Source organism: Anabrus simplex, chromosome 5 (assembly GCF_040414725.1).
Source record: "Anabrus simplex isolate iqAnaSimp1 chromosome 5, ASM4041472v1, whole genome shotgun sequence".
NCBI lineage: Eukaryota > Metazoa > Arthropoda > Insecta > Orthoptera > Tettigoniidae > Anabrus > Anabrus simplex.
The window spans coordinates 23,875,660-23,938,858 of record NC_090269.1 but is presented as its reverse complement, the minus strand read 5'-3'; the positions used below and the strand labels follow the sequence as shown (position 1 = coordinate 23,938,858).

Here is a 63,199-nt window from a genome sequence, read left to right as displayed (position 1 = left end):
TCAACATACATACATACATACATACATAAATGTTCTTTTGGCAATGGCAAGCATGAAAATTACCTCTCACAAGTTGCTAAATTCATTGGAATGGTAAAAAAACATAGGGATTTTTAAAAATGAGAGTGAATACACTTCTCAACAGAAACAGCAGCTCTTTCTTGGTTACATTTGTATTTTTGATTCTTTCATTTTTTGTAAATTAAAAAATGCTGCTGCTCATACAGAAGAAGTTTCTTGTCTAAAGTTTAAAACTTAACATATTTTACACTGACCATGTCTACCTCACTTCCATTTATAACTCGACTTAAATGGTTGAGAACATCCAAGTTATTTTCTTGAAGCCTAGTCTCTCTGTTTTGCTTAAGAATGTTATGTAATAATAGGAAACAATATTATAGCTTTGTAGTACTGTTGCGCTGTCTCAAATTGAGCTTGACTCCCAAGCCAATTTTCGTCGGATCTTTGCCTTTTCTTCTCAGCTCTGCTACCTCCTTGCAGTGACTGAACAATATTGAATAAAAAATTATTCAGTTCTAAAAGATAGTAAAACTTCTAGTGCCCTGTTCTTCACTGATTTTACAACTTCGTAAGGCACACTGCTGAACTGTAGGGTCTTTCATAATGAGTCACATTGCATTAGAATTCTTCTGAGTAAAATCAAATCAAATAAAAATTTGAAATCCTCCTTGCCTTTTAATAGAGCATTAGCCTGTCTACCGCTGGCAGAGTCAGTCTGTGAAATTTCTTGTAGAGTAGACAGAGTGGCTTCAAAGTAATCTAACCTGTTTATTCACAAATAAAATTAATAGTGTTAGTCAAGTCTGAAATATTTTCTACATAAAGATGAAATTTGGACTTATTTAATCGTGTCAGAAACATAACATATAACATCTATATATATAAAATAAGAGTTTTGTCTGTACATTGCTCAGAATTAGAAAAAAAATTATTTCTGTATCGGTCATGTCCACAGTAACAAGGAAATGCACTTTTTTCTTTTCCGTAATTTCTGTATGTATGTACACGCATCACGAGAAAACGGCTGAAGAGAATTTCATGAAAATCGGTATGTAAAGTCGGGGAATTAGTCGCTACAATCTAGGCCATAAATAATTTTATTCGCGCTGAGTGAAATGGTAGTTTAGGGGAAGGCCTAAAATGTAATTTTCAAATATTTATGTTATTAGTGGTCGTATCTTAATTAAAATCAGTAGGCAAAGTCAGGGAACAAGTCTCTATAATCTAGGCTGTAAATAATTGTATTGACGCTGAGAAAAACGGTAGTTTACGGGAAGGCCTAAAATTTTAGTCTCAAATATTTGTGTTACTAGCGATCCTATCTTAATGAAAATCGGTATACAAAGTCGGGGAATAGTTCGCTATAATCTAGCCCATAAATAATTTTATTCACGCTGATTAAAATGGTAGTTTAGGGGAAAGCCTTCAATTTTATTCTCAAATATTTATGTTACTAATGGTCGTATCGATAAATACTACATAACTAAAGTTATATAGAATTAAATTTTCGATCATTTATCTCTTATACATTGTTACCGTCCCGGCTATGATCACAGAGGTATTCATGAATTTGGATTTTTGTTACTAAGTCCATATCAGCGCCGAGTCACGAGAAAATAGGTAAACCGAACTTAATAAAAATCGGTATGTAAAGTCTGAGAATGAGGAACTACAGTCTACGCTAAAAAATAATTTTATAAAACGCCCTAATATCGCAGACTCGAAAGAAAACTAAATGTGAAGGGCTACAATAAAGAAAGTTCATAAAATTGATCAACAATAACATTTCATCGACCATTGTTTGTTGTGATGTGCTTTGTGTCTTCTGTTAACACTTATCTCCGATAGATAGGATTACTGCTGCGTACCGAGTTTTTTTTAATTTGCTTTATGTCGCACCGAAACAGATTGGTCTTATGGCGACGATAGGATAGGAAAGGGCTAGGACTGTGAAGGAAGCGACCTTGGCCTTAATTAAGGATCAGCCCCAACATTTTTCTGGTGTGAAAATGGGAAACCATGGAATACCATCTTCAGGGCTGCCCACAGTGGGGTTCGAATCCACTATCTTCCGGATGCAAGCTCACAGCTGTGCGCCCCTAACCACACGGCCAAATCGCCCGGTCGTACTGAGTGTAACAGCTTACCTGAATATTTGCGGGAAGTAGCTGGGGAGTTAGATAACTTTCTTCTTTAGGATGCCATTCCTCTGGTTTATATTTATTTATTATTAAATAAATCTCTGGTTCATAAATTTTCTGATACTACTGATGCGTAACACATTGGTTCATCATAGTATTCCAGCTATTCAATCCCTAATCTGAGGCTTGATTGGAATGATCAGTGTGCATATTTCACGGAATAATGGCAGAGGAGTATTCACTGCTGTCTGCGGCCTGGTCATTCCAGCTGTGGAACTTTGGACTGTTAGATCGGCACCGTACCACTGTTCGTTGAAAGTGAGAAAATGTTCAGTTTTTTTATTCGATCGAGTATTTTACATGATAACATTGCATTTAGTCGCTACATTCCTACTGCCATTTTTTTAATGACGTATGTTGCCTGGCCGAGGCGGTAAAGGCGTACTCGGTTCGCCCGGAAGGACGTGGGTTCGAATCCCCATCAGGAAGTCGTAAAATTTAAGAAACTACGTTTCCACTTCCGAAGGTGCACATGGTCCTGAAGTTCACTCAGCCTACATCAGAAATGAGTACCAGGTTAATTTCTGGGGAGTGGGGGCAAAGAAGGCCGAATGTAGAGCTAACCACTCTACCCCACCAAGTGCCGAGGTTACGGATAGTGGAAGCCTTTACCTTCCACCCCTCCAAGGGCCTTCATTGCCTGTACGGAAATGACTCTCTCTCTGATGTTGACTTCAGTTAGGAAAACCACAAAGTCAGTCTTTCTGAGAATCCCGTAGCGAAGCACGGGTAAATCAGCTAGTCAACAATATGGTATTAAAATAAAATACAACCCAAAACTGGTAATACATTTTTAGAAACTAGCTAATACCACATAACATGGGCCTACCATACACATATAAAATTTAAATGTAGTGTGACCAGTATCTAGCCAATTCGCATGCTAATTTTGACTTAAAATTCTGTAATAGACATTAATGCAAACTGGCACATAGTACATTTTTTAAAATCCGTTTACCCTTCAGGGTTGGTTTTCCCCCAAACTCAGTGAGAGATGCCACCTCTACCGCCTGGAGCATGAGACATTTGGTCGGGGATAAAACTGGGGAGGAGGACCAGTACCCCACCCAGGCTCCATCACCTGTTATGCTGAACAGGGGCCTTGCAGGGGATGGAAATATTGGAAGGAAGCGACCATGGCCTTCTGTTAGGTTCCATCCCGGCATATGCATGGAGAAGAAGTGGGAAACCACAGAAAACCTCTTCGAGGGTGGCTGAGGAGGGAATCGAACCCCCTCTATTCAGCTGACCTCCCAAGGCTGAGTGGACCACGTTCCAGTCCTTGTACCACTTTTAAAATTTCATGGCAGTTAATCACACTACGCACTACACCACAGAGGCTGTATTAAACCTAAGACAGTGAATACAGTAGAGAGTTTGCTTACTATTTAGCTATTAAAAATATTGAAGAATACAGCAAAACAGGACAGCCATTAAATATACCTACAGGAGAACCTCTGAACATCGAGACAGTCATGTAGAAAGAAGTAAGTATAAATAACCACCTAATCAATACTTTATTAATGCCTCAGGCAAAATTGAATAAAATTAAAACTTACAGGACATGTTTCGACCACTTAGTGGTCCTCTTCAGCTGTATAAATAAAGAACTGAAAAGAAAAACATTGACAATAAGCACAAATAAACGTTCTTTGGAGACTCCTTTGATAAAAATGGAGGTCATCAGAATAGGTCATCTTGCCTCTCGTTCTTGTTTGGAAAAGATGTGTATTCTGCGCTGTCTAGAGGGTCTGTCTTTGAGCGCGACCTGGTGAAGTAACGATGTGATACAGTTTGACAATTCATGGAAAGCTCTGGAGAGAAGGGAAGTAGAGTTTTATCGCCATCTAAAATAACATGTGAGGGAGGAGGGAGATTGGGCTGTGCTTCTGCGATGTCGTGTTTGATTAAATCTCTTGTTCGTCTAGTCTGTTTCATGTCTACCCATTCTAAGTATTTGCTAATATTCTCATATAAGATGTTTTTATGCTCGTTGTTTTCGTTGAGATTCTCTTCACAGTTTTCCAATTTATCAAGAACGATGTGGATGTTTTCCAGGTTGTTCATAAGATTACCTTTATTAATCATACAGATAATTTGAAGGTCCTGTTTTATATTGGTGAATTTGTGGTTGGACTCTTTCATATGGGATCCCATGGCAGAGAATCTTTTGTATCTTTCAGCATTGACGTGTTCTTGATGTCTAATTGAGAAGTTCCTTCCAGATTGTCCCACGTAAGTTTTTTTACATTGAGCACAAGTCAGCTTATAAATACCCGATTCCTGGAATTCGTCATCTTTAAGTTTATTAGCTTTATTATGACTAAAGAATCTATGTTTCGTGTTGTTGTTTGTAGAGAAGGCTACCTTGGTATTGTGTTTCTTGAATAAGTTGGTGATTTCGTAAATCTGCGGGTTATTAAAGGTGAATTTTACATATCCTTTTTCTGAATGCTGTTTAAGTTTAATTTGTTGTTGGTATTTGCATTTAGTGATGATTTTATTGATGAATTTCAAACTGAAACCATTATGTAGAGTCTGTTGACGAATGAAAGAAAGTTCCTTTTTTCTGTCTGTTTCTGTTAGCGGAATTTCTTGATAAATTGGAAAACGGTGAAGAGAATCTCAACGAAAACAACGAGCATAAAAACATCTTATATGAGAATATTAGCAAATACTTAGAATGGGTAGACATGAAACAGACTAGACGAACAAGAGATTTAATCAAACACGACATCGCAGAAGCACAGCCCAATCTCCCTCCTCCCTCACATGTTATTTTAGATGGCGATAAAACTCTACTTCCCTTCTCTCCAGAGCTTTCCATGAATTGTCAAACTGTATCACATCGTTACTTCACCAGGTCGCGCTCAAAGACAGACCCTCTAGACAGCGCAGAATAAACATCTTTTCCAAACAAGAACGAGAGGCAAGATGACCTATTCTGATGACCTCCATTTTTATCAAAGGAGTCTCCAAAGAACGTTTATTTGTGCTTATTGTCAATGTTTTTCTTTTCAGTTCTTTATTTATACAGCTGAAGAGGACCACTAAGTGGTCGAAACATGTCCTGTAAGTTTTAATTTTATTCAATTTTGCCTGAGGCATTAATAAAGTATCGATTAGGTGGTTATTTATACTTACTTCTTGATTAAACATAGATACGGTCATGAAATGGACAACTTGTAATACAGTCATGCAGAGCGTTTGGCGCCCACCCGTCAGCACTTTTCCGGAAATTATTTGCTACATTTTAAATAAAATGATGGGGGAAGGTAAAATTAAACAATAATATAAATTATTTCTATCAACATTATATAGGTAGCTTATATAATTTTGGCAACAATAATTTTGTTCCATTGAGGTAAATTAATGTAAGAATATATTGCAGCCAAAAGGCCAAAGAAAGATAATAACATCTACAGAACACTTATTACATCTTACTATACCTAATGTGCCAATGGCATTGTTCTTTTTGTGTACATTGTTAGGTGATATCGGTCACATTCTTGATTACACAGCTCACATATACAATTTTCGCTGGGATTGTGATACGATTTGGTCGTGCATATTTTGTGATGAAAGCCGTGGATGGCATATCGGGTCACCACGTGTCTGAGTTCCTGGTTTTCCTTCATCCAGTTTCTCTCTAAGATAGTGCTTGTAGCATAGAAGTCTATGTCTATCTCTTTACTCTTAGCCACTCTTCTCTCCAGATATTTTGCATGTTGTTCTGTAGATGGCAGAAACAATTGGTTCCTGCTGGGGTAAATAAATTTGTATTTACATTTTCTTATTATTCCTTAGAACGCTTTTTATAAAGTTTAAAAAGCTGCGAACATCTAACCCAAGCCAAATATAGCTGTCTCGACAATCCACTCGCACTACTGCAGTTCAGCTTTTCCAGCGAGCTGGGTTTCCTTGCCGGTGCAAAAGAGAGCTACCCCAGCAAAATTTACTGTAAGTCGCTTGGTTGACGCATGCACTTGAAGCTTCCTTGTCCTGGGAGCGGGGCGAGGCTGTGGGTCCTCCCCCGACAGCAATTTACGGCGACAGGCCAGCTAGCTTAGGTAAGCCATATTGGTTTTAGTACTTGACACTCAAAGTGTTCAGCCCCACACACTAGAGACTGCAAGAAAAATATAAACATGTTAACAGTATAGCCACTTGCACATCGTCTTGCTATTAAAAATAGAGCCAGTTTATGAAATCAATTGTAATTTAGAAGAATTTATTTTATTTTTGGATTTCAGCATGTGGGTATAAAGTTTTTTCGAGCAGTTCGTTGATGGCACGTGTGGAGTTTTTTTTCCGATAGCCGCAGAAAAATATTTAGGTTGCCCAGCATGAACACGGAGCTAAGCACGAAGTAAAAGAATTTTGTATTGGTTGTCTGTGATGGTGGTATATAGTGAATTTTTGTATAGTTCCTCTCGGATTATAGGTGAAATTTTCGTGAGTTCTGTGTCATCCTTCATGAATATAACGTGTGTTATACGTTGTGACGAATATTTTCCCTCGTTTGTCGTTGATGCACGTATAAGTTCGGGGGCGGTAAAATACCAGTTAAATTTTGCTGATTCAGTTTAGGCTAGGCTTTTTAAGTTAAAAACAAATAATACCAGTGTATTTTTGTGGAAACCATGACTGTACAATCACGAAGCGTCACCGGGTGAAACGATAAGTACCGTACATTGTTTAAAATCTGCTAGGCCTATATAGTAAGCGGTGATGGTGTCGTCACTGCCATGAATATCAATTGGAAATATGTGCGAGTGTGTGGTTGAAAATATTGAGAGACCTTTCTCAGGTAGACCTTTCCATGAAAAATGCAGCCTTATAAAATAGTAATGTTGACTTTAGAGCGCGTAGTGGGGCTACGATTGCTTATATTTAAAAAAAGCATTTTTCCAGCTGGGGTCACGAATGTGTTCACCGCATGCCACTGATACAAACCGTTCCTGTAGGTGCTGATTTTCCCATTCTCAGTGTATTCTTAAGGAAGCGTTCCTTGGCACGTTCTATTTTTTTCAATGTCCCTAAGTTTGAGACGTTCCCAGATAAGTTCTAATCCATAAGATACTATAGGGCAGGGATGGCGATTTCGGTGGCACGCCACATGAACATATTCACTTTTTAATATACCGTACGTCTTGTACTACAGACTATACATATCTCGTGCATCGTATAGTCATAATGTTCCACGTGTAGGAAACAAATGTCGAATATATAAATTCTAGTTCTATTCGGAAGTGCAACACTGATAGGTCCGGAAGTCAAGTGTCAGATGCGGCTGACGAGCCCTTCGCTCACCCACGTCGGTCAATGAAGTTTGATTTGTGTGTGGTAGCCACTTCCGCGTAATTATTCTCAGTGTGTAACCGTTTATGGAATATCATTTTCTGGTGGTTCTGTATACGGACCTCGCAAACATGTTTTTGGTGCCGAAAATACGGAAACGTAACAACAGTACAGGCCGGATTTTTTAAGAACAGTGGACAAGTGAATTCGGAGTGACAGAAAGAAACAATAAAGCTTTATGTTCCTTGTATTCAGAAACAGTTGTATCCCGCACATTTAATCATTCAAATGTTTGTTTTATGCCAAATGAAGAAAGAAGAGAGTTCGTTTCACAAAAAATCGATCGATAAACTAAACAAACTAGTTCTTGTGTACCATCTTTCAGGCTAAGAAATAACATCAGTACGGCTAGTTTTCATCCGTCTTACACTTTCTGACATGAGTTCTTGGAGGAGGCTTTCTTATTGAAGTCAGACACATTATTTGAATACTTTCCTAACAAAAAATTAACAGAATGAAAGAAGCCAGTATATACTGTCGAGGATAGAATAATAAGAATGAGTAAAGATGTTTCAGAGTAATTGAAAGCTGATTTGAATAACTCCGAGATGTATTCAGTTGGTATGTCTTGATGAAAGCACGAATGTGATCTTACAAGCAAGCTTAGCTGTTTTTGTCCGATTTCCTTGTGGAAATGTGACGAGGGAGGAATTAGTTTAATTGCTGAGCTTACGATTTACGAGAACAGGGCAAGATATAATGAACGAAGTTAAGCAAGAACTTGTTCTAAAAATGGGGTTTGACTTATTGAAAATTGTTTGTGACAATTGATGCTGCCCCAAGTATGGTGGGTATTCATAATGGGCTTGTGAAATATCTTAAAGAAGAAGTTAAACACCCTATTTTACAGTTCATTGTATATTGCATCAGGAAGCCCTATGTCTGAAAGGAGGTATGAAGTCATTTGAAAGTGTACCCTTGTGGTAACTAAAACTGAACTATATATCTGTACATGCTCTAAATGATCGCCAGTTCTCGAAGATGTTACACGTAGTGGAATCTCAGTATGGCGGACTAATGTACGATAAAGTTCGCTGGCTGAGTCGTTAGCAAGTACCGTACCGTATTCGAAAGGTTTGTTGAGTTCTTGGACGAAATTCGCTTCTTCATGACAGAAAAGCGGGAATAATTCCAAAAACTCACGGACTCTATTTGAATGTGCAATTTAATGTTTCTTCCTGATTTTACAGCAGTACCCTATACAATGATGCTAATAAGGAACTGCAAGGAAAGGGGCATGTTTCAGATAGATTGTTTGAGATTATAAAAACATTCAGGTCAATTAACTTTTGAAGACAAGAAGTATATTTGTAAGAACTATGTGGACGTCTTACAAAATTCAAAAATAGTTTCCAAGAAATGTTCACAATTTCGAGATTTGGAGAAAATATTTTACTTTATTTCAAAACCTCATATTGCACAAATGGGTGGTAGGATTAAGGTAAATTTTCTTGACTGGTTAGATTTTGACCATTTAGAAATGGAGTTGACTGAATTTCAAGAGAGCAGTAAATGGGTGAACAAATTCGTACAACTTGGTGAAGCACTGATGAAAATAGTGTGTGCAGTTGATGATGAATACTCTCTCCAGAAGCCAGAGAACTTGACTCTTGAACGGCGGAGAAATCTCTCACACAAACATTTTTGGCCAAGAAGAAACTTGTGATAGTGCTAATTACTTAGTTTGGGTCATCATATGCCTGCGAGCAGTTCTACAATGAACGTTGTGAATTCAACAGTTGGAAACCGTATTGGTTCAGAGTTAAGTGCACCTTGTGTGTTACTGAAGACAAAAAGTTATGAACGTAACATAAGATTCAACAACAAGTTTCACACAAAATGTGAGAATGATATTTCACTTAAAATCCATTGAAAATATTGATGTTTTGATTTTTATATCAAATCTTATTTAATGACGAAGTGTGTTATAATAGGCGCTTATTATATATTTTTTTGCAAGTAATGAAGTCCGGAAGGTGAGCAGCCATTCCTTAAAGCGGCACAGTAGTCAGTTGAGAATAATAAACCAGACTTAAAATGGCACACTAGTTGGAAAAGGTTCGCCATTCCTGCTATAGAAGATATGGTGGTGTTAAAAAGTCTTATAGCTAAATTAATGAGAGTACCGGTAACGAAAAACATAGCCTACTTGTAAAATATGCATTTCTAAGTCTGTAATATCACAAAAATTTGGTTTCCTTCAAAATATTGGGGTGGCAGCTGCCCCCTCCCCTACCCGCCCCCCACCCCCGCGGAATTACGCCTAGGCCTACCGTACCGTATGTCTATGGTCTAGTATTGCATGAACCATATCAACGAATGTTCGTTCTGTGATGCATCAGGGGCGGCTTTTCAGGTGAAGTAGGTGAAGTGCCACTTCACCACTTATTTTTACCATAATGAATTACCTAAATTTATTTGTCTTATGACATTTGTTGGTTTTACGGAAAGAAAATGTTTTATTGTACGGTGTTTGGAGCACCAAGAGCTCGCATCACTTGATGAGAACCAGGGGAACTCACGAAAGCGCCGGCTGTCGGCCACAGTACGGCGCGTGAGACAGTGAAGACGAGAGATTCCGCAGCTGCCTCTACCTCCCAAGTGCTCCCTCCTAGCGCTTGGCCTTGGCGGTTGCCATGACAACCGTGAGGTCACCTGCGTACTTTCCACATAGCGGAATGTGCTAGTGAAGTTGTCGGAAGAGCGGAATGTTTCGTCTTCCCTGCGTCATCCTGTGTGACGTACGAGTACTTATGCTTCGTGGTTCATTCGTAGTGTTGTGCTGTTTTATTTAAATATGTATCCTATTTATGACATAGTGTGCATTTTATTATAAACACCATTTTCACGTTAGAGAAACGAAGATCAGAATGAAGTTCTACGTTTTGATCGCCCTACTGAATCACTGCAAATTTGTGCTACAAAAGAAGTGAAACATTCCGGTAAATCTTACAATCTTAGTTTCAAACGATCGTGGTTTAAGGAATTTCCATGGTTGTGCTCCTCTCCAGTTCTTCAGAAGTTGTTTTGTTGGGCCTGCTTGCCTTTTATCAATTAAAATAACGTTTAGAATAAAGAAGGATTTTCAGCCCTTTTGAACATAATACGTTCTTATAAGCACTCAGACTCTGCAGAACATAAAATACGGCAGCTAGATTTCAAGACACTGGAAACAAACCAAAATACGATCTCTGATGTCCTGAAGGAAAATGCCAGACTGTATATTGTAATTGTACAGTTCAGTGAAAATGTACATTTAAATAGGCTTTTCCTTCAGTTGGTAATTGATGCAGTGCTCTGTTTAAGTAAGCAAGAACTAGCTTTTCGTGGTAATGACGAACATTAAATTCAATAAATCATGGTCACGTGCTGGACCCTCCGCCAATCACAAGTACGAGGTACGAGTACAAAATAACCAAAAACAACACGTAGTTCCTAAATCTTGTCCTCCTCTGTGGTGCAGTGGTTAGTGTGATTAGCTGCCACCCCGGAGGTCCGGGTTCGATTCCCGGCTCTGCCACGAAATTTGAAAAGTGGTAGGAGGGCTGGAACGGGGTCCGCTCAGCCTCGGGGGATCAACTGAGTAGAGGTGGGCTCGATTCCCACCTCAGCCATCCTGGAAGTGGTTTTCCGTGGTTTCCCACTTCTCCTCCAGGCAAATGCCGGGATGGTTCCTTCCCTCTTTCTTGTCTATCCCTTCCAATCTTCCCATCCCCACCAAGGCCCCTGTTCAGCATAGCAGGTGAGGCCGCCTGGGCGAGGTACTGGTCATCCTTTAGAAAGGAGGTAAACCACCAAGGGAAAGAAGAAGGAGGAATAAACAAGACTTTGTAATTTGGTTGTTAGTTATTGTTAAGAAGTTTTGGTCATCCTCCCCAGTTGTATCCCCCGACCCAGAGTCTGAAGCTCCAGGACACTGTCCTTGAGGCGGTAGAGGTGGAATCCCTCGCTGAGTCCGAGGGAAAAAGAAAGAAAGAAAGAAAGAAGTTCCTAAATCTGTCGCTCGAAATCACCACTGTGATACATGTGCTGCGGGTCAGTATTTTCCCCCTCAAAACTGTCATTAACGGTATTTCGAGGCGTAACATACAAGTCAACTGACGTAGGCCAACTAATATTACCAACAATCATGTGTGTTCAATTATATTTTGGTAGATAGTGTACTCCATAGAATAAATAATTAATTCGTTGCTAGGGAAACGTGGACAGCAATTAAGTAGTTTAATGTATGTTTTGCAGCATACCGTACGGTATTATTCATTTTTCGTTATGCCCAATTTAAAGAGTGCATTTGAACTTGTTAACTTGGTTTAACGGCTTCACTTCTTCTTCTACTTCTCCTCCTCCCAAAATCTCTTCATGAATTCGCTGAGGTGTTTTTTCCGTTTTCGTGTTCACTGTTTTCCAGTCGTCCTTTTAGATTTTTCCATGAATCTGTGATTTGCAACCAGAATTCCAAAGACTTAACGATTTTTTATGGTATCGTCTGTAGCATTTGTTTCTCCCAACCAGTTGATCTTGACCTTCTTTGAATTGATCATAGTTAATAGCTTTTTAGCCAATCTATTATTGTCCATTCCACAGATGTGACCATAGAATTTCAAGCGTCTCCTATGTACGGTACATCAGTAAACTTATCTGTTGCAGTGTACAGGTCTGTAGTTTTTCTTTTAATCAATATGCCATTTACATGAGTGGCACCATATATTTTGCTAAGGATTTTTCGTTCTTGCTTTCCAATTTCATAAATTTTAGAGTGGCTTCCTAGAGATGTAGTTACTGAGGCCAGTAGCGGCGATTGGGAGTTAATAGTGCGGGGGCAAAAAAACATACAGAGAACAAACAGTACCCGGGTTTGTGGGATATGGAGGACGGGGGTGGGGGTGGGTTTATACATCAAAACTGAAGAAACAAGCCACAATATGGTAAGTTTTTAATGCTTTCTGAGCGAATTTCGACAGAGAGGTAAAGAATGACAGTTTACCAATGTAAATGCGGCAATACTAGTTTTTTAAAGATTTTGGTTCAATACTACACAATAAAACTTTCACCAAAGGAACAATATTACGCATTTATTACAATTAAATAGAAGTACGGCGTGAATATACAATTAAAATCATTTAGTATTTGACTACACATTAAGAAACTGGCAGACATTAAAGAGACTGCCAGATTGACGAATGCGCACGGCATGTGGATGAATCATACCTCAGTGTCCATGACCGTGGTAAAAAGATATAAAACCTCCTATGTGAAATATTTTAGCTTAGAACTTTGGCCGGTAAGGTTCTGTCATCTAAGGTCCAATACTGTGTGAATATTGTCAAGGCATTCTAGCTCTTCATAATGCATGTCCTGCGGGCCAGTATATCTTCAAAAATATTATCACATACGATGTTTTGTCCCGGCAACGACGGTATATATACCCCTGCTACCCTTCCTCACAGCAGTGCAAAGTCTACACTCCTTGCTGTGGCGCTATACAAATCGGTGAGTCGGGACGGACGACGTGTCGTGCTTATTTCCGCTAATAATTTTGTTAATAATTAGACACTAAAGGAAAGGATTAGTGCATAAGACAACAGGGCTCGTACAAATTGCTTTCTTTTTAAAAAATCTGTAATTCCCAGTTTCAGCCGGCTAAAATGCGAATAAAATGTAATATTTTCTCCAAAAAGTGTGTGTGTGTGTGTGTGTGTGTGTGTGTGTGTGTGTGTGTGTGTGTGTGTGTGTGTGTGTGTGTGTGTGGAGGGGGGGCAGGCGACCCCCCACCCCTCCGCCCTAATCGCCGCTACTGACTGAGGAATATAATACTTCCGATAAAATAACTGTCCTGTAATGACCGAAGTTTCGCTTTACGCGATATCAGTGGCGGCTCGTTTGGGAGGCGCTAAGGCGCGCGCCCCCCACGGGGTTCCATTAAATTCGGGAATTTTAATCTTAAATGTTAACAAGGGAAATATTTTACTGTAAGATTATTATCAAGGGCGCGAGTTGTACTGTACTGCGGCGCGATGCGCTGCTGGCCCTACGCAGGAGGGCGCTCTCTCACAGCGGACCAAATACTTCCGAGTCTCGCTTGACTGGCCTTGAGGGAGCCAATCAGAGGCGCAGTAGAGATGTGCTGTTCTACGGAGATTCCGGCGCGATTCTGCCGCGGCCCATCGTTGCAGCCAACCTACCCGAAACATTGGTGATCTGATTTCTATTTAACAGGGGTCAGTTTATGCCATTTCTCTCCTAAAACTAGGAACTATTTTACTGAGGCACTTGCCTGAGTTAAATGTGCCGGTATACATTTAAAATAGTCTTGTAATTTTTAGGATTATTAACTAACGAAACGAGTAACGACTGTAACTACTGGCTCCTCGCACTTGACTCATGTTGGCCATACTCACTGGAGAGCGCGATGTTTAACTTTGTGTTGGTGAATGACCGTGATGTGACTGTGACAAGGTGAAATTAGGAGAAAAGTTGTGATTTATATGTAGGCGTAGTGTTATGTATGCACTTCGTACAGTATGATTACCGTCGAACATATTAAAGAACTAACGTTTTCTTCTCTTTCTACCGAGAAGAAAGTCGAACTGAAGGAGTGTTTTAGGCCGACACCACACTTCTTGTTGAAAAAACCGGAGACAAAGAAAAATGAAAATAGGGCTTTCTAAAGACAAATTAGTTCTCCTGACGTATATAACAAGAACTCGCGGATATGTGGAAGTGATATCTCAGAAACCTTTTACTGCTTTCCTTGCCCGCTATTCTCCCGTTCTAGGAAAGGAGATAAATGGATCACCACAGGGTGATATCAATAGTACCATGGACTTGTGAAATGCTTGGTGAAGTCAATGTCGTGTCTTGTGTAAGTGATCACTACAATGAAACTATTCGTAAACATAACTCGATGGTGGACAAGAACAGGCAAATATTATTATTATTATTATTATTATTATTATTATTATTATTATTATTATTATTATTATTATTATTATTATTATTATGTTCAGTCTTCAGCCCTAAGGCTGGTTGGATCCTCAACAGCTCTGCCATCAGCTGTCATAGATGGCCTAGGCATCACTGAAGAGGCATACTAGGGAAATGACGAGTGAGGTAGTTTCCCGTTGCTTTCCTCACTGAGCCAGAAGTTGCTGTTACATATCAGTCTGCGAAGCCCACTGAAATGCACGCACCAACCGACCCTATGAGCAACATTTTCACACCATTCATAGCAGGGACTGGCTTCAGAAGGAATGGAATTACTAGCATCGCTCATACCTCAGTCACTTTCATATTGTCAAAGCCTAGGATAAGACAGAGACAGATCAATGAAAGTAACAAAATTGCTCTAGCCCATACCAGAAGACATAGTGCACTGTAAACACTAGGTCCTGCCAGTAAAGGCATATAATAATAATAATAATAATAATAATAATAATAATAATAATAATAATAATAATAATCATAATCAAAACAATTGCGTATGCATTGCACCGTATAGTGTTCGAATTGTGTATCTTGATAACATGTTTTGAAGAACTTGAGATATTTGTGGAATTATGAAACTAAGGTGCGCCCCCCACTGCTGATATCCACGAGCCGCCACTGCGCGATATCACTATTTTATTGTAGTGAATCCATGTCCCGCCTCTGTGGTGTAGTGGTTAGTGTGATTAGCTGCCACCCCCGGAGGCCCGGGTTCGATTCCCGGCTCTGCCACGAAATTTGAAAAGTGGCATGAGGGCTGGAACGGGGTCCACTCAGCCTCGGGAGGTCAACTGAGTAGAGGTGGGTTCGATTCCCACCTCAGCCATCCTGGAAGTGGTTTTCCGTGGTTTCCCACTTCTCCTCCAGGCGAATGCCGGGATGGTACCTAACATAAGGCCACGGCCGCTTCCTTCCCTCTTCCTTGCCTATCCCTTCCAATCTTCCCATCCCTCCACAAGGCCCCTGTTCAGCATAGCAGGCGAGGCCGCCTGGGCGAGGTACTGGTCATTCTCCCCAGTTGTATCCCCGACCAAGAGTCTGAAGCTCCAGGACACTGCCCTTGAGGCGGTAGAGGTGGGATCCCTCGCTGTGTCCGAGGGAAAAGCCGACCCTGGAGGGTAAACAGATGATGATGATGATGATGATGAATCCATGTCACCTACTCTATACGCTTTCTGGAGTTTGGTGGCTCTTTCTAAATTGGCTTTACTGTCCAGTTCTGATGGTAGGTATGACTTCTCCGAGATATTTGAAAGAAGACATATGAAATTATCCCATGTCGATAGCACCCTGTTCGACATAAGTTGGTCTGAGGCGTCCAGAGACGTGAGTAAGGCTTGCCCATGGCGTACTCTGGGCAACATTCTACAGTAGAGCGTCTTCCTCGATACTGAGTATCCTCTTGAGACGATTAAAATGAATTATTATTATTATTATTAATAATAATAATAATACGGTATGCATAGGGACTTGGGACAGAGAATCAAGGTGAAGTGCATGGCTTTTCCTGATGATCTATATAGCTATAATTACTAAGACTATATAGTGAAGAAACCAGGTATGCCATAGAGCAGTTACATGAGATAGCATCAAAGACAGGCTTTCAAATTTCGTATGAAAAACTCATTGAAATTGAGCTACTGTAATAGATAAATCAAGTACTCTCAGAAACCAGTAGCCTACTGGCAGCAACACTGCCGGAATGACCGAGTGAATGGCTGCGCGGTTTGAGTCACGTAGCTGTCAGCTTGCATTTGGGAGATAGTGGGTTCGAACCCCACTATCGGCAGCCCTGAAGATGCTTTTTCGTAGTTTTCCATTTTCATACCAGGCAAACCTTAATCAAGACCACGGACGCTTCCTTTCTACTCCTAGCCTTTTTCTATCCCATCGTCGCCATAAGACCTATGTGTGTCCGTGCGAAATAAAGCAAACTGCAAAGAAAGAAAGACTACCAGACTGGATTGGAATGGGCCAACAGAGGGGACATCAACTCGTGCCTCACAGTCATTGCCAGTATGGGGAACGCTTAATAGCACAAGAACTACAGCCACTCTAAAAATAGGGCAATAGTCTACACAAAATGATGCTCGTAACGGCGGTGCTTTTCAAGATCTGGAGCATCTCTACCACAGCCAAAACTGTCCTGTGGAAACACAGCGTGAAGATTTTGACGCAGTCGTTGTCAAGGTGTAGGTCTATAGTAGCTACTTTATTGGAGCGACTTCAACATTTGAGGAGAATCGTATACGACCATCATTATTAATCATAATAAAAATACATGTTAATATTATTGGTTTTAGTCCCCCTAACTACTTGTACGGTCTTCGAAAACACCGAGGTGCCGGAATTTTATCCTACAGGAGTTATTTTACGGGCTAGTAAATCTACCGACACGAGGACGTAATAGAGCAGCTTCACATATCACTGGACTGAACCGGGATTGAATCCGCCAACTCCGGCTCAAAAAGCCGTTAGAGTCTTTCAAGCTGGCTATTATTATTATTATTATTATTATTATTATTATTATTATTATTATTCTTTGTACCCGTACAAAACTAGTTACAAATTACCAACATACGACACTGATGAGCTGCTTATAAATCTCTTGGAAGATGAAATTCAAGAAAAACGAATTGAATCGTTAATAATAATTGTTACCAAGTTTTTGTGGTAGGTAGAGGTGAAAGAAGGCGCGGGGGTGAACGGGTCTCAGGCTACGAAATTAAAGTTAATTTAAAATTTAACAAGGTTATATTTTCTTTCCAAAATTCAGAAATAACACGAATGGCAGGTACAGAGTAGCAAGGCAACAAAATTACAATTACAGTATTTACAGGATTTGGGCTTCGAGCCCCGAACCCGCAATTCTTGGGCAACTAGCCCAACTTTACCTCAAAACAAGATTTAACAGAGGGGCAGAAAACCCCATTCATGCCCAGGAGCACTTGCTCTAAATTACACAGAAAAGCCTCCTCGAGGCATACAACACTCAATTTTCGAGAAAGAGCCACTCGCTCTCAACTTTAAGCCTATCAAAGGCCACACCAAACTCCACCTTCAAGTTGTCCTCTAAGGACATCGACACAGGGGTAAAATACCCAACCTACTGAGGCCTATTAAGTGAGAAAAAGGTTAATTACATGACCTCTAAAATAACAATTTGAGAGGAGGCGATCTGCACTCCTAATACATTTTGTTTAAAACCTAATCTGGCTCTAGGCCGCTAATGCAAGGGCTAATCCCATACTACAGAGGTGACTTTAGAAAAGAATGTAAATTGCATTACATTAAGGAAGAATCGGTTGTGAGAAATAAGTTCACCTCAAAACAATATGAGTGGGAGCTCGAGAGGGTTAAGCACTCTCTATCCCAATATGTAACTTTAAAAGAGAATAGATGCTAAGGGTCGTTACATTTTAAAGAAAAGTTACATGGTGGAAACGCTTCGGACCCGCCCCGAGAGTTAAACTGCTGAGCTAGCAAGAAAAGAAGTTTTTATACGGCCATTACCGGTTTGTTGAACTGCTGTCCGAAGAAAGAGGCGCTTCCCGCCCCCTGCTATGTACTTTACACACTGAAAGATGGTACTGAAGTGGCGCAGAGACCCTAAAATCAGCAGTTTATATACTCTCGCGGAAAGTTCGAGGCGTTTCAGGAAAGAAAACACCCGCCCACAATCATTTATTGGTTAGGGTTAAGCAGCATATCCAATTTGAAGAAGAAACCCCTTATTGGTCGTAAATTAATTAAAGAAATTCGGGATTGGCTAAATTCAAAACAAGGGGAAAGAAAGGGGAATACAGCCAACTTAAACAATACCAGAAAGAAATTTAACAAGAAACAAACTTTTGAAATAAAAATTTCTCCAAAAAACAGTTCTTTCACCTTGCACTAGGGTGCACTATTGTAGTTCTTCAGTAGTGTCCTCTAGAAGAGAAAGTTCACACTTCTTACTACCAGCAAAACAAAAATACGTCGAAAACGACCCAGTTCAGAAACTTCAAAATTTCCAAGTAGTGACATCTTCTGGGTAACTTGAAAATTAATACATTAGATAAAGTTCGGACTTCCTCCAGCAGAGGATCTTCAACTGGCGCAAAGTTTGAATTAGCGGCGTGGAGGTGTACCGCCCGGTACAATAATAATAATAATAATAATAATAATAATAATAATAATAATAATAATAATAATAATAATAATAATAATAATAATAAGACAACACTCACCCTGTCAGAAGAGTTTTCCAACTTCCTTTTATCTGTGCAACGTCCGCCTTTGTAGAGTAACTATTAGTGCCACTAGGTGCCGTCATCGGAGGCCCGGGTTCGATTCTTGGTACTGCCAGAGATTTAAGAATGGCCGAGAGCTGGTATGAGGTTAAAATGACACATAGCCTATAGCTCACCTCCACTGGGGGTGTGTCTGAAAAGAACTCTACCATCTCGGGACGAGGACACTGGTTTTGTCCGTCTCATGACTAAATGGTTGCTAGCCTTTGATCCAAGGAGTCCCAGGTTCGATTCTCGGCCGGACCGAAGATTTTAAATTTCATTGGCTAATTTTTCTGGTTCGGGAGTTGAGTGTTTGTGCAGTCTTCAGCATTAGAATTCATCTTAGGTAGGGGCCCATCCTCTCAGACGCGCAGGTCACCTAAACGTCATCTCGAAGACCTAGACCAGGCCACTCCGGAGGCCTTACGCCATTATTATTATTATTATTATTATTATTATTATTATTATTATTATTATTATTATTATTATTATTATTATTATTATTATTATTATTATTATTATTACTGGGCAACCAGCCTCTAGTAACGTGGAATATGCCCGACCTTCGAAGAATGAAAGCGTCGGCAAAAGAAAGGGAAGGTCCACCAAGGGGGTGATGATGAAAGATTTTCTAGGCCTTGCAAACCTACTAACGACGCTCAGAAGATAACAAATAATGACCAAGAGTGGTCGGATAGGAAAGATTAACGTAAGGAGCCTAACACACGTGGAAGCAATGCCAGGCTCAATTAGGGGAACTGTGGTTGCCAACCTACGCTCCCAAACTGAGAGGATACCGTGGGTGTATTCTACCACCCCGCAGAGTTTTTATTGCTTCCATAGCTTTTGATTTTGGAGCCCTCACCCCCGAAACAATCCTGGATACGGACTTGAAGAGTGGACAGAAAGTAATACTGTATAGAAAGAAAGAAACCGACTTCATTTCATCAAACCAGTAGTAAAACCGATATAATCGTTTGTTCATTTTTATCACTGCTACGTAGGCTAAGCTAACGGACGTTGGCATGAAAGAAACGAACAACTTTGATTAACGGTAGACTAATATTGTTTACCGTAGTTACTTGTTTTAGAGAACGTTCTCAACAGTCAGATCACACTTGTCCATTCCGAATTAGCATACAACAGAACATGAACAGTCGTAGGTCCTAATTTGGATCATGATTAGCTTCGGCGGTCAAACTGAGGGTAGTAGGTCTAATACTTCCTTGTGGTTATTCATTTCAAATTCTAAGATTCTTTTTTACCTAATTCTAGTCCTTAATTCTACACACACTAGGACCGGTATTCAAAATATTCACCAAGAGATGCTTTTGACTTACTAGTACTGTACAAAACCAATACAGAAGCAAAACCATAGAAAATTCAAAGAGAGATTAATTTCTCGAAGTTGGTCATTTTGAGTGCAATTGGATTAGACAAAAGAGTGACTGAATAGGTTGCTATATTTCTAGAAAATAGATCTCAGAGAATTAGAGTAGGCGAAGCTTTATCTGACCCTGTAATAATTAAGAGGGGAATTCCTCAAAGCAGTATTATTGGACCTTTATGTTTTCTTATATATATAAGTTATATAAATGATTTGAGTAAAGGAGTGGAATCAGAGGTAAGGCTTTTTGCGGAAGATGTTATTCTGTATAGAGTAGGCTAATAAATAAGTTACAAGATTGTGAGCAAATGCAAAATGACCTCGATAATGTTGTGAGATGGACAGTAGGCAATGGTATGATGATAAACGGGGTTAAAAGTCAGGTTGTGAGTTTCACAAATAGGAAAAGTCCTCTGAGTTTTAATTACTGGGTTGATGGGGTGAAAGTTCCTTTTGGGAATGAATGAATGAATGAATGAATCAATCAATCAATCAATCGACACAACATCTCTCCACTGACAGCTCGGAACATACCACTTAATCGAGCAGCTCGTCTCCTTTCTCCGAAATCTTCCCAGCCCAAACTTTGCAACATTTTTGTAACGCTACTCTTTTGTCGGAAATCATCCAGAACAAATCGAGCTGCTTTTTCTTTGGATTTTTTTTTCCAGTTCTTGAATCAAGTTTTTTTTTTGCTAGGGGCTTTACGTCGCACCGACACAGATAGGTCTTATGGCGACGATGGGATAGGAAAGGCATAGTAGTTGGAAGGAATCGGCCGTGGCCTTAATTAAGGTACAGCCCCAGCATTTGCCTGGTGTGAAAATGGGAAACCACGGAAAACCATCTTCAGGGCTGCCGATAGTGGGATTCGAACCTACTATCTCCCGGATGCAAGCTCACAGTCGCGCGCCTCTACGCGCACGGCCAACTCGCCCGGTTTGAATCAAGTAATCCTGGCGAGGGTTCCATACACTGGAACCATACTCTAGTTGGGGTCTTACCAGAGACTTATATGCCCTCTCCTTTACATCCTTACTACAGCCCCTAAATACCCTTATAACCATGTGCAGAGATCTGTACCCTTTATTAACAATCATATTTATGTGATTACCCCAATGAAAGTCTTTTCTTATATTAACGCCTAGGTACTTACAATGATCCCCAAAAGGAACTTTCACCCCATCAACGCAGTAATTAAAATTGAGAGGACTTTTTCCTATTTTTTGTGAAACTCACAACCTGAATTTAACCCCGTTTATCATTATACCATTGCCCACCGTCCATCTTACGTTCTCTTGTGTGTAGAAGTGTATATGAAGAAGGTTATCCAGTCCCCGATCCAGAGGAATTAACTATCGACTACCCAGTTAAAATCCCCAACCCGGTCAAATCCGTGGCCCTCTCAACCAAGGTCCAGCACGCTGTGTGCTAGGTTAGTTAAGTAGGTTGAATGGGACGAGGAAAGGTTGTCTTCGCGTTTGTCAAAAATTCACGAAACAACAGCGATGTGTAAGTTGGCGTTTTGTCATGATGGAGGTTCCAGCAGTTGTTTCTTCTCAGTTCTGTCTTTTCCCCCTAACATTTTATTTCAAACGTCGTAATACTTCGTTATAACATCAACGGTCCACAGTTTGGCTCTCAGGTTGGAATCCACAGTGCGCAACACCGTTGATATAAAAACATATCGTCAAGAACATTTGCACGTTCAACGTAACCTGCCGCGCTTTCTTTGGTCTCGGCAAATATTTTCCATACCACTTTGTATCTTCGTAATCGTTTTCCCACTTTGAATCAGAAGCGAATTTTGATAAATAGCTCGTAACATTCGTACATATCGAAAATCGCGTCCTCGGACACTCCCGGCACTAAAAGCCATACGCCATTTCATTTCATCGAAAATCGCAATGCGTTCTCCACACACTCGCAAACTAACAGCTGCTGAGCTATACTTGATTGCTGCAGAAAGGCGCGGCAAATGGCTAGTTACTGCACGGCGCTACTTTCAAGAAACTGCTAAGACATCGCATTTGTGCGATATTTTCAAGGTTAGGTTATTATTTGAACAGGCCTCGTAAGCTTTTATTCGGTAGCCGTGAGGATAGTTTTCCATGGTTTCCTATCTTCGCACCAGGCTGTACCTTAATTCTTTTCAGTCCTACCCCTTTCCGAAGCCTTTAGCCTGCATTCGGGATAGAATGGTTTTGAACCCAACTATGGGCGATTCTTAAGATTTCGTGGTTTCCTATTTTCATGCTAGACAAATGCCGGGGCTGTATCCTTATTCAAGTCACGAACACTTCTTCCCAATCCTACCCCTCTCCTATCCCATCGTCGCCGAGAGCCTGCCTTAATGCGACGTTTAAGCATTGTCTGTCTCAGTACGAAGGCTAGTTGGAGCCTCAAAAAGCATTCCCTGTATGTGGGGGCGATAGAATACATCCATGTTATACCCTGACTGTCAAAACAGGCGACTAAAAAGGGGCCGCAGGGGCTCGCAATTTCGGAGGGTGCGTGGCAACCACGGAACCCTAGCTGAGTCTGGCGTTGTTTCCACTTACGTATACTCTTTCCTATCCGACCTCCCTTGGTGACCTGTTCTTCTCTTTCCATCCCGACGGTGTTCTAGGATTGTCGAGGCCTAGGAAGTCTTTTATTTCCACCCTTCGTGGACCTTTCCTTTCTTTTGCCGATAATCTTTATTTTTCGAAGTACTGAACCTCTTTTTCATTTTCTTCTCTGCTTAGTGCTAACAGAGAAAGGTTGCCTAATTTCACTTGCTCCTAAAACGATATAATCACCACCACCACCACATCGAAAAGCACCACCAATTGATGACAGGCAGACAAAACGTTTAAAATGGATGAATATCGTCTCTTTATCTGTGATTATGTGATCATGTGATTATTTGGAGGTGGGGGTACCACAAAAACCCAATGGCGCGCCATAACGTGGTGTGCAGAGCTTTATGAGGAGTGTGGTAGTTTGCCATTGCTTTCCTCACTGCACCAGAAAGTGCTTTTTCACATCGACCGGCTCTATGAGTAGCACCTTTCGTAACATCCTGACGTAGCGGTGGTGCACCAAATGTCGCGGCAACTTCTTTACTGCTGTTACCATAAACAAGACTGAGACTACAGTGGAAGCTACATTTTGCCCCGATCTGTGCCAAGAGACAGGTGCAAAAATACTACATCTATCCATCAAGACATAACAGCAGGCTATGTTAAACATGTTAAACCGCTAGCAAACAAAACAAAACAGAAAAAAAATCTTCGTGTATGTATTTATCATTAGTCTGCCAAAAATGATAGAAAACTATGACAAATTCCGTGCGTGGATGGGAAGTGTTATTTATTTATCTCGTGTAAATGTTACTAATCTTAAGAATCCACAGAAGCCCTGAGATTTATGTCTTGGTCTGAACATAATTTATCGATTCAGAAGGCGCATCAGTCTTTCGTAATCATCTATTCTTCCTTGAAGAAAAGATATATTTGTCACTGTTATATTGTAGAAGAGTGCAGGGTAAGATTACGGTTAATATATCTGTTTATCGCATCCTGATGGTGTTCCTTGTAGGCCGTGGAGGAACAACGTTTGTCTCATCAAGTGATGCGGTATGGAGCCCATGTTTGGCAGAACGAAAGCATTTTATTTTTAAAATGATGTCTAAGTAGCTTTTGTCACGGCTTCGCACATGTGGAAATTAATTTTGTGGTCATTTATAGAACCGATGAACACTGGGAGCTTTATCTAAATGCGTCACATTCCTTTTAGTAATGTTGGTTTCTGTTGTTTTGTTGATAGAAATTTAATATTTTCAGAAAGGAGAGAGCAGGGGTGCAGAGAAACCATCAACCTATTGAAAATGGCTTAAAGTGAGCAAATAACGCCACGATCGGTAAGAAGCTTCAATCCTGCAGTGGTACGCCACTAAAACTGAGCTCTGAAAACAACGTGTGTGATGCTAAAGGAAGGTACGTCGGATGGCTCTGGATTTCACGTAGCGAGCAGAAGGCAAGAAAGTACCAAACACAACCGCTGTATTTAGCGAGAATCTAACAGTGCCCCTGGGCGAGGTACCGGTGGCACGCAAGGGAAATCGCGGACTCCATTGTTCGCTTCTTTGCTGCTACTCTCGAATTTAAAAATATTATTTCTCAGCTCCTAATTAACGAATTGAGGTTAAACAGGAAATTCTAGATATCTGCGTTTTAATATTTGAAACTTTAACGAAAAATTGATGACGGGCAGACAAAATTTTTAAAATTGATGAATATCGTCTCCGTCTCGGTATTTTATCTGCTCTCTCAAAATTGCGACAGTAGGCTATATACTGCTGTTTGATTAATTAACAGTGGCGGTAGCAGTATTAGGGGAATAAAACATGGTATGTCAAGTTTCTTCATTAACATTAGCTATATCGGAAAATTATGCGTTACAGAAGGTGTGTAAAACATATTTTCCGATCTTTCCAGTGTATGAGACCCTCACCAGGATTACTTGATTCAAGAACTATAAAAAATCCAAATAAAAGCAGCTCGATTTGTTCTGGGTGATTACCGACGAAAGAGTAGTGTAACAAAAATGTTGCAAAGTTTGGGCTGTGAAGAGTTGGGAGAAAGAAGACGAGCTGCTCGACTATGTGGTATGTTCCGAGTTGTCAGCGGAGAGATGGCGTGGAATGACATCAGTAGACTAATAGGTTTGAGTGGTGTCTTTAAAAGTAGGAAAGATCACAATCTGATGATAAAGTTGGAATTCAAGAGGACAAATTGGCGCAAATATTCGTTTATAGGAAGGGGAGTTAGGGATTGGAATAATTTACCAAGGGAGATGTTCAAAAAATGTCCAATTTCTTTGAAATCATTTAAGAAAAGGCAATGAAAACAACAGATAGGGAATCTGCCACCTGGACGACTGTCTTAAATGCAGATCAGTACGGTAGTGATTGATCTCACAACACTATCGAGGTCACCCTGCAGCCGCTCACAATCTTGTAACTTATTTATTACTCTGTACAGAATAACATCATCTGCAAACAGCCTTATCTCTGATTCCACTTCTTTACACATATCATAAACATATATAAGAAAACATAATATCCAATAATACTGCCTTGAGGAAAATTATTACAGGGCCAGATAAAGCTTCGCCTACTCTAATTCTCTGAGTTCTATTTTATAGAAATATAGCCACCCATTCAGTCACTCTTTTTTTTTTTCTAGTCCAATTGTCCGACAAAGAGTAGCGTTACAAAAATGCTGCAAAGTTTGGGCTGGGAAGAACTGTGAGAAAGGAGACGAGCTGCTCGACTGAGTGGTACCGGTATGTTCCGAGCTGTCAGCGGAGAAATGGCGTGGAATGACATTAGTAGACGAATACGTTTTTTTTTGTTTTTTTTGTTTTGCTAGGGGCTTTACGTGTCGCACCGACACAGATAGGTCTTATGGCGACGATGGGATAGGAAAGGCCTAGGAGTTGGTAGGAAGTGGCCGTGGCCTTAATTAAGGTACAGCCCCAGCATTTGCCTGGTGTGAAAATGGGAGACCACGGAAAACCATTTTCAGGGCTGCCGATAGTGGGATTCGAACCTACTATCTCCCGGATGCAAGCTCGCCCGGTACGAATACGTTTGAGTGGCGTCTTTAAAAGTAGGAAATATCACAATATGAAGATGAAGTTGGGATACAAGAGGACAAATTGGGGCAAATATTCATTTATAGGAAGGGGAGTTAGGGATTGGATTAACTTACCAAGGGAGATGTTCAGATATGGAATCTGCCACCTGGGCGACTGCCCTAAATGCAGATCAGTAGTGATTAATTGAATAAATTTCCAATGTCATTGAAATCATTTAAGAAAAGGCTAGGAAAACAACAGGCAGGAAATCTGTCACCTGGGCGACTGCCCTAAATGCAGATCAGTATTGATTGATTGATTGACTATATCAGTGTGGCTACAAGTAACTGGAATTTAGGCCTGCTATTCAACATCTCCGATGCAAAGAGGAATATATTTCTATGCTATTTGCTGTATTCACGTACATCAGTTCTCATCGTGTGGACTGTGGCCACGGCTCTCTCGGCTCTCACGTTGACCTGCAGCTGAAGAGAATGTATGCAATCACACCAGAGCCGACTACTGTAGATGGCTCTGAATCACACTCGAAAGTTGGTACCAGTACAAGTGGGCGGACACTTCTCTCCCCCCCCCCCACTCTCTCTCTCTCTCTCTCTCTTCTCTTGCTTCCCATTCTCATTTTCTCCCACTCCGGTGACAATATTTTCGCGAGGAATGAATTATTGTCCCGTGTGACTGAATGGTGTACGGTGGTTGATCGAATATAGACAGTGCTAATGAAAGTTTAACTAGCAGCTTATTTACAGAATATCAGGTAAAATGACTGCCCTTACTAAAGCATTATATTCGACTCTTAACGCACTGGACAGCGTATAATTCAGAGTTCGCAGTGAGAATTATTCTTCTGAGTGTGCGTCACGAAGTTTGTGCAAGTTTTGAACATGCGTGTTGAGTGAATCGGGCGGGGTTTGCTGTTTTCCACTTTTCGTTACATTGTAGACTGTTCTATATATCAAGTTATAAGGTAAAAAAAAATATAAAAAATGGAAATTTTTTATCTTGGACTGTCATTGTTATCATACGATACAGTACGGTATCTAATGCTTTTGGTGAAGTTACCTTGTATTTTTAAACATTTGCTGTGTAAATGATGGACTTAATAAACATTGCAAAGAGATTTAAGATAGTTACCGTGGAAGAATCGAAGAACTTGACGAAATTTTGGTACCTCCTCTTACAGGGGCGTTTTCTGTAATTTAGTTCTATTTATGTATATGAGATAGACGTATTGATACATGATAGGCTATATATGACATGTATTACTGTATGTCTTAGTCTGAACAACTGATTGCCCCCCCCTACATTCACTGCTAAGACTGTCGGAATTTTGTTACATATATTTGTTAGTAGTCATTCTGCTTTGCTTTATGTTATTAATAAAATAATGTATAGTACGCAAACATTTTCTTGATCCCTGAGCTCCATAGTAATGAATGGGAACTTGGGCTCAAAAAAAAAAGAGGTTCGCGTACTTTATAATGTACCGAATCATTACTAATGACCCTGTCATAATCTGTTGTTTCAGGTAACAATGCAACCACTTGCAGCAGTTATTCTGACAGCTGTTGCTGTAATAGTGTTGATTCTGATACCAGCTGAGTGCTGCAACGAGGCTCTGTGTGCAAGTGTTGTGAGCAAATGCATGCTAACCCAGTCATGCAAATGTGATCTAAGTACCTGCTCATGCTGCAAAGAATGTTTCAACTGTCTTAATCATTTGTACACTGAATGCTGTTCTTGTGTTGGTTAGTATGCAACAAAAATGATTCAGGGTAGGCCTGATATGGGAAGGGGAAGATTTAATGCTGTGATTGAGATGTATGTTTAAGCTGCTAACAACTGATAATAAATTTTCTCAGGTGGTATCTTTTAAACATTCTACAGAATGCTGCAGCATTAATTGCTACATTGCCTGTGTGAATGCTTCTGGTTGTACTACTTTTTTTTTTTTTTTCCATCGCATGTGTTAACCTGATGGTTTCCATTTATCTTTCTGTGTTTGTTGTCGTCTACCACCTGTATGAAACTTCTTTCTTTTCCTCTCTTCCCCTTTTCCTGTGATTATCTGGTTTTTGCATCCTATACTTCTCACATAAAGACTTGACATCTGTCAGAATAGTCTTTTCAGTAAGTGTAGATGCCTGTATCTGTAATGAATTGAAATGGTGTAGGCTAGGCCCTATGGCTTTTAGTGCCGGGAGTGTCCGAGGATAAGTTCGGCTCGCCAGATGCAGGCGTTTTTTATTTGACACCCACAGGTGACCTGCTCATCATGATGGGGATGAAATGATGATGAAGACGACACATACACCCAGCCCCAGTGTCAGCGGAATTAACCAATTATGTTTAAAATTCCTGACCTTGCCGGGAATCGGACTGTAATGAATTGATTAGGATTGATGAGGAGAGAACCCTCATATATGAAGGCAGCGATGTATGAAGATGTGGATTTATTCCTAATCTTTTTTTTTTTTTTTCATGTTTGTTCTTGTCTCTTGATTTCTATTGCTCCATTTTCATCAGACTCATTGTGTTTATTCTTGTGAATATTGTCACCCTCATTCCTGGCTGCCTACCCTTGTTTTTGTTTGTTCATTTTACATTTCATATACAAGTATCTTTTGCTATAATGAGTAAAAGCATTAAGGCTTGCATCTCTGTCCTCAGAGTAGTTCTTGTGATAATAAAGAGTTTTTAGTTGGTTTACCCCATGGTGTAGGGGTAGCATGCCTTCCTCTTACCCAAAGGCCCTGGATTTGATTTCTGGAATTTTAATTCTTAACTGGGAGCTGGGACAGGTTTCACTCAGTCTGTTGAGACCTACTGGGGAACTATGTGATAAGAGAGGCAGCAAACACAGTTAAAAATGCCAAGCAATTCGACTGAGGAGAGGTAGTCATGCCGACCACGTTGTGCTCTCCAATATTTGCAGGCCACAACCTGGCCTGCAGTTATCTTAGCAAGCCAAAGCACAAAAATGGGCCCTTTGTGTCACAGGGTCCTTTTTTTAGTGAAGAAAAAAAGTTACTTTTTCTCATTTTACAGGAGGAGATCTAAACAATTTTTCTGTTGAAATACTCTTCCGCTACCCTTTTTTCTTGTTTTTTTGTTTCACAAACTGTCTTTTTTTTTAAATGCTGAGGATAAAATATTGTGGAATAAGTAAGATTTGAAGAAAATATGGACTTCGATCCTCTCTTGTAAAGTATTATTTTTTCCTTTTATGCCTTAAATACTATTTTCCGTTGTGAAAATGTTACTAATTGATCTGAAAAATTTATACATTTAGCCCTACATGCTTTACTGAAAGAGGATGTACTGTAAGCCTGTGCATAACAAGGGCTCCATTGAGGTGATCATTATTTTAAAGATTTAGCTACTTTTATATTTTGAATGTCCAAATTGTATTCACTATTCTATTCAGTTTTGAATAAAAATATACACATATATCATAGCTCACCAATTTATGAAAGTTATTTAAGAGCTTATGTGATTAATAGGGACTTTTCCTGTCAGATATGCCTTTCTGAATTAAACAGAGACAGACATTGAATGTCATGGTATTCTTTCATACCCACACTTGCTGTTAACACCCTGTCCAGTTATAGGATTTCCAATATAATTTTATATGCGATATCTTTCGATCTGTATTTAGGGCCATCGCCCAGGTGACAGATTCCCTATTAGTTGTTTACCTAGCCTTTTCTTAAATTATTTCATCAAAGAACTTGGGAAATTTATCAAACATTTTCCTTAATAAATTATTCCATTCCCTAATTCCACTTTTTATACCGTAAATGGATATTTGCCCCAGTTTGTCCTCTTGAATTCCAACTTTATCTACACATGATCTTTCCTACCTTTAAAATCCTCACTCAAGCTTATTCGTCTACTAATGTCATACCCTGCCAACTCTCCAATTGCAGCTTTGAATGTACCACTTAATCGAGCAGCTTATCTCCTTATTCCCAAGTCTTCCCAGCCCAAAAATTGCAACAGTACTCTTTTGGCAGAAATCACCCAGAACAAACCGTGCTGTTTTCCTATAAATTTTTTCCAGTTCTCGTACCAAGTAATCTTGGTGTGGGTCGCATATATTATACTGTAACTGGGGTCTTACCAGAGACTTGTATGCCCTCCCTTTTACAACCTTACTACATAAAACCAAACCCTATGGCACAACAGCCCATGAAGGGCCTTGGCCTACCAAGTGACTCTGCTCAGTCCGAAGGCCTGCAGATTACAAGCTGATGTGTGGTCAGCACGACAAATCGTCTCTGCCATTAGTCTTGGCTTTCTAGACCGGGTCCGCTATCTTGCCATCAGATAGCTTCTCAATTCCAATCACGTAGGCTGAGTGGACCTCGAACCAGCCGTCAGATCCAGGCGAAAGTCCCTGGCCTTGCCGGAGTTTGAACCCGGGGCCTCCGAGTAAGAGGCAAGCACGCTACCCCTACACCGCGGGGCTGGCATATCCGTACTACAACCACTCAGTACCCTCATAACCATATAAAGAGATCTGTAACCTTTATTTACAACCTCGTTAATGTGATTTTCCCAATGAAGTTCTTTCCCTATATTGCCACCTATGTACTTAAAATGATCACTGTGAGGTATTTTCACTCCATCAACACAGTTATTAAAACTGAGAGTACATTTTCTCTTGGTGAAACTTACAACCTCATTTTTCATCCCGTTTACCATCCCATTGTCTGATGTTGTCTTTTCACAACATTATTGAAGTCTTTTTGCAGTCGCTCACAATCCTGTAACTTATTTGTTATTTTGTACAGTATAATATAATTTGCAGAAAGCCTTATCTGTTGTACCAGTTCTTTACTAATATCATATACAGTAGAACCCCGCTTAACCGGAACCCAGCTTAACCGAAATGCTCTGGCAAAATTGTTTTAATATTTTGTTTTTACCCTCTCGTTTTTAGCCGTCGATATTAGTAATTCTCTTGCTATATGTGCTGAGAGCTACTAGGTAAACCCTATTTTTATATTATGACTTATGCCAAAATGCACGTGTAGCATAAAATAAAACAGTTTCTTACCCTCTAGTTCGTTCTATGATACATTTTTTCTTGAACATGCAGGAATTATTATTCTTATTATTATTACTGTATTATTCGTCCTTAAGAGTATGCAGACGACTCTGACCTTGACAATAGCAGTTCTGATAATCGAGTTACATTAGATGCTGGATTTAATACATTGGAGGCAAGATTGATTTCAAATTTTTATTAAAATACAGTACCACAAGCTTTAATTACAGTACTGTAATAAAATTTCTGTATACAGTATTCATTTCAGTACTAACAAAAAATGTTTCATTATTTCAGATTGCTTTGCACTTTGTTGAACAAAGCGATGAATCTATACCAGCTGATGTATTGTTGATTAAACGGTGGTGTGACATAGCTCCACGACAGCACTGCAGCAAGAAAATTCAGAAGAAAATCACTGATTTTATACAATGAGTGACATTATGTAAACATTTTAATGTTAGTATACAGTATGCATATTTGCTTATCAGAGTTTATGCATTTTTATTTTGACATTTAACTTCCGAAAATATTTACCATGTGTCATCCGAAAAAAAAAAAAGGGATAAATAAATGGGGTTCGACATTATAAATTTTCCAGCTAACTCATTCCTGGTTGCCAGCGTTTTGCCCCCGTGTGCTAGGTTGGGCTCATCAGTTGGTACCTAGCACACCTACCAAGACGCATGGCTAATGCATACCGTGGAGGCCACTGCATAAGCTACTCCAATTTACTCATTCGGGACAAATATTTCAGATTCCCTATGGAATCTACATCTGTATCATTAAACGGGGTTCTACTGTATATAGGGTATACGTAAGAGAACATAAATGTCCAGTAATACTGCTGTGCGGGATGCCCCTCTTGATCATTACAGGATCGTATAATGCTTCACCTACTCTAATTCTCTGAGTTCTACTTTCTGTAAATTAGCCACCCATTCAACCATTCTTTTGTCTAGTCCAATAGCCCTCATTTTTATTAGCAGTCCCCCATGATCTACCCCATCAAAAGCCTTGGATAGATCAATAGCATTACAGTTCATTTGACTTCCTGAATCTAAAATAACTGCTATATCCTAGAAGTTGAGCCTCACTGGAATAACATTTCCTAAACCTGAACTGCCTTCTCTCAAACTAGTTACTAATTTTGCAAACACGTCCAATATAATTAGAAAGAATGCTTTCCCAGAGCTTACATGCAACATGTCAAGCTGACTGGCCAGTAATTAACCACTTTATGTTTGACCTTGTACACTGGGGATACTATAGCAACTCTCCATTCATTTGGTATAGCTCCTTCACACAGACAGTAATCAGATAAATATTTCAGATACGGCACAATATTCGAACCCATTGCCTTTTATATATCCCCTGAAATCTTATCAATCCCAGCTGCTTTTCTAGCTTTCAAATTTTGTATATTTTGGCAAATATCTTCATCATATATAAATTTTGGTACTTTGCCTGTATTGGTAACCTCCTCCTCTCGGACATCATCCTTATATCCAACTCTTTACATGATGATGACCGAAATTTTTCTGCCTTCTGAAATTCTTCACATAATACTTTTTCTTTTAGGAGACATCTTTACTTCAAATCCTCTAAATGAACACGAAGCTATTTGAAAGAATAGAACCAATAACTATGCAGGAACATGGAAAGACTTACAGTGATGTTTTCTTCTTCTTTAGTTTTGGCTGACTATGGATTACGTTAATTCGAATTCAGCTTCATCTGTTTCTGGGCTTTAATCCCCGTCCAGTACTCCTTCATCCTTTCACTCTACAGTCTGCTCCTTTCTTCTATCCATGGCGCTTGGGTATGGGATTGAACTTTTTCTTGAAACCTTTTCGTGGCCTTGATCCTCGACTTTCAAGCATCCCTGTTGCTAAATTTCCATTCCTTGTATTCCCATTTCTTCCAGGTCCTTCTTCACCTCCTGGTACCAGCGTACTGTAGTTTTTATGGTCTCAGAAAATCTTATTATCTGATTGGTCAGGCTATCTGGGTTCATTCTGTAGATATGTACATATCCACTTCCAGATAGTATCTGAGATCTTTTCCATCTTGAGATATAATTCTTGGTTTCCTTTCTCTCTGTATGTTCCTTCCTCTGTTCATTGGGGTCCCAGTATCTTCCTCAGAATCTTTCTCTCCACTAGTTCCAACTTCTTGACCAATCCTGTTTTTATTAGGTTCAAACTTCCAGCTGCATATAAAGCCTCAGAGTTTTGAGTTTTGCATTGATCGAGATATTCTTGCTGTAAGTGTTCATAGTTAGTTTATATGCCAAGTTCATCTTGTTGATTCTTGATAACAGTGCCTCTCTTTCTGACAGGTTATTGTCTATCCACTCCCCCAGATATTTGAATTTCTCCACTTTCTGAATCCTTTCTCTCTCTCTCTCTCTCTCTCTCTCAACTGTCATCCACCTGGGTGCTGTTTTGATGTTGGTCATGTTTTGTGTCTTCTCAAAGGAGATCCGTAGGCCTGCCTTACTTGCTTCTTCCTGGAGTTGGGCAATTTGATTCTGTGCGTCTTCTATTGACTCTGACAGAACCGCAATGTCATCCGCAAAGGCTGAACAGTCAACTCCATTTCCTTTATTCTTGCGTCCCATTTGTATACCGCCTATTCCTTGAATTTTGCGGCGCCACTCTCTAATCACTTTGTCAAGAACACAGTTGAATAAAAGGGGAGATAGCCCATATCCCTGTCTGAATCCCAAAAGATTCTGATAGGATCCCTCTGAACTTGACCTTGGATGTTGTGCCGGTCACTGTCTGTTTAATGAGTTCTTTGTCTTCCTATCTAGATCCATTTCTTCTAGGATATGAATCATTGTTTCCATTTCTACAGAATTGTAGGCCTTTTTGAAGTCCTACAGTGATATTTTATTGATGATAATACATTATCCTGTACAAAAGTGTGCTTGCTGCCCTCAAGCAGATTGCTTTTGAGCAGTTGGGAAAGGAACTAAGTCCTGAGCTTGATTTTATTTCTCTTTAACCCTTTGCAGTCCAATTTTCTGTCACATTTTCCAACAATCTGGTCCAAATTAATTTTGCACATTTTACCTAGTCAGTTTAAACTCAGAACTTTTATTAGTAATTATAATTATATTATTATTATTATTATTATGATAATTATCGTATATTCTATTGCATAGGAATTAGTTTCCATAACAATTTTCGTCATCAGTGCAGGAGTGAAAAATAACATAAGAAACTTAAGTAGATTGATGCAGCTAGACGGTCGTGTAGTTTTCTGACCTGATGAATAACTTAGTCTAGGAGGCTCACTATCATGAAATGTTACATTCCGGTAAACACTATTGTTGCTTGCATTCCCATTTGTGTCTGCGGAAGTATGTTCAATATCCCTGTTACTTAAATTATCAACACTGACATGAGAAGCATAATCATTGCCGTGTGCCGCATCCCCTCATCCACCCTGGCCCATTACCATCGCGTGTGTTCTTGCTGTCGCAGCAGTCACTGGAACTTCCTCTTCTGAATCTTCAGAAACAGCATATGATGGCCTGGGATCATTCCGCGCTTTTTTATGCACAGGTCCAGTCGATGAAATTTTACTTGCAATGCTGGAGTTCTTCAACTTCACTTGATAGTTCTCTAAACTCTTTGTCTAATTCAAATAAATAATCATTGTTACTGCTATCTACATAAACGTGCATATGTATTTCTTCTTCATTCACATTTGCAAATTTTATATCGCAAATTCAACTGAGACAATTCGCATTCACATATAAACATGCCTAGTACAACACGTGTGGCACTACTCAATGTAAACACAGCTGACAGGCCGCGGGTAACCATGACGACACACGGCTACATTTATATATCTCGTATTATATCCATGGAGATAACACAACAGCTTCTTTTGTGCACAAAAAATATGCTCTATTAACTCCACGGATATCGACCGACCTCAATCAGGTCAAAGAACTTCAATAAATAACTTCTCAAGTAGAACGAAACATAATGTCGAGGTGACCTCGATGTTGGACCGGAAAAGGTTAATATAGAGTGAAGAAATGTTATATTTCTGCCAAAAGAAGCAGCCTTGTATAGTTTTTTGACCACAGTAAGACTCATCCTGAGTAATTTAATATGCCATACCTACATGGAATGGTTCATGGTGTGGGTTACTGTAGTCACATCCTAGTTCGTGAACCATGGGCAACGGCTGAGTGGTCTAGTAAGTGGTCCTGAGAGTTGGGATACCAGTTGCTATGGAATGGGCATCTCGGACATATTCTGAGTCATGGCCCTCCTTGTGCTCAGGTGGCTAGGACTATTCAATCCACCGGTGGTCCATAACCCGTTAGAGGAGAGATCCTCACTTGGACTATGTGTTAGGGTAGCATCCTGCTTCATGAATTTACCGAGCTCAGAACATTTTAAGCAAGCCTCGGACCTATGAGAGTAACGGAGTCCCACTCCCATTTGACAGGCGAGGGACTCCTTGGAAAAACTTGGCGAACAAAATGGAATTCGATGGGGAGCTATCAATATTAATGGGACTTATGGAAGAAAGAAAGTAGAACTAGCTGAGTCAGTAAAGAGGATGCATCTGGATGTGCTAGGAGTAAGTGATATTTGGGTAAGGGGAGATAACGAGGAAGAGATAGGAGATTATAAAGTGTACTTGACGGGTGTTAGAAAGGGAAGGGCATCCAACTTCATCAGGAATACCATTGCATGCAACATAGTTTCTGTTAGGCACGTAAATGAGCGAATGATGTGGGTAGATTTGTCAGTTGGAGGAATTAGGACGAGAACTGTCTCAGTGTATTCACCATGTGAGATGAGGATGAAGTTGACAAGTTTTATGAAGCATTGAGTGACATCGTGGTCAGGGTCAACAGCAAGGATAGGATAGTATGGGTGATTTCAATGCAAGAGTTGACAATAGAACTGAAGGATACGAAAGGGTGGTGATAAATGTGGGGAAGATACGGAAGCTAATGGGAATGGGAAGCGTTTGCTGGACTTCTGTGCTAGTATGGGTTTAGCAGTTACGAATACATCTTCAAGCATAAGACTATTCACCGCTACACATGGGAGGCTAGGGGTACCAGATCCATAATAGACTATATCTTAACTGACTTCAAATTCAGGAAATCTGTTAGGAATGTACGAGTTTTCTGGGGATTTTTCGATGATACAGACCACTATCTGATCTGTAGTGAACTAAGTATCTCTAGGCCTAGGATAGAGAAAGTGAAATCTGTCTGCAAACGAATAAGGGTAGAAAATTTCCAGGACAAGGAAACTAGACAGAAGTACATGGATATGATTAGTGAGAAGTTTCGAACAGTAGACAGTAAGCAGGTTCAGGATATAGAAAGAGAATGGGTGGCATACAGGGATGCTGTAGTAGAAACAGCAAGGGAATGCCTAGGAACAACTGTGTGTAAAGATGGGAAAAGGCGAACATCTTGGTGGAATGATGAAGTGAAAGCAGCTTGTAAACGTAAAAAGAAGGCTTATCAGAAATGGCTCCAAACAAGGACCGAGGCAGACAGGGAATTGTACCTAGATGAAAGAAACAGAGCGAAACAAATAGTTGTTGAATCCAAAAAGAAGTCGTGGGAAGATTTTGGTAATAACCTAGAAAGGCTAGGTCAAGCAGCAGGGAAACCTTTCTGGACAGCAATAAAGAAGGGAAGGGAGGGAAAAAAGAAATGAACAGTGTTCTGAGTAATTCAGGTGAACTCGTAATAGATCCCAGGGAGTCATTAGAGAGGTGGAGGGAATATTTTGAACATCTTCTCAACGTAAAAGGAAATCTTCCTGGTGGTGTTGCGAACAGCCAAGTTCATGAGGAGGAGGAAAATGATGTTGGTGAAATTACACTTGAGGAAGTGGAAAGGATGGTAAATAAACTCCATTGTCATAAAGCAGCAAAAATAGATGAAATTTGACCTGAAATGGTGAAGTATAGTGAGAAGGCAGGGATGAAATGGCTTCATAGAGTAGTAAGATTAGCATGGAGTGTTGGTGAGGTACCTTCAGATTGGACAAAAGCAGTAATTGCACCTATCTATAAGCAAGGGAACAGGAAGGAATGCAACAACTATCGAGGTACCTCATTGATTAGTATACCAGGCAAAGTATTCACTGGCATCTTGGAAGGGAGGGTGCGATCAGTAGTTGAGAGGAAGTTGGATGAAAACCAGTGTAGTTTCAGACCACAGAGGGGCTGTCAGGATCAGATTTTCAGTATGCGGCAGGTAATTGAAAAATGCTACGAGAGGAATAGGCTGTTGTGTTTATGTTTTGTAGATTTAGAGAAAGCATATGACAGGGTACCGAGAGAAAAGATGTTCGCCATACTGGGGGACTATGGAATTAAAGGTAGATTATTAAAATCAATCAAAGGCATTTATGTTGACAATTGGGCTTCAGTGAGAATTGATGGTAGAATGAGACCAGGCTGTAATTTTTCACCTTTGCTGTTTGTAGTTTACATGGGTCATCTGCTGAAAGGTATAAATTGGCAGGGAGGGATTCAGAAGGTGGAAATGTAGTAAGCAGTCTGACTTATGCTGACGACTTGGTCTTAATGGCAGATTGTACCGAAAGCTTGTAGTCTAATATCTTGGAACTTGAAAATAGGTGCAGTGAGTATGGTATGAAAATTAGCCTTTCGAAGACTAAATTGATGTCAATAGGTAAGAAATTCAACAGAATTAAATGTCAGATTGGTGATACAAAGCTAGAACAGGTAGATAATTTCAAGTATTTAGGTTGTGTGTTCTTCCAGGATGGTAATATAATAAGTGAGATTGAATCAAGGTGTAGTAAAGCGAATACAGTTAGCTTGCAGTTGCGATCAACAGTATTCTGCAAGAAGGAAGTCAGCTCCCGGACGAAACTATCTTTATATTGGTCTGTTTTCAGACCAACTTTGCTTTACGGGAGCGAAAGCTGGGTGGACTCAGGATATCTTATTCATAAGTTAGAAATAACAGACATGAAAGTAGCGAGAATGATTGCTGGTACAAACAGGTGGGAACAATGGCAGGAGGGTACTCAGGATGAGGAAATAAAGGCTTATTTAGGAATGAACTCGATGGATGAAGCTGTACGCATAAACCGGCTTCGGTAGTGGGGTCATGTGAGGTGTATGGAGGAAGATAGGTTACCTAGGAGAATAATGGACTCTGCTATGGAGGGTAAGAGAAGTAGAGGGTGACCAAGATGACAATGGTTACACTCGGTTTCTAACGATGTAAAGATAAGAGGTATAGGACTAAATCAGGCCACAGCACTAGTTGCAAATAGAGGATTGTGGCGACATTTAGTAAATTCACAGAGGCTTGCAGACTGAATGTTGAAAGGCATAACAGTCTATAATGATTATGTATGTATGTATGTATGTATGTATGTATGTATGTATGTATGTATGTATGTATGTATGTATGTATGTATGTATGTATGTACCTACCTACATGGAAATCCTAAAAGGGACAATTCCGTACTGACCAATTCATTTGAATGTACATTGATTGAAGATATTAGATATTCAAAGATGGTATTCATTTTTTGAAAAGTTAATTTCTTTTGAAGTCTGTATAATTTCATTGTTCTCACTTTCTTGTTCCACAGAAATGTGCCCGAGGCACAATGAAACCGACAACTCCCTCAGCAAGAAGAGTCATGTTGAGGACTTTCCAGAACCAATACCTCGTCTCTTCAATGCTCTGACGGAAGAACCTGATCCTTTGGAAAGATGGGTTTCACATACATACCCCATTGATTTAGATGCTACTCCATTCCATGTGAAACTGAATAAAGAATTAAAGTATCATGGACATCCATGTAAGATATTTCCTGTAAATTTCAGTATTCTAGTAAATTAGAATAGTCTATAAGATCTTTTGAATGGCAAAGACCTTCGTCAGGCAGTGTTGGCTCTATAATCACTCGCCCATTAAGCCAGTATAGACGAGTCAATTTTTAGTTAAAATTGGTTTTCATCTCTCAGAAGGTTTATAAGTCAGGCAGCAAAGATTATACAATGAAGTTGAACTCCTTTCTTCTAAAAGTTTCCAGATGTTTCTATTGTGTTGTCCATTGGTCTCTCTAGGTTGCATTTCCCCATTTTTAGATCCTGCACATTTGTAGAATATGCCCACCTTATATTGTTGGTCTATGAACATGCCCTCCCCATCTCCATTTCACCGTTGGGCCTGTAACACAAAACCCTTCATCTTTGTTTTGGCTTTCAGATTAATGTTTCTTGTTCTATTATGAAGCGACGCCAAGGGAATTTTTCTTTCCTTTGTACATTGACAGGGTACCAGTATTCTTTTGTCTTTCATTAAGATAAGCTTTGGGGTAGTATCCATTAAGATAAGGCTCCAAAAATTATTTCAAGTTAGTCCAGTTCTTTTTATTTCTATGCATAACTTGATACATAAAGTATTTCAAGGTGACATTATTCACAGATATTATAGACTCTTCTCTATTTGTCATCAATTTTGTGTTCTCCAGATTCTTTCCTAGGTCACCATTCTTGGTCTCCCGACAAAGACCATTTAACCATACTCTCAAGTTCTTTTCCAGTTTTTGCGAAAATTACTATATCACCCACCAAATGTAGGTTCGTTAGCTTCCTTCTGTTGTTATTTTTAGTTACTGTAGTTACGTCCTAGTTCTTGAAACATGGCAATGGCTGAGTGACGTAGTAAGTGGTCCTGAGAATCAGGCTACCAGTTATTAGGCCTATGGATTAGGAGTGGGCATCTCAGACATATTCTGGGTCATGGCCATCCTTGTGCTCACATGGCTAGGATTATACAATCCACAAGTGGTTCCTAACCCATAAGCGGACAGACTCTCACTGGAACTGTGTGCAGGTAGGGTAACAATCCTGCTTCACAGAATTTACTGAGCTCAGAGCAAACCTTGGACCTATGGGAGTAACAGAGTCCTACTTCAATTTGACAGGCGAGAGACTCCTTGAAGCAACTTGGTGAACTACCAATTGTAACTAATTGGAATTCAAAGGGGAGCTATCAATATTAATGGGGCTTACGGATGAAAGAAAGAACTGGCCCAGTCAGCAAAGAGTATGCACCTGGATGTGTTAGGAGTTAATGAAATTCAGGTAAGGGGTGATAACTAGGAAGAGATAGCTTATAAAGTGTTCTTAAGAGGTGTTAGTGTGGGGTAGGATTGTTTGTCAAGAATAGTATAACATGCAACAGTTTCTGTTAGGTACATACTGTAAATGAGTGAATAATGTGGGTAGATTTAGCATTTGGAGGAATTAGGACGAGAATTGTCTGAGGGAGAAGATGAGGATGAAGTTGGCAAGTTTTATGGAGCACTGAGTGACATAAATCTTTCAAACTTTCTGGCTCTCACAGTTGCTATTTAATAGTATATCATAACTGTGTCTTTATTTGCTTGCCTCTCAATTCAATACATGTATGTTCAACTGGCTTGCATGATTCCAAGAACTACAATCAGAGGTCAAGTTCAAATATAGTTATACATAAGAGACAAACAGCATACTCAAGTCGAGAAAGATTGTAAAACAACCTTAAAAATGGATTATAGGAATGTTCAGCAGGAGGAGTTGCAAATATATACATTCACACACACATTAATTGAAGTTGATGCCAATATTTTACAAGACCATTTGTTTTCAGACAAAACAATTTTAAAATGTAGATAATAAATCTGTTATTGCATTTAGACTGAAAATGGGAACACAAAGACCATCAAAAAATTCTCAATAATTTTTCATTTAGATTGACATATAATAGTTTGCTTCTTAGACTTAGTTTGTAATATTTTATTTAGAATGATAAACAATTTGTAAGTTATTTGTAAGGCAAGATAAAGTAATGATATAAACAAGACCTAGAAATGCTTGGTAGCTTGTACAGCCACTGAAGAAGAGAACAATAGGTTCTTGAAACATGTACAGTACTTAGGCAACAACAAAAGATTGCGATAATTATTGACTAGGTGGAACTATAAATTATAAGTTATCGGTGATAGACCATACTTCTTTCCATTCAGCGTTATCTGGCATTGAATAACTTGTGAGCTAGTGCTGTCATGTATTGTAAATAAAACATTTTCTCATATAACTTATGTTCGTACAGTATGTAGCCAATCAGTAATAAGCTTATGCAATCTGTGTAAACAACATGCTGTCAACCTAATGGAGAAGGATGTTATTACATGTGTCTGCTAGTGTCATCATTTTTTCATTTTTGTCAGGCAATAAATATGTAATATAAATTATAGTTATGAGATTCAGTATGTTTATTTTTAATTAATTGATATTTTATTCATTTACTTTGCCCCTAATCTTGCCATGATACAATCAGCTGTTGGAATGGTTCAGAGGAATATGGCGGCCACATGGACTTGGCCACACTGTATTAATGTAGTCACTATAGTTCTCTCTAGTATGGCCCTTTTGTTGTAGAATTAATTCATACTTGCCAACTTAATTCAATATACATATGTAAGTTGAATAAATATTTTTAAAACTTCATGATCTGTTCTGTATTGACTTACAGCTGTAATATGACAAAATTTCTTATAGAGAAATTATAAAAGTCAAATACACCTGTTCAATACAATTATTATTAGTACATGTTTCAGACCTTTTCGGGCCTTCATCAGCTAAATCATATATATTTTTTTTTTTTTTTTTTGTCAAGTCCAAAGACATATACTTCAAAATCTTCCATATTGGTCAAGACATAGGCAACATATTTATATTTATTATCTCATTTGAATGATGGAACATTTTACTTCTTAAAGAAGATTACACACAGACTTTAAAACTTAGGTACCGGTAACTCAAAAATGAACGTTCTAGTACTACTGTTAGATTGACAGGATGTTTAACTACTTATAGACTATATTTTAATTAAAAATATCAAGCTCTTTAGGCTTTTTCAATCATGAAATTATCAGCATTTCACCCCAGTGTAGCAATGGGCTAATCAGTTGGATTGCTACACCTTTCCAAGATTTTGGCAGCTAGTATGCCGTTGAGACACCAATGCAAGCCTCTTATGTAGGACAATGCAGTGATGTATTTTAATTACCTTCTGTGGTATTCAAGTAATTTTGATGATGACTTCATTTGATGCTTTCATGAATGATTAATTTTTAATGTTATTGAACTACATGTTTAAAATTCACCATCCCATTATTTTGACATGTATTTTTAATTAAAAATAGGACATTTTAAGATTTTGAAGTACTGTACGTGTTTGGACTTATTAATAAAACATTTTAATATGTTTATTTTAAACAATTAACTCTATGTGTGATTATTAGTTGAAGGAGGCCCAAAAGGGTCTGAAATATGTACTAATAATAATTGTTTATATAAAGTGTACTGAATAGGTGGATTTGACTTTTATCATTTCTTTATAAGAAATTTTGTCAGATTACAATAAATATACTTTCTATGCTTGCAGACAGTTTCGAGCACAATTTAACTCCCACAAAGGATATTGTTATGATGAACTGCACTGTACTATTTATAAGCCAGTGTGTTTCCTGGAATAAATGCAAAATGGTGTGTCATACAATGGGTTCATCTTCCTATCGCTGGTTTCATGATGGTTGCTGTGAATGTATTGGCCCAACATGCATCAACTATGGCATAAGTGAGAGCAGGTAATTAAGTTATCAAGTAATTAGTATGCAGTGTATTGAAGGATTAGCACATTTTCCTTTTTAGATTGTTGTCATGGTCCTATTCTACAATGAAGCATTAGTATTACTTATATATGGTACATTTGCTGCTTTACACAATGTCTTGCTGCTATGCAACTTCTCCATTCTTCTCTGGTTTTGTATGCTGTAAATATGCAACAGTACTCATTTAATTCTCATGCAAATGTAACTTATGTTGTAACTGTGCCTAATGAAACTAGTGACATTGAAACTATTCATCCACATTGAATGCTTAGTGAGACAGTTTTGGAATGGGTTTCTTCTGTGTTAACTGCAAATCTCCCTGACAAGTTCTCTGAGCATTACTGACGCCTCTATCGCTCCGGGAATCAGAAGAATAAAAAAATTTGACTGCATCAATGAATGTGTTTTTGTTTTTCATTGCTATCCTTCCTGCTGCCAGTGCATTCGAGATGGAATATTTGTGGAACAGCTTTTCAAAAATAGTCAAGTTGACACATCGTCGAGCTGCAGAAACTGTGTGCAAGAATGTGGGGTGCAGGGTGCCTTATTTTCATTCTCTGAGTTAATTTCTGGTTTGGCACACAAAGTCACTTCATGTGTAGCTTCTGGATGCTTGCTTCGAAGCGTTGGTAAATGTTTACATCCAGGGCTGCAGAATGGAATCATTCCTCCCAGAAAGACTACTGTAAAAGTTTGGCATTCAAGAAGTGTTTTTCTTCTTCACGATTTTAGTAAGGTAACCCTGGAATGTGTCTGGACCAGGCTGGTTGACTTCACGAAGTTTGCAATGGGTCCATCACTTTTGTCATCCAGCCTTTCACTTGGTTTTGTTTAATGATGTCATTTAAGGAAAGATATCTGTTAGTGAAGAAAATGTTAAAGGTTTTCTCCTTGAATATAATGTATGGAGGAAGCATGCATCCATCCACTGTAATTGATATTAATGTAATAATGGCCTGTGGCCTTCAGACAGGCCTGGTGCAGATCTTTCGAGCTGATGCTTTATACACGACCTGCACTCCTGGAGCCATCGGAATTGATTGATAAAGGTTAAAATCCTTGACCCAGCCGGGAATCGAACCCGGGGTGCCTTGCACGAAGGGCCAGTATGGTAACAGCATCACTGTGACTTGTTGCTTCTCACACCCCAACGTTTTACTTCAGTGGTATAGTTTTGGGGCATATGCAGCCAAATTAGACTCCTGTCCTTACTGCCAATTTGCTCCATCAAATTGATCATTTATCACAACTTTTCTTCATAATCTTTTAGAACCTTCTGGCACATTGTATTATGGCATCTTCAAGATACACCAGAATGCTACATAGAGAGATCCACCCAGCCATGCCTTGTCTTAAAAAAGAGTGCTTTAGTGTGTTAAGTGATTCGCCAGTGAATTAGATTTACATGTAACTTCATCACTACACACTTGCAGTTCATTTACTTTTCCATTGTGCAGAAATTGTAGAACTTCTTTATCTGCAGTAGCCTACTCCAGAGGCCTTCCTTTATGTAAGCCAGTGAATTTCATTCTGGTAGCTTTAGAAGCAAATATTGCTGTTTTATGTGGGCAGCATAATCGATTGTCATACCAAATTGTTATATTGTCTCTATTTGTGGTGGTATTTTTTTCTTTTGGCTTGAAGAATTACAGGGTTTCTTGAAATCTGCATCACATGATGCCCTTCACTGTGCACATTGATATGCATGATGAGGTACCTAAACCTCTACTGATGGACATCATTTACAGGTTGTATCAGAAAAACTAACAAATTTAATGTAAAGACCAGTCATTACTACAGTTCTTTCACTGGTATTGGCAGTAGCTTGTGATATTTAAAAAAAACTGTAAATCAAGTTAATGTAATCATCGGAGGTGGTAGAATACAAGCAGTAAATCAGTGGACAAGAAAAACAGAGCTTAAGAAAAGCTTACTTCTAGAGGGATGCAGAAGATTCACACACGCAATTGAATAAAACCATAGAAACAAGAAATATTTAACCTTTTATACAGTAGAGGTCCATTATAGCAAGAATTAATAATGGCAAAATATTTACTTGCTATAGAGGGGCTGCTATCTCACCGTCAGGTAGCTCCTCAATTGTAATCACGTAGGCTGAGTGGATCTCGAACCAGCCTTCAGGTCCAGGTAAAAATCTCTGGCCTGACTGGGAATTGAACCTGGGTAAGAGGCAGGCACGCTACCCGTACACCGTGGGGCTGGCTAAAATTTAACCAGGCGCGAATAAATATAAACTGACCTCTGAAATCAGTGATGCACTTTGCCATATCTTGAGATGTATCACATTCTTACTTAATTTCAGTATATAACATTAAAATTAAGCGATCGTTTACTTCAGCCTTTATTTCTAACGAGTTAACATTGGTACGCATTTATTATGAAAACATATTCTTCTTCTTCTTCTTTTTCTTTTATGACCACATAGGATCACTTTAGTCAGTCCGTCGTCATTACGAATTTTCTTTACAGAACAGCAGTTAATGGGTACTACTAATCGACTTTTACTCATTCAGAACAAATATTTCAGGTTACCTGTGGGAATTCGCATCTTTATAATCTGATAGCCAGGCAGGCATCAATTTTTTTAAAATGAGACAGTCTCTCATAGTGCATTGGCACTACCGGTGGCTCCAAGTAGTCTACGCAGTGGCCTCCATGGTATGCACTAGACATGCGTCTTGATAGGTGTACTACTTACCAACTGATGAGCCCAACTTAGCACACTGGGGCGAAATGTTGGCAACCAGGAATGAGTTAGCTGGAAAATTTATAATGTCCAATAACCGACCAACTATATTGGTGTTATAAATTTACTCATTCGGAACAAATATTTCAGGCTCCCTATGGAAATCAACATCTTTATCATTGCCTTTGAATGTTGATGAGAGTGCTCGCTATTGCACATAGCGAGAAAACAATACCGAAGATGATTGATCGCATTCAATATAATCGCTGGAGTGCATAAATATTGATAACAAAAAAAAAAAAAAAAAAGCACGTGTTTCACTTATAATAATGAATGCATCAGTGGTATGGTCCTTGCTGTAACAGAGGAATAATACACAGTTTAATATAGGAATTTTCAAGGGACAGAAAAAAATTGTAGTTATAGCGGGATTCTTGCTATACACTGTACTCGCTATAGCAGACTTTACTTATTTTCATCAGTCGAAAGGCTGAGTCTGGTGCTGTGAAATGACTTTGTAGACTGACAAGCACTCTGGATTAGACAACTGGACTACCAAATGTGAAAGCTACTTAATCTTCTGGCACAAGATGTAAGAATGGCATTTAAGAAGGTGAAGTTTAATTCCTTGAAATTGTTATCGCTGGATGTCAGCATTGTAGAACATAGTATAAGTATGAACTAGTTCGCAGTTGTGAAATCTTTTAGTTTAGAATACATGGGCAGAGATCTATGGCTGTCATGGAAATTGAACACTTGGCCAAGGAAACAATTTCAAGAAGGAAAACAGCTTGTATTTGTTTTTTCTGTGGGATATGTATAGTGGCAAGTACATATCCTCAGTTAGAATAAAATTTCTGGCTAAAACAGGAATTCAGTTGCCTGCTGTATAGAAAGGTGGTAAAGGATGGGTGCACTTACTTTTCTTGACTGAAGACTGAATGATTTATTAGGTGATTATTGCTATTTACTAGGAGACCTGTCCTAGAAATCAATTATCTTCAAGGCTTCTTTGATAGGCAAGACAATGCAGATACATGTTTATAATTTGCAGAGGTAATATGAGAGATTGTTTTTTCTGCTGGTACACAGTACCAGCACCTTCTCTTCCCAAGTTTTTTTTTTTTTAAAGAGCTGCAATTTATCGACATAGAAATTTATTATACATATTCCAGCGGATGGTACTGTGTTCACAAATTGAATTTTCAGTTTTGATTCTCGCAAGTTGGTACTATACTAACATGTTTCATAGGCTTCATAGATTGCTAACGCAGCTGGAAACATGAAGTTTTGTTCACTTTCCGATTGTTTCCAGTGTCAGACTATCAGTTCTATATCCACTCTGCAACATTCAGATGTTCACGTGAGTTTTGAATTAATCTACTGTACATTAAACCATTGCAATAGCTGTTCAAAATGGAGTAAAATAAGTAATTACTTTATGTCAGAGAGCAAAAGAAGGAAGGGTGCAAAAGTAGAAATTCTCAAATGTATTTGTGATTTTGTAAAACACAAAACTATTACTGAAAATACATGTGGTGAGGAAGATCACTAAACCAAGACCGAAGATTCACACGGTCAAAAGGAAACAGATTTTAATAATGACTGGCTGTTGGACACTTTTGCAGAAAAAATGGCTTCTGCAAGAGAAAGGAATGGATGGTGACGACAAGGGTAGGCCTATATTGTAGTTTATGCCGGAAGTGTAGAAGTTGCTGTAATAGCACCTACATGGTGAGTAGCAGCACCTTTTTTCCCAGAAAAAGAGCACTGGATAATATTGAGAATGTACTGTAATTTAATTGTGATTTATAGTACAATTATTTATTTTCATGAAGTTTAGAGAATATAAGAAGGAAGAGAAAACAGTCGACACAAAGCAGGGGGGAGGGCGTGAGTAGACATAGCCTAATAATAATAATAACAATATTGATTTCTATATCCCACTAACTATTTTTACGTTTTTTTTGGAGACACTGGTGCCAGAATTTTGTCCCACAAGATTCTTTTACGTGCTATTAAATCTAACGATACTCACGGTTGACATACTTGAGCATCTTCAAATACCACTGGACTGAGCCAAGATTGAACCTGTCAAGAATCTTGAGTTGAAAAGCTTTATGACAAGATGGTTTGGACATAGAAGGAAGGATACCGAAGTGAACAATGGAGACCCAGGCTAAGGTGGTTGAAAATGATCAAATCATCATCATCATCATCATCAATGTCCCACTCCAGTCGCTTGAGTGTGGTTAACAAGCCTCCTCCATTCCTTTCTGTCTTTCCACTTTTCCTGCTCCATTACTTCTGCCACATCCAATCCAGCTTCTCTAATGTCCTTCCAAATCTGATCCATCCACCTTCTTCTCAGTCTTCCAACTGGTCTCTTTCCCTTAACTTCTCTTTCTAATTCCCTTCTTGCTACCCATTCCGTTCCCATTCTTTTTAATGTCTGAACCATATCAGAAGGCCTTGCTAGGCAGGCAACAACTATACATAACTGCATATCACAAGTTCAATTTCATAACGAGTTATCCTTCAAGTTTTCATCTTAGAACAAGTCCTTTAACTCATTATTGACCTCAAATACAACATCTTCGTACGTCTTCATATGTGAATGCGGCACAACAAGATTGTACTAGACCTGCTTATGAACTTCAACTGAATTTGTTTCGGCATGAAATAGTGTTGTTCTTTTTAATCTTTTGACTGTGATCATTGTGTTATGAACATCAACTGGAATTGCTTCGGCACGAAATAGTGTTAATTTTTCTACATACTCTTTTTGTCTGTGATCATTGTGTTATGTGTTTTTAGATCTTTATGGCTTAATTTTTGCACTGCTTTGCTAATTGGCTGATGATGACACTTCAAATATGTTGAAACCGGTCCCAAATGAACAGGTTGTAACTTCTATTTGGTTCAACTTAATAAAAGAGTATTGAAAGGTGGATCCTTCCTTCTATTTAACCCTTTGCGGGCAGATTTTTCTTCCTTGTGTAGTCCTGCACTAGTCGTGTTTTTTTTCCTTCGAAAAAGCCGTATAGTTACAATAAAGGTATAATGAAGATACAAAGTCTGACTCACAACATTATGAATTAATCACTCTAGATACACACTATAAGCAAAAAACATGTAGTTGAAAGACAATCTGCCCCTTTCCTATTTATATTTCTTCTCCGTGTGGTACTTCTCGAAGCATTCATTTGTATTTTTTCTCTAGTATAGCAGTTAGTCTCATCAAAAATTTGTTGTACCAATTCTTCCGTAAAAAATAGTGTAAAAAAAATCAACGGGAGTAGATGGTTTCTTACCTCTGAGACGTGGGAAACCACTAATCAAAGTGTGTGGTTTCTTTACAAAGTTCGGATCAGCTGGGCGATAAACTCTCCAACCATTGTCTGGTTCACTACTATTTATGTTGCTTTTATTCTCGCTTTCAACTATTTCTGTTTTACTAGAATTGTCATCATCACTCTCAGAAACAAACTCACTGTCCATAACTGATAATTTGTCATCACTGCTGTCAATTTCATCTAAAAAACGAGCTATATCAGATGAAGTAGCATTACCTTGTTTGTGCGCCGCCATTTTCACAGCTGATTAATGTAAACAACAGCTCGTTCTTTATTTACCTGTAAAACTTGTAAAACAAAGTTTTAACGCATCTAGAAGGCTGTGACATTCCTAAAGGTTCTATACAATAACTATAGATAGCAGCAGCACGCATAATTGCTTTACCCGCGTATATATTTACCGCAGAAACAGGGGGCGGGTCCCGACAAACATCCAGAACAGGAAATTGGGATGTCGGGAAATGCCCGACAGTCATCCGCTGAGGGTTAATATTGTAGATATATTTCTCTATTCAATACGGAACAATCATGAAGTTTTTAACTTTAAATTTGAAAGTTAGCTCGAGGGGAAGGTTTCAAATCTTTAGTAATGTAACTTTTATTTTCTCAAATGTAAATTTCAAACTTTAAATGTAAATTTCAAACAAGTCGAAAGAACTTAACCAAAATCAGGGAATAGAGAGTGAGGTACCCTTTTGTATTCCCTCTCAACTTGATCTATGATTTTGTAACCTTTAAAATCTATCTTGTAATTTCTGTAACTTAAATATTTCTTTTCCATCTAGTCACCTCCGTAGTATAGGTTTAGCCTCTGTAACGTCGGGCCATAAGCCCAAATATGGTTTTAAGCATTTCTGGTAAATTTCAAGGAGCGCAAGTGTTTGCTTCCTCACCATTTTGATTTGCGGCCAGTAACTTTAACCTTTTGTTTTTGCCAAAGGCCAAGTAGAATGGGTGAATGGGTACTCGTTACCCCTGTTACAGTTAACAACATTCATTTCATGTTAAAGATATCAGACTGTTGAGCAGTTAAGACAGTGAATACTGTTTAATGTTGTTAAATGTAGGTTGTGCCTGGATAGGCTTGGAACTTGTAAATTTCAAGAATAGTCTACTGAAATGTGAATTTGTAGAGCAAAGAAGCTCTTCCACTGATGTAAATAATTGGGAGATCTGTCTCCTTGACTGTTGATTGAATGGAACAGTAGTGCTAAAGTAACATTTGTAATTAGGGAGTTCCAAGCTCATATTGTAAAATTATTGTTATCTGATTATTCTAGACCTCTCTAATAAAAGTGTTATTGTACCTGATTGTTATTTGCTTGGCAAAGTATAAAGTTTAAAAGAAAAAAAGGAAAGATTAAGAAAGAAAATAAAACTGCCAATTTTAAAGTTTTAAATCAATCTCTTGATTTTCGTATATCCTCCCATTCATGCCCGCACCTTCTTTCATCTCTATAAACCACAATATCCCCGTAACATATATAAATAACACAGATAAAAACTGAAAGGCTGTGATTGATTAAGGTCTTTAAATAATCATTAGAGTGGAATCAGATGAATTAAGCTTGGTAGTGTAGAAGATATATGGATCTAAGCAAACAAGAAACAATCAACATAAAGTTTCTCTTTATTAATTGGTCATTCTAGCAGTTTTTCTTGACTGCTGTGGCCAGATTTGGTGGTTATAATATTATAGTCTTCAATAATGTTGTTTCAGAAGGCATTAACCATTTGTTGCCAAATGTTTTGATATGTCATTGTCTGGGAGCCATGATTGTTAAGGTGTCAAATCTATACAGTGTGACACCATGGTTTTCTGGTTCGAGTCCTGTTCGTTGAAAATTTGTCACCATCAGAATGTTGGTTGGCAGGGTTAGGAGAGGTGGTGGTATACAATTTCTGATCACTAGATTGCATGCCAAAAGCCTGGATTTAATTTCAAACCTCTCTGCAGTGTTCATATAGTGAGGGCATATGACGCCGTTGATGGTGGTTTGTACGTCGGATGGAGACATTAAGCTTTGAGAAGACCCCTTGGTACTATTCGAGAGGAGTAGGCTATATGCTGGCACTGGGTTTCACCTCTCCCTTCCTACTATAATAGTGTATATCACATCATTCATTTCAGCTCATTAACTCCTCTATGAGGTTAACATCAGGAAGACCGGTTGACTTGGATGTGCGGTTAGGGTCGCACAGCTGTGAGCTTGCATCCGGAAGATAGTGGGTTCGAACCCCACTGTCGGCAGCCTTAGTTTTCCGTGGTTTCTCATTTTCACACCAGGCAAGCGCTGGGGCTGTACTTTAAGGCAACGGCCGCTTCCTTCCCACTCCTAGGCCTTTTCTATCCCATCGTCGCCATAAGACCTATCTGTGTCATGTGCGACGTAAAGCAAAAAAAGACATCAGGAAGGGCATCTGGTTGTACAAACTTGCTATGAAGCTTTATCTTATTTCATACTTGATCCCATAGAGAAGAGGGTCAAGTGTTGGACATACATTAAGTTGTCATGATAATAAGTTGACAAATTTAATCAGCAGTGGGATAGAGGCAGCTTCCTGTGTTGATTTAGTCACTTGAAACTTCAGACTTTGTATGCCTCTAGACCTAATTTATATTTTGTTTACCTTAAGATTCTCACTCTAGCCCCTCGGATGTATTATTAAAATACTGGTGTCTCCTCAGCTTCCTTGGTAATATAAACATTTTTGCTCAAGAAGGAAAGTAAATAAAGGGAGCTCTAATAGTTTATGTATGAGAGATATTAAAATATAAGCTCGAGCTGTAAAATATAATAGCTTTATATCATTCACTGTACTCTTTTCCTCCATATACTGTTCTCAGTGCTGTTTCTATTTCTGGTAGCGGACCAGGTTGGCATTTTTGGGTATCACACAAAGATCTATCTTTGCTTCAATCAAGTAAAATTACTGACCTTTCAGAGTGAATTTCACATTAGGAAATAGAAGTCAGCGGCAGAGCGTGAGCTCGAGTTGTTGTTTCTCCACATTTTGATCTGCATTCATTTGTCAATGTCTGTCCAGTGTTTCAGGGCTTCAAGATAATTCCAGCATTTACCAGTTGTCCTTCCTCATCTTTAAGATTTTCTCATTCCACTCGTTTTCACAGAGTTCTCATCCTCATTTACATATGACAAGTTCCTGATAGGTGAAATGTGAATCTCTGAGGTTTAAATTTAAGAATTTCATTTTTAAGTCCGTATTGAATAGATAAGTAAAATTAAAAATCTACCTTTTCAATACTAATATTAAACTAAACAAATTATAACATTTATTATTGAAAAGGTGGATTTTTAATTTTACTTATCTATTAATCTCTGAGGTGTCCTATGTCAGGAACTGTGGAACGAATTTCAGAGCTTGCCAAAAATAAAAGTAAGCATACAGTTTTACCGACTGTTGGTATTGTGATTATAGCCACAGGACCTCCAGTTTTACTGGAATCTGAACCATAGAAATGTCACTCTAGTCTCACATTTGAAGAATCTCATATGCACTGACCAGAATTTGAAGCATGACCACCTTGGTGAAAAGGCAATGATGATAACAGACAGGTATCATGCCCCTTGAAGATTTAACATATTCAGATTTTTTTTTTTTGGAGAATGTTATGACATAATCCTACTAATGTTGTATTTGTTTGCTCCTCCTTGAACTCTTGAAATGAAGATTAGAACATTCTACTTCATTAAGTTGTGCAACACATGCGTCCTCAGATAACAGTCACATCAGCTCTGAACAGAGGTTGTCATCTGTTAACAGTTCTGAATCACTCCTAGCCCTGCATTTGACACATGCACTTGTCAAATAATTTTATATGTATATGTAATAACTTTCCCTTATTTGAAGTAAAAGTCAGTGTGCTACTAAGTCAGACGTTGCAATATCAGTGACATTATGTTACTATAGTATTTTAAAAATTAAGTTGTTTCTTGAATAGGCTTTGTATTTCTTGTTCTGTCACTGTAGTGCTATTTTTTTTAATGATTATGGGATGCTAATAACCACCAATTAACTTACAGGTGTACAAATTGTCCTTTTGCTGCTAAGGACCTTCTGTATGAAGAAGAAAGCAGCCCTTCTTATGTGTACGACAGCAGCAAGGAAGAGTATCTTCCCAATGAGCAGACATTAAAGTAATTTGTCAGAATACATACTTTTCACCTGAATAGCTGGAATGAATCTGAATTCAGAGAGGATACTATATTATGATGAACTATAAAAATAATTATGTGTAATTTAGTTGTATCTTCTAGCCTTTCTTTTAGAATACATGCAGCTATTATCATAGTGCTTGCTGCAATATTTTTCTGTAGCATGAGTCTTCCTTCAATATACAAAGAAAAACTATTGTATCTCATTTTCTATAGGAGTCGGCTTTCAGACACATGTATAGTAATTCACAATCTTTTTATATTTTTATATAATAAAGATGATTATGTTGTAATAATATTTATTTCTCTACTGCAGAATTATAAGTGGAATTCACACTTTGAAATGTGTTCCATCAAAATGTATTTAAATAACAATTGGTAATGCAGGTAAAATTCTAGTGTCAAATATCACTTTTAGATCTACAAATACCATAAAAGTGCATTAAAAAGAGTCATTCTACATCAGACTAGACAAGATTTTGACTATGGTTTAAAATTTGCTACTTTACAAGTTCTAGAGCTAATTAAAAAGACATAGGTGACACTAGTTTCATATACTGTAGTTATTGTATATAAATGGCAGTTTTTTATCACACTACTTATCAAATATATACCGTATTTACTCGTGTATTAGACCCCTTTTTTCCCCCCACTTTTACAGCCAAAAATAATAAAGGGGGATCCAACATGCGATAACATCAAAATTTTGTGTAGCAAACATGACTTCTAGGTTATAAAGAGCTATAAATTGTACGTGTAAACATTCTATACTAATATTTAACAAACTTAGAATGTATTTAAGTTATACTAGCTATTTTCGTCGGTAGGCAGTGTTTCTAAACGTAAAAAGACAAAAAATGGTAAACACGAATTTTAGGCCTACGGTACGTATAAAAGTCCGTTTTAGTTACTCATATCACGCCATTCGTTACATCTTATTAATTCCTCTGGTGAGGTTGATGTCAGGAAGGGCATACGGCCGTAAAAACTTGCTACGAAGATTTGTCTCACTTCATACTCGATCCCGTAGAAGAAAGGGTATCGTGTTATCATATAATTAAATATTGATACAAAAGAACTTAATGGCCAGTCATTTGTGTCTGTCAGTTCAGCAATAGGCCTACCACACAGTAAACCTGATCACTGCGTTCATTTGAATTATCGCCTTGCGCTGCCAACTTCCCTGCCTTGCTACCGGCGTGTCGGCATTCTAAGTGACGTCACATTCACTGCTATCTCTCGTCAGTCGCATCAACCATGCTTTGTCATTCTCTTTGAGCCGTGCACTGCAATCAAGAGCATACGAGGTCCCGTCTTTTTGAACCTTTTAAAAATAATTTTGTTCCCGACTTGAGTCTAAACAGTGTAAATCTATTCCCAGATGGTCTCTGATATTCCCAGTTGGTTTATATGTAGCAGAAGCCGCTCCTTCCGAATAAAGCCGTACTGTAGAAGGCATGCCAAACCATCAGCTGATAACTAGCGTATGTTACAAGTTTACTTCCGAATGTAATACATGGTAACTGGAAACATTCTTTTGATAACTGCAGCTGTTGAAAACACAGACCCTTATTTTTGAGTATATTTCATGCTTGTTCTCGATATTTATCACTTCAGGATTTGTGTAAACAGCTGACCATGAGATAAGACCACTTTGTTTAGGTTAGGTATATTATTGCCCTGATAGTGCCAAAAGTTTGACGGAAAAAATAAAAATAAATAACAGGAAAATATACACCATTTATGGATATGTACAGGTGTAGCGGTAATGAGTTTTATCATAATGTTTAATTTTGTATGTTCGTTGTCTCTTTTTTTATTAACGCATACCCTAGTATGTTTTGTTTGGTGTCTCCAAAAATCGTTTAAAGTACGTCGGGACATAAAATTATTAGTAATTGTTAGGTACGTTGGTGGGTAAAACGATTGTTTTAATTGGATAGCTTTTATCACGTTTTAAACTTACTTCTCTCCAAATATATACCTATAATGGCCCGAGTTACGAGATATTAAACGACCACTTTGTTAATGACCTCGCCTGCTGTATAAATAGCAATAACCGCGAATATTTCTCAACTAAAGTAAACTCATTTCCTTATCCCGAGGTGATACAACTCTTTTTAGACACGTGCCCAGCGGAGGGGAGTTACAGGTACCGCTTTTACCGTATATCAGCCTTCCTGCCATTCATAAATCTCTGGCAGTACGGTACCGGGAATCGAAGTCAGACCCCCAAAAACAGCAACTAATTGTGCTAGCCATTATGCTGGGGGACATTATTAACTACAAAACATACACGTATAGCATGACTGATGCATGCTTGCAATGTGCGGGTTGGACGTGAAACTAGGCCTATTCATCTATTTGTGCGACGTCATCAGAGCTGCAGTAGACCTGCGCTACAGAGGCGGGACATTTCTTAACTACGAAACACAGATGTACCGCATGGATTCGACACGTTTTTCATTGCGTAGGTCGTACGAACAAAACTATTCACAAATTTGTGCGATGTCATCAGAGCTGCAATAAGACTTGTACCCGCTTCGAAGCGGAATTGTCATCGTTCTCTGACAAATTATGTTGGGGGGTCTTATAGGCGAGATTTATTTTTTTCATTTTCTTTGTCTTGAAAAGCCAGGTGGGGTCTAATACATGAGTAAATACGGTATCTGCTTCATTCAAAACAGTCATCATCTACAGAGTACATCTCTACCGATGAAGAAATGAGACAATGAAGTCTACAAAGCACTTTATGTATCATCCCTGTTATTAATCATCTTGTCTTCCACAAAGTGACTCAGATGCATAAACTGTCAGCCTAAATGGAGTGCATGGGAGTTCTTGAAATTTCAGGTCACTTAACTGCTGTGTAGTAAGTTTTGCCATGTGGATTTTAGTGTTGTCTACTAAATTTGGAGGACTCTTCCTATTGATCGAAGACAGCTGCTTTTTGCAAAACTGCTGATCTGCTCAGTTTAGGACAGTAGTAATGGTTTCACCAAAAGCAAAAAAACTTATTGGCTAGGATATTTTACCATTGTTGTCTTGGTCTTTTAAGATAGTGAAGTTGAAGGGATTTTCAACAATAGTACCAATTACAGCTCTCAGGACATGGATGTACAACTTAGGACATCTGTCTTGTATTTTCTCCTGAATGGAAAACTCCCACTGGTTATATGATCGAGGAGAGAAACTCCAAGAGACCTGAGTAACATGCACATCTTGATGGTGTATAGAGGACACTCGGCACAATTGGGAACTGTCCAATTCTCACTCTTACAGTGCACCAGAGAGAGATCGTCATGCGATACATTTTAGATTTGAGGTGCAGGAATATGCCTTATAATGACAGTACTTCTGTCCCTCCTTCCATCTAAGCCATTTTGCACTCACTGTTGCATACACTTCCTGATCAATACCACTGTCGTTCTGCAGGGAGAATCATAAATACTGGAAGGAATTAGTTTTCACCAGGTCTTGCTCATTGACCTTGATGTCAAGTATGTTGTGTTAGTTTCAAAATATTCAGTCTTCTTATTACATGCAGGCTGAATTGGCTTAGGTGGTCACTCCATCTTTGAACACTGGCCTGTAGTTCCTCTTAGGTGGTGGCTACAAGTAGGATTTTGTTGGCATACAGCAATGTCCACGGAACAGTTTCATGCTGATCGCATGATATATGGCATCCATAACAAGTATGAAGAACAGTGGTGACAATGCTGATACCTGATGTAAGTAGCACAAGGAAAACCTGACAGAAGACGAACATATTGGCTCGACAATTTGAAGAACTGGGTTGGTATATCTACCTCAGACCTCTTCCAAACTGCGCATGACAAAAGGAAGATAACCATACTGGTAGTCAACATTCACACCGGATAATGTAGTAGTAGAGGTTAACTTTTGATCTACGAGTGTTTGTGCTTATTTATAGCATGCACTTGTGTAACAGTATTGTGTCATATGAGACTAAAGTTAATAAAAGCACAAAATATGAACTGAGAAGGAGAAATACTATGCACAGGAACAGGCGTCTAGATCATCTAAACTTGAAACAAAAGGCAAGAAAAGAAATAGGCCTAAGACACAGATTTTAGAGGCTTTCCAACAAGATGCTACTCACTGGCATATTTATGCCTATTATCGCAGAAAAGAGCATCTGACAATTGACGAACAGATCCATTCTCCTGACAATAGCAATCTTTCCCATGGAAGTTAATCTTCCCTGAAAAATGTAGCAACGAATCGGGGGTTCAGCTATAAGAAAGTTAACGGGCAGAGAGTACTAATGGAAAAGAGTGATATTGAAATGTGGCAGTGGAGGTTTTGAGGGAGATCATATAAGAAAACTTTGACTTTATAGTCGGGTTCCATTAAACACAGATCACTGCTTCTCATTTTCGGGGAAAAGGCTGGACTGATGTTTTTATAGAAGGCACAATGGTGGGATAATCGTGATTCATTCTGGTATGTCACATGGTTTTGTGTGTTCTGATGTATACACAAAGTGGAAGGTAACTGACACACCAAATTAACATTGCACCGGGCGGTACAACTCCACGCCGCTTGTTCAAACATTGCGCCAATTGAAACTCCTCTACAGGAGAAAGCCTGAACCTTGAAAAACTGTATTAACTCAAACAGTTTCTCCGAAGATGGCTCTGTGTGAATTTTGATGTTTTTGTTTATCATTGATCAAGAAGTATGGACGTTCTCTACCAGATGTCTCTACAAAAAGAACTATGATCATGCATTCTGGTGCAAAGGAATGAACCTTCTTGAAGAAATTTAGTATTCAAAAGTTGTTGTCTTTACTAAATTTTGTTCTTTTATTTTTGGGTTTGCAATATTAATCCTTCCTTCCGTCAGGTTTGAACTTTGCCAATCCCGAATTTCTTTAATTAATTCTCAGCCAATCATGTATGTCTTCTTTGATATGGATATGTAGCTCTAAGCTATCCAATAAAGTTGAAGGGGTGTGTCTACTCATTCTTGAAAGGTCTCGAATTTTCCAAGAGGATATAAAAACTGCTGATTTTCTTGTCCCCGGGCCACTAGTATAACATCTAACTCAGTGTGTGGATATGTAGCAGGGGGCGGGAAGAACCTCTTTCTTCAAGCAGCAGTTCTTCTACAAGGTAATGGCCTTTTAACATCTTTATTTCTTGCTAGCTCAGCAGTCTAACTCTTGGGGAGGGTTCGATTCCTTTAATATGTAACCCATCTTTTTAAAATGTAAATTCCTTTTCTGTCTATGTAAAATCTACAAATCTCTTGTACTGTAAAGCGGGGGTAGAGAGTGCTTTACCCTCTCGAGCTCCCCTTCATTTTGAAATTGAGGTGACTACGTTTTCATAACAGTTTCTGCTCTTCCTTAATGTATTAAAGTTTTCTCTCTCATACGAGTCACCTCCCTAGCTTGGGATTAGCCCCTGTATTATCAGCCTAGCGCCACATAGGTTTAAAAAAAAAAAACTTTAGTGTAGGAGTGCAAGTAATCGCCTCCATTCAATTTTTGTATTTTTGGGCCATTTATTTAATTCGTTTTGTTTTCCTTCCTGAGAAGGCCCAGTAGATTGGGTACGAGGTAACCCTGTACCATTATATGTGTGCCTTGAGAGCAGTTAGTGTGAAGTCTGCTTATTGCCTCCTGATAGGCTTGAACTTTGACAGCGGGTCTGCTCTTTCCTAAATTTGATCTCTGTGTGCCTCTAGGAGGCTTAACATTGTAATTAGGAGCAAGTGCTCCTTGGCATGATGGGGTTTTCTGTCCCTTTGTTCAATTTTGTACCTTGGTAAAGTTGGGCTAATAGCTCAAGGATTGTGATTGTGGGGCTCGAAGCCCAGACCTTGTAATAATCCCCTAACACTTGTAATTTCCTTGTATCCGATTCTGGCTTGTTGTTGACTTGTTAAGTTTTCAAATTCTATGTCACCATTGTTAAGTTTTTTAAATATAACCTTATTGAAATTTTATTTCATCTTTCGAACTTGTAGTTAGACCCATTCCAGCCCGCACCTTCTTTCACCTCTGCCTTCCATGGATAACTCCGTAACAAACATAAGTAATATATCTTGGGGAGAGAATCACAATGTTGCAAGTTTTAGGTCTGTAGCCTGTACCGTTACGCTATAATATAATAGGATTTGAGGAATGTTCCACCATTCAACACAATGTAAAATATTTGAAATTTATTAAGTGAAGACTGGTTTCGACTCCCTTAGAGTCATCATCAGTTCTTGCAGAATAATTAAATCAAAGGGAATCTGATAAAAATCATCATGAGAATTGCCTGAATACATCTCAATAGGTTGACATAAAACATAAGGACAAAATTATATACACAATGACATGAAATGCTTGGCACTTTAAGAAAGTTCTTGAATGTGAGTTAAAGATACTATCGTGTGTTTGTAGGACATGGAACTGACTTGTTGGTCTTGTTTCAATCAACTTGAAAACATATGGACTAGTTGAAATAAAGCACATAATGACAAATATAGAAAAATCTTTGCTCTAGGTCACATAATCTTGCAGTGCTTTTGTACAGTATGGATCAAACTTGTCGGTCTTGTGGAGAGCTGATATTAAGAATAATTGGTAGTTAAAATTAGCTGAGGGGTTGGGGGAACATCCTTCATTATGGAACATCTGCTTTTGAAGTTGAAACTGTCGTCTACTATTGTTGTTGATGTAAGAATTGATGATGGTATGGCCTTGGTTTATGGCACCGTATCATTAAAGGTGGATGTCTGAGGAAAAAGAAAAGAAATAAGAAACTAATGTGTGTGTTCGGGTTTAATTATAAAGCGATTTGAATAGTACTTATTCCCTTGTTCCCGCTCATGTTGACTTGCTGTTAGAAGAGTAGGATGCGCTCTGTTCGACTGTGTTTGTGTGTGAGGTGCTTATCGTTGGCTAGGAGGGGGGGGGGGGGGAAGGCGGTGGCTTGCTTTGGGTTGGTTGTGGTGTGGAGGGGTTGTGAGAGAGTGGGGATAAGGGGACGGATGGCCTCATAAAGAATGTTTTTTTTTTTAGTGAATTTGTTCAGATTGTGATTAAAATTGACTTGTTGGTCTAACAATATGTAAAACATTTCTTTGATATTGAGTAAAGGTCCCTTTTCCATGGTTTCAATAATTGTTAGGTCCTTGCCTATATCGGAAAAATTATGATTGGACTCGTGCATGTGTAACCCATTCAGCCATTGCTAAACACCCGAATAAGTTTAACAAAGGTGACTGCTATATATTGAGTAGATCAGGGCTACCCTCCATAGTAAATTTGTCAACATCTTTCTCTTTGTCTCTGGAGGCCCTGGAATTAACTATATTTCTATCAGGGTCTCTCTATCTTGAGTCACTGGGCGAGTTGGCCGAGCGGTTAGGGGCGCGCAGCTGAGAGTTTGCATCCGGGACATAGTGGGTTCGAGCCCCACTGTTGGCAGCCCTGAAGATGGTTTTCCGTGGTTTCCCATTTTCACACCAAGGCAAATGCTGGGGCTGTACTTTAATTAAGGCCACAGCTGCTTCCTTCCCACTCCTAGGCCTTTCCCATCCCATCGTCACCATAAGACCTATCTGTGTCGGTGTGACATAAAACAAATTGTACTATCTTGAGTCTGGTTACTATGGAGTGACAGTTGCCAATACATTAATTGTTATTGCTCTGAAGACGATCCTGGTTGCAGGATCGAAACGTGTCAGCAGATCATTATCATTACCCACATTAGCCACAGCACAGTTCACACTGAGGGAATATTTGGTCAAAATTTTAATTTAAGGCGAAGTAGGAAGAAATGCTTGTGCAGCTGCAGAGATGTACGGTGAATTATTTCCAAAAAGAAGGGCTCCATGATAGGTGTATGATTGTAGCAGCTATGAATAAAACTTGAAAGCATAAAATAAAAGAATTGGAACAACTACAAAATATTAAGATTAAAAAAATAAAAAAACCACACCTTTAATGTACGAGAATAGCTGACAATGGAAATGTCATCCCCAGGAATGAAACTGGTGAGCTTAGATGATGATGTATAAGCAAATGCCACCTACCGGAAGGACTAGTAACTAAGTGGAGTTTTATGCTTGTAGATTATTTTTTTGTTTTGTATGTTGCAGTAATAAAGTGTTGTGAGAAAGATGTAGTTATCATTTGCACGTTACAACTCAACATATTGGTGCCGAAAACTCGCTCACGGTTCAAATTACGTATCACTGCATCATGACAATTTTTAACAACATGAACTGTTTTATAACTGTGTTTACATAAGACAGATTGAGTCATCTTGACTCGTAAATATTTTAAGGATAAGTCATTGTTTTTTAGTGTTTTAAGAATATCATGTGTTTATTATAATAATATTTTTAGGCTGAAGATATCTCACAAGGAAGAGATGAAACACGTCCTTTTTTAAAATAAAATAGTCCGGTTCCGTAGTGTAGGAGGCAATGCATCCGCCTGTCACCTGGCGGCACCGGGTTCGATTCCCGGTCGGGTCAGGGGTTAATTGTAAATGGTTAATATCCCTGGCCTGGAGACTGGGTGTTTGTGTCATCCTTAATGTTCCTTTCCTCACATTCAACACTTTACACGTCCGCAGTTTCCAAATACATGTAGGTTCATAACATATGGTGCAAAGTAGGGGAAAAAGATCTTTCTAGGTCGACGCCCTGAATAAATAGTATTAAAAAAAATAGAAAGGAATAACATTGTACAGTATTGTAAAGTTGGAGTCACTCAATTATTAAGACATATCTTATTGTCTGTCTTTTTTTAAATTACTCTTGGTGTTAGTTCGATCTTTGCCCGAGTGATGTATATCAAGTAATGGCTTCATACAGCTTCATGATTGTGACGACATTGTAACTTCTGTGTATTATGGTAGGTGGCAGCCTTACCGCATCTGTTGTGGAAGGTTTATCTTTCCACTGGATAGTTGACAATTCTCTCTGACTTGACTTAATCTGTTTTTTTTTTTTTTGTTTTTGGTTAAAAACTATGAGCTCCATGCATCTTGGCGCAGCATTTCTATTTTATAAAAGTGTTTTTAAACGCAGTCTGTCTTTGTCTTTGTATGTAGAAAACTCAAGGTAATGGTAACCTTTTGTTCTTGATTATTATACTGTATGTGTGTTATCTCATTACCTTCTGTTTGAGCATTTGCTTTGCTTTATGTCTTGAATTTGGTTGATATACCCCTGGTTATTCCACTATATGAATGGAGAGTGTTTCTCTGTGCCTTGTGCGATTTTATGTTTTTTTTTCTTTCTACGACTATATGGTCCGTGAGTTTATTACATTTTCTTGTATGAACTTCACATCTTCTGTATCACTTGTAATTTGTGTCGGTGTGAGGCATCAGCCACTCTGTACGGATTACAACCTTGAAGCTTGAGGAGAGTATTGGGATTTTCTGCTCCTGTTTCTGGAATTATATTTATGTAGACACATACCGTGCTACTTGGGAACCCTGTTAGCTCTGACTATTGTGTTACGCATTGCTTGGTTTATTGAGCTTATGTGCTGATATGCGAGCGTGTGTGAATGGGTGCTTAACGGGTTGTACATGACTGTTGCATTTTATCTTAGTTTTTATTTTATTCCTCCACCTTTTGTTTGTCATGACCCTCTCATTTATTCTGATATTTTAATTATGGTGGGCATGTTTCTGTCTTCTTTCTTGGGAGCTATGCGCGTGCTCTCATTTCTCACCCTGATTTTTATTTCTCTGAGGTCGGGGTTTTGATCATCGTTTTACCTGTTCCTTGAGTACCAAAATGAGAACAATTGATTGAAGCTGTTCTTTGATGTGTGAGAGAGTTAATTATGACAGTTTTGTTATTTGTGTAGTGTGGGGACAAAAGATCTGTTGGAAAGATCAACCTTTTTGATGTTATAGTAAGAGTCAAGGTGTTATTTTTACTAATATGACCTCAATGCACCTACGCATCGTACGTAGTCCCGCTACTTGTGAAATGGTACGTTGTACTGAGAAGTGGTGTTAAAAAGATGATGCTGTTCCAAAGCCTAATGAAAAGTTTGACCACGTATGTTTTCCATATTTATATTTTCCTTTCCTAATATTGATTCATTTTCATTCTCTGGGTTTCTCTTATTTATTCAATAAACCAACCTTTGATAAAATAGGGTTTTATTGTGATCTTAGATTAGCCTCTTGTTATCTCACTTCTAAGAGGCCCATTTCTAGCTCAGGGCTTGTTGCCTTGGCCCTTCCCAGCCACGATCTGGACCTCGATGTTTATTTTGTGGGGTTTTCAAATGGATATGGAACAGTCCTTCCTTTACAGTAAAAAAGG

General features: G+C 38.8%; 1 protein-coding gene across 2 annotated transcripts; it reads left to right on the top strand.

Annotated features, from left to right (window-relative positions):
• Positions 1 to 26,488: 26,488 nt before the first annotated feature.
• On the top strand, positions 26,489 to 53,177 carry LOC136874275 (twisted gastrulation protein homolog 1-A). Of its 2 annotated transcripts, none has more exons than XM_067147900.2 (5): positions 26,489 to 26,628; positions 27,400 to 27,619; positions 38,562 to 38,774; positions 42,413 to 42,614; positions 52,748 to 53,177. In XM_067147900.2, exons 2-5 carry the CDS (start codon positions 27,406 to 27,408, stop codon positions 52,863 to 52,865), a joined length of 747 nt encoding a protein of 248 aa, XP_067004001.1. In that variant the 5' UTR covers positions 26,489 to 26,628; positions 27,400 to 27,405; the 3' UTR covers positions 52,866 to 53,177. The 2 variants fall into 2 exon arrangements, with proteins under 2 accessions (XP_067004001.1, XP_067004002.1); XM_067147901.2 differs by having other exon boundaries at positions 26,490 to 26,838.
• Positions 53,178 to 63,199: the final 10,022 nt, after the last annotated feature.

Bases quoted from the DNA above. Each gene is read 5' to 3' on its own strand.
- LOC136874275 (XM_067147900.2), top strand. From the start codon at position 27,406: ATGCAACCACTTGCAGCAGTTATTCTGACAGCTGTTGCTGTAATAGTG. The intron at 27,620-38,561 runs GTTAGTATGCAA...CTTGTTCCACAG, and splicing joins TGAATGCTGTTCTTGTGTTG to AAATGTGCCCGAGGCACAAT. The intron at 42,615-52,747 runs GTAATTAAGTTA...ATTAACTTACAG, and splicing joins TATGGCATAAGTGAGAGCAG to GTGTACAAATTGTCCTTTTG.